Source organism: Rutidosis leptorrhynchoides, chromosome 6 (genome assembly GCF_046630445.1).
Source record: "Rutidosis leptorrhynchoides isolate AG116_Rl617_1_P2 chromosome 6, CSIRO_AGI_Rlap_v1, whole genome shotgun sequence".
In the NCBI taxonomy this organism is placed as follows: Eukaryota; Viridiplantae; Streptophyta; class Magnoliopsida; order Asterales; family Asteraceae; genus Rutidosis; species Rutidosis leptorrhynchoides.
Window position 1 is genome coordinate 120,674,554 of NC_092338.1, and position 72,089 is coordinate 120,746,642.

Sequence of the window (72,089 nt, forward strand, 5' to 3'; positions counted from 1 at the left end):
TCCCAATGGAATTGATCAACTTCCTAGATCCCTTTAAGGAAGTTGAATCATTAAGCAAGATGGTGTTTTCTATCATAAGAACTATCTAACTTCCTTGACCCCCTAAGGAAGTGTCTTACAAAGTAAACTTAAAGATACAAATGATAAGTACAAAGTTTACATTTCAATTCTACTTAGTATAAGTAGAATCTCTCTTTCTCTCTTATAATCTCTCCATTGATATGTGCTTGAGGCTTGGGAGATCAATAGATATGTATTTGAAAGTGTTTTTGGAAAGAGGTGGTCTTCAAGTCTGGCAAATGTTGGTATATATAGGAAGAGAAAAATGCTGACAGAACCTACGCGGCTCTCTGCACGGTCGACCGTGGATCGACCGCGCTCCCTGCTGTACTGAAAATAAATCCGTTATAGAGCCGTTGTAATCTGCATTTTTTGGCCATTTTCCTTTGTTTGATGTCTGCAAAAAGATGCCAAAACTTCTTGATACCCTTGACCATCATCTCTTACTTTGGATGCATTCAATGAAGTTGACATAAGCTTGCAAATGAGGAAAGCTCCATTTTCCTTCTCTTGTGTCATTGATTTCCTATTATGGCAAATGCTGAAACCTTATCCCTTGACAACCCACAAAGCTCCAATCACAATAACCCATGAATCTTAAGCTTTGTCAATACTTGAATGGAAGTATCATCTCCCATTGGTTGCTCGCTACAAGTCAATCTTGACTTGTTTAATTATAATGAAGAATCCATAGGCTAGTTGCTTTAATCATCTCTTGACAAACCATAAACTTCCAAACAAGCTTAACTAGCACCTTAATCCCTTGTCTTCTTCTTGATGGAAGTATCTTGCTAGTTGAAACATTGTTACATTTCAAATGAACTAGTTTGAATCTAGTTGGAACTTAATGATCCTTGTTACAACCTTGATTAGCTTGAACTAATTACATTTACATACATACAATGGTACTTAAAACTAATGGGAGAGCACCTCTTTAATTGGGACTTTAATGACCATTATTAGTATGTTTAAATGACACTATGTAATAAGATAAAAAGATATAACACTTTTGTGTTTAATCTTGTTTCAAGTTAAATCATCATTAAGGTGTCATAAGTATGTTTAAAAAGGTTTTGTAAATTATAGATGCCTTAAAGTGGTCTAACTTAAAGTGGATGATTTTGGTAGCATAGAAAACTGCGGTCGAGCTGCGGTTGACCGTGAGGTTAGCCGTAGATTGACAGTTTTAAAAAAATGAAATTCGTTGGTACAGGACATACACGGTCGACCGTGGTGCAGCCGCGTAACACTTTTACCAAGATGTTTATTTATGCATTGGTCTTTTGCTAGAGATAGTGTAGGCTTATGAACTCATGTCGTCTTACATATGATTAAGCACTTATCTCTTTTGTGTCATCATCAAAACAAAGTGATTAACTTTTGAATATTATCATTGGATCATTAACCAACACTTTGGTATTTCTTCGTTTTAATCAACTTTAAGATACACATGTTGTAGACCTGAGATAAATGAATGAATATAAACCAGAAAAGATCAAAAACAACAGGATTATGACACTTAATTTTGAAATATTGTTGATTATACCGAATCTGAGTCTGAAATCTTTAATCGTTGATTAGACTTGTTTGATTTGGTTGATTGACATGAAATTTTATCTAATCTGTGTTAAATTGATTGATCTATCAATTGACCGAGCCTGATTGCATGATTAATTGATTGTTTGATGGATTCTGTATATACCGACTCTGTTCATTATACAGTACCGAGTCTGTTCAAATAACTAACATGCTTTTCGATTTAACTTGAGGTGTTACTTGATTCCGGTTATGAATTTGAATGTTATAAAACTGGATATACATGTTTAAGTGATTATATGTAAATTTTGATGTTACCTAATTTGGTTCTTGGCTTGTTACCGAATCTGGTTTTTGGTACATTGAAATAATTTGGTTTTGACTTGAAAAACTTAACATGCTTATTCTAAATCATTGAAATGAAAACTCAAGAAAATTTGGTGACCGAATCTGAAATTTTTTCATGAATACCATATCTGCTTAGTATATGTTGAAAAATTGACTAAGTGTTGTTTTGATTCTTTATGTTACATATTTGATTATACATGATGATTTTGTAATGTGTTGAATTTCATTTGAATATCATGTTTGTCAAATGTTGGTACATAATTGGAATAAATGATTTTAAAACTTCGAAAATCCATAAAAATTATAAAATCTAAAATATACAAAGGATTTCAAAGGAAATAAGAATAGAGATATGTGCTTTGTGATAACATCTTGTGGTCTTCTATTTCTTATTTATACAGCTAAATGGCGAACAATCACTTTATCAATTCTGAAACCAACATCCCTTGCAACTACTGGACTGCTATTCTAGAGAGGCATACTTTATGGCATGTTCTAAGCTCAACTGTCAGTGTACCAGTTGCAGACTTGAGTCTTTTTAACTGAACAATCAAGTTTGTTGAGGCTACACAACCTACTGTTGCCAATACACAGGGAGACCCTGCTAGATTTGAATTTGAGCTGAGAGGGGTACAAGGATTGAGGAGAATTACAAAAGCTTACTTTAGGAGGATCTTTCAGCTTTCTCTAGTGCAAAATGCTCCTGCTTTTCCATCTACTCAACAGATGATGAACTCAGTATTCCAACTTGGATATGCTGGAGACACTGGTGTTCCACCGGCTAAATTTCAAAAGAAATACTTACACTCTCGGTGGTATTTGATCTTCTCGATCATCAACAGATGTCTACTAATGACAAGGAGTGGATCAAACAGCTTGACAGTGCCAATGCTTAAGCTTTTCTACTCATTCACACGAGTGGAAAACCCAGATTATGCAGAACTCTTGTGGGATCTGGTTCAAGCTCAAGTGGATAAATCAAGGAGTTCTTACATTCCTTGTGAAAGGTTTTTCAGTATCTTTATCCATGATGCTATAAATGCTTGCAGAAATGCAAATATTTTTATACCGGGTTGTAAGACCCAAGTTTGAATGGAACATAATTGTGTATATAATAATAAACTGGCAGTTTCTGTTTCAGCATGGGGCCGCGGCGCGGGCAATAGGCCCGCGACGCGGCTAACGTCAGGAGGAGATTCTTTTGTTTATTTAAATTGAAGAGGGGTAATTTGGTATTTTCACTTGTTGAACGACTTTAAAGCCCCAAGATCAGTTTGGTGGGTGTCATTACTCCATTTTCATCTACTTTTTCCTTTCCACTTCAAGTTTAGAGAGAGAGAGAGAGATTTCTAGTGTGAAAAAGCTCAAATCAAGAAGGAAGAAGCTCGATTCGGGTTTAAGCACGAGTATTAAAGTTGTTCATCTAGTCACTAGCTATGTTTTGATTATGGTGGTAAGTCCTAATCTTGATTTCCTTACTTTAAATTAGTTTAACGGTTAGGGTTTGGGTTAGTGATGAACTTAAAACCCATTTGTTAGTAATTTGGGGGTTTTGGGTAAGATTAAGTCATGAGGACTCAAGAATGACTAACCTAGGGTTTCAAGTGATTAAATGGTGTTTATGGGTCTTAAATGGTTGTAAATCACTAGCACACTTTGTTTTTTTTTTTTTTTTTTTGTAAATGAGTGTATTTGGGTTGTGGATGACCCAAATGGGTGTGTTGACCTCGAAATGGGTCAAATGAGTCTTGAATGACCTAGTGGTGTGTTGTTGGTTGATTTAATGCCATGGTCACTAGTTTTAGTGATTATTGGTAAGTTAGGCCTATGATTGGCGTTATGAGGGCAATGGGTGAACATTTGCACTAAGTGGTCTATTTGGGCGGGTTAAAAGTCCCATTTAGATAAGTGTTGATTTTATGTTGTTATTATAGGTGATTTCGTTGATGGTTGAAGAGTTTGTTGGATTACCTTTGTGACGACCCGGGAATTTTCGACCAAATTTAAACTTAAATCTTATTATGATTCTTACACGATAAGCAAAGTTTATTAAATCAAGTCACAAAATGTTTGAACAATTTTTCATGAATGCATTTGACCTTTGACTATTCCCGACGATTCACGAACAATTGTGAGTACATATATACATATATATATATATATATATATATATATATATATATATATATATATATATATATATATATATATATATATATATATATATATAAGAATATATAATAATTTGAAATAATAGAAAATAATTTAATCATTTGAAATGAATATGTAAAGTAATATATAAAATAATAAAGTTGTGATTAAAATAAATCTATATGTAAACATATATGATTTCTATACATAGTTAATGTTATATGTATATGGTAATATATATAAATATTAAATGTTATATATATGTTACTATATATATGTCATAATTAATAAAATGTAATATTAAGTTCGATTACTGGTTAAAAATATAATTAAATTCAATTGTTATAGTTACTTTCTATATTTTTATTAACATTAGTAATCTTATTATTATTATTATTATTATTATTATTATTATTATTATTATTATTATTATTATTATTATTATTATTATTATTATTATAATTATTATTATTATTATTATTATTATTATTATTATTATTATAAATAAAAATTCTAATAATTGTAAGGTATGATTATCAAAACAAGAGTTAAAAATATAAGTATTATTATAAGAATGATTAAAATTATGATCTAATTATAATTTAAATTTAAATTATTATTTATTATTATTATTATTACCATTTTATTATTATTAAATATCATTAATATCGTTATCATTCTTATTATTAGTATTATCTTGATTATTAATATAGCTGTTATAATAATATTGTTATTATTTTCAATATTAACATCAATACTAGTGTTATTAATATTATTTAAATATATAATCTAAAGATACAAATTGGATATATATAATTTGATACAGTATTATTATTATTATTAATATTATTATTATTATTATTAATATTAGTATTATTATAATCAGTATTATTGTTATTGATAATATTATTGTTATACCTTTTATAGTAATTATTATCATTATCATTAGTAATAATATTAGTATTAATATTATATTATTAATAATAAGACTAATTATAATCTATAAATACAAATAATGTAAATAAAAGGATATACAAATAAAGGTATAATTAAAGATGGATATATACGAATATATATATATATATATATATATATATATATATATATATATATATATATATATATATATATATATATATATATATATATATATATACATAGACCATTACATGCTGATATATAGTAAAAATCAGTATTTATATTATAAAGATAATTATAATTAATATTTATATGTATTATTATTATTAATAAATATCAAGTAATTAAAATATATAGTATTTATATATCTGAATGAGCCCAAAATCCGTTTCACATCGTTATCCTATATATCACAACGATTTGTTTCTATCTCTTCAATTGTTAAACATCACTCTCAGATCGTACAAATTATTTATCAATCAGTTCCCCTTTTTATTTTATTTTTTATTTATTTCTGTACCTGATGTAATTTCCTGTCGATTTAAGATGCTAAAATACAATCACATTCAGTGTAAATGAGAGGAAAACGAGTCACATTATCAATTAACAACTTCAATTACCATTTATAGCATTCAAAGTATTTGAATTAAAACAAAGAAGTCAAAGAAACACAGGTTCTGCCCTGTTCTTGGTTTCATTTTTCAAAAAGCTCGATTATTTAACGAATTTCAAAAAGTAGGAATGCAGGATTGTTGTAAATCATTTGCTTAAACTATCTGGAAAGTTGCAAGGTTCAATTTGATTTATCAAGTTCAAATTTTAGAGTTAAAGCTTCGATTTAAAAAAGTCAAACATTGTTCTTCAAATAAATTCGAGCTAATTGTTATGTTTCAAGTTAATTAAAGATCTAGATAGTTTCTATGAGTCGTTTACAACTCCTTTCATGTTAAAATTATTGGCTAAAATAGCCTAGATTAGCGAAACGTGATTTGAGTTCATAAACTTCAAAAACGAGTCTGTTAAAGATTTTAATTTTCTTTCTATATTAACAATTCAAATGTTTTCATAATCAAACATTTCTATTTCAATTACCAATGTTAAAACAAATGTTTTAACATGATGATAGTGTGATTTAAAACTTGTTCGATTTCAAGTTCTTGAGGAAGAAGAAGGTAAATTAGGGGATAGATTTAAAATAGGTTATAAATAATTAAAAAGGCTTAATTTCAGAAAGACAGAACAGCTCAGGCGGTCGAGGGGTGTGTAAGGGGAACGTGAGGTCTCGGGTTCGATCCCAGTCTGGAGCAACTCTTTTTAGAAAATCGTTTTTGAGGTAGTTTCTTCATTAAATTATTATTATTAATATTAATATTAATTTTTATTATTGTTATTATTATAACTATAATTATATTGTCATTATTATGATTATTATTATTATTATTATTATTATTATTATTATTATTATTAACATTAAGTATTAGAATTATAATAATTATTAGTATTATTAATTAACACTTATTATTATTATTATTATTATTATTATTATTATTATTATTATTATTATTATTATTATTATGGTAAGTAAATTGTTATTAATATTATTATTACTAACAAAGTATAAATATTTAGGATTATTATTATTATTATTGATATTGTTAGTATTATTAACATTATTATGATTATGATTATTATTAGTATTGTCATTATGAAAATAATACAAATTATTAACAGTTTATAAAGATTAGTAATGGTATCATGCTATAACTATTAGTATTATCATTATGTATTATTATTATTATTAATATTAATATCATTGTTATTAATATTAACTAGATTAATGTAAGTATTATTATTCAAAATAATTATAACTATGAAAATAAAAGTTTTAACGACGTTGTTAAGATTATAAGTATATATTAACTATATTAACAAATTATTTTAGAAATATTCATATATAACAATTTAGGTATTTATAATATAACACTAAGCAGATATGCATATATATTAATATAACTATAAAATAATAACTATTTTGAATGTATATACAAATTAAAAATATATATTATTAACATAAAAATGGTGTAACCAATAAATTTATATATATATATATATATATATATATATATATATATATATATATATATATATATATATATATATATATATATATATATATATATATATATATTCATTCAATTACAATTACATGTATTAATAAATATACAAATGATATAGGTTCGTGAATTCGAAGCCAACCCTGCCGTGTTCAATATAGTCATATGTATTTTTACTACAAAATACATTAGGTGAGTTTCATTTTCCTTTTTACCTTTTATATTTTTGAGCAGAGAATACATGCGCAATTTTTATAACTGTTTTACGAAATCGACACAAGTAATCGAAACTACATTATATGGTTGAATGATCGAAGCCGAATATGCCCCTTTTAGCTTGGTAGCCTAAGAATTAGGGAACAGACCCCCTAATTGACGCGAATCCTAAAGATAGATCTATCGGGCCCAACAAGCCCCATTCTGGAATTTGGAATGCTTTAGTACTTCGAGTTTATCATGTTCGATGGGTGTCCCGGAATGATGGGGATATTCTATATGCATCTTGTTAAGGTCGATTACCAGGTGTTCACCATATGAATGATTATTTTTGTCTCTATGCATGGGACGTATATTTATGAGAAATGGAAATGAAAATCTTGTGGTCTATTAAAATGATGGAAATGATTATTTATGTTAAACTAATGAACTCACCAACCTTTTGGTTGACACTTTAAAGCATGTTTATTCTCAGGTATTAAAGAAATCTTCCGCTGTACATTTGCTCATTTTAGAGATATTACTTGGAGTCATTCATGACATATTTCAAAAGACGTTGCATTCGAGTCGTTGAGTTCATCAAGAATATTATTAAGTCGTTTATAGTTTGGATATATTATGAGATAGCATGCATGCCTGTCAACTTTCAATGTAAAGGAAGTTTGTCTTTTAAAAACGAATGCAATGTTTGTAAAATGTATCATATAGAGGTCAAATACCTCGCGATGTAATCAACTGTTGTGAATCATTTATAATTGGTATGGACTTCGTCCAGATGGATTAGGACGGGTCTCTACAACCTTCGTTTTAGATATAAGGTGAGTGGAATAATTATATGTGTAGATATATAATGTATTTATTTGTATGCTATGATATGAACCAAAGAGCCGGTAGTGCCATAGTATGTTCGAGTGTGCTACGATGTGAACCAAAGAGCCGGTAGTATGTATGTTGTAGTGTGAACCAAAGAGCCGGTAGCACTTTAGCGCGAGTATGTCGGGTTGTGATGTGAACCAAAGAGCCGGTAGCATCATGACCGATGCGTATGGTGTGAACCAAAGAGCCGGTAGCACCATGACGCGAGTATGGTTAACCATATGGTTTGTGTATGCGTTGTAGTGTAGCATATTGTATTGTTTCGATTATAAGCTATTGATTATGCTAGTTGCGGTATTGGAGGTTATTAGCTTCATACTTGAGATGGTATGCTAATTATATTGCTAACATGTATGTGGTATGTGAGTAAGTGTTTGTAAGTAGGTATATTATATATGTATGTGTATAATTATTGCATTCACTAAGCATTTTGCTTACCCTCTCGTTGTTTACATTTTTAGGCTCCGGCGTGGACAAGGGCAAGGGTATATGTGTGGACTAGCGATCTCCCTACATGATTGTGCTAGAGTTTAGATTTTGGAGTTCGACCTAGTTTTGGGTAGTTTAACCCCAAACACCATGCTCGGGTTTTGTTTGGTAATTAAACTTGTCGGTCGAAACTCATATATTGAATTGTAAATGAGCAAATGATGCTCGGTGGTCAAATACTTGAATTTGGGGTCTTAAAACATATAAACTTTATTCGGTTATGAGACGGAGGGCTCTTTTGTATTGATGTTGTCGAAATCATGAAATTGGGGGACTTTTGTACTTAGCCGAAGTCAGAATCAGCAACTGGGACGAGCCGCGCCGCGGCCCTGAAGGGCGCGCCGCGCGGAATAGTGTAACTTGTTAACAGTTTATTTGGCTCAGGCTGACCTTCATTATTACTGGTGAGCCGCGTCGCGGCCAAGTAGGGGCACGCCGCGCCTAGGTGAAGTCACCAATGAGTTGTAAAAAAAAAAATGTTTTGCGATGTTTAACGGGTTGGGTCGTTACACAGGTACACATGGACTACAGATGAAGAGATTTGGGGAGTTAAAGATGAATACCCTAGTGATTTCAGACAATCAATTCACTGCGCCAATTCCAAATTGGATAGTGAGGCTAGCTGAACCCCAAGACGCTCGAATGCGTTCTTATTTTGAGGCGGTAGGTATACCTCTTCCGAACCCGGTACAACAAGTACAAGTTGAACCAGCTATGGTTCCAGCCCCAGAGTTTGTAGAGGAACCTAGAGTACAACCACCCGGGCCAGCTAATCCTCCACTTAGGATAAACCTCAAACTCCCTAAGGTAGCACGTCAAGCTCAACCCGTGAGGATCAGGGAACCTAGTCCTCTTAGGATTGAACCTACCCTATCAACCACACCTGAGGATAGCAGTGAAACAGATTCATCAGCAACTGAATCATCTCCAGAACATTCTCCAAAGAGAAAACGATATATGCCCGATGAGATGATTCAGACTCCACCAACCCAACGAGTAACTAGATCTAGGACTTCGACTCCTATCGTCCACCAAACAGTTAATCCAACCATTGGTGATACAGACCAAGACTTAGAGCCAACTAGGTCACCCTTACCCATATCCGTATCACATCCAACAATAACAGTAAGCCCTACACTAAATGAGGTGCAAGCTTCGGTAGGCAAGAGAGCTGAAAGCATGGATGGTAAAATACCAATCAGCCTATCCAACCTAATCAGGAGTTAATAATAAATCCTACTCAGCAAGGTGCTTTGGCATCTAAGGAAGTAAAGTCTTCCTCTACAGTAAAGTCTGCGTTGACTCAATCGATTGAGGAAACTCAATCATTGAAGTCCAGAACGGCCAAAGGAGAGCCAAAAAACCTTGAAAAGGCACCCTGAGTATCGCTAGAAATCCTCTTGATATACATCATCTAAGTGATGTCGTATTGCCTCAACATACAACAGGGCCTGGAGGTCCGGCTTACCTTGATGGGGGAGATCTGTCGCGTCCCATGGAAACGAATCAACATGATTATCCTTCGGGATATTTATCAGACTTCCAGCAGACTGTTCCTTTGGTTCAAGAAATTGATCCATTGGTTCAAATCAATTATCTTCTAGATTCTGAATCTCAGGGTCTGGAGGGCAAGTCTTTAACTGAAAGATATGTGCCACCTCATGGTATGTCAATGATTTCAAGAGTCGGAGATAGCAATATCTCTGCGAGAGCTAAACCGACGGGTAGTTCTTCTACTCTGTCAGAGTCCCATGAGACTAAAGTCATGGAGGCGGGTGATTCGAAAGAATCTTCGCCAGTGACAACTCCTGTTGTTTCCCAACCTCCATCAGAAGGGGATATCACGAATCTGACTAGTAGTACGTACAACCCTACATATAAGAATAATACTGCACACTTATCCTTACCTGCCCTCACGGCAAATCAAACACTTTCAATGACATCGCCTTCAACAGTTGCTGCTGATGCTGATGCTGTTCCTATTATTACTTTTCCACCATCACCCCAACGTTCAACAAATTATTATGATGCTTTGGAGCAAGAATATTTTAGTCGTATGTTTCCTCATGTTAATCTTGATATTCTTCGACTTACTTCGCTCCAAGCAATGTTTCGTGCCAGAGTACGACATCCACTTACTTCCTGCTCTTCTCCACTAAGTCCTCACCGAGATGATGAACATGACGATTATGATCCTCAGAATAGTCATGAGGGGGAGATAGGAGTAGATGGAGAATTTCTAACATTGGATATCTCAACAAGGGGTGGTGGTGCGAGGTCTGCTTCAACTCCACAAGCTCAACAGGTTCATACTGAATCAGAAATGGATTATTCTCATAATGATGATGTTGAAAATATGGAACCTGAGCAAGTAATCATTCCAATATTACAATCAACACAAGCTGAGGTTGAAGGTGGACAAGTAGATGAGGATTTGGATTTAAATGATTTTTATCTTGAGGAGACAGATGATGATGGATTTATTATATTGAGTACACTATCTTCTCTTTCTGCTTTACCTGATGATGTAGAGATAGTTGATGAAGGAAATCCTGAACCAGAAGTACAAAGTGATGATGAAGAGGATTCTACTGATGAAGATGGTAGTGGTCAATATGAAAATCCAAACATAGAAGAAATCTTTGATCATATTGAAGATGACAATGCTCCAACAGATGAAACAACAAATTCAACAAATGAAAGTGAGAGTTCGACTTCAGGTGCAACAACATCAAGTGCTACTGTGAATTCCTGGTTTAAATACAACAACGGTTTATTTTTCAAAAATCGGGAACATCAACTACAACTGGGAGTTGAACATGATTTCATGACATTAAGAAACACATTCATCCAAGAAAATGCTTATAAGATCTTCCGCATGAACGAGATACCAAGAAGTAAAAGGTTTACCTATATTGGTTCACGACTGCTTCCAGCTAATGAATAAAACTGGTATGAGTTTATGTAGAGGAAACATATCAATCAAAATGAAGATGATTTGTGGCTTCAAAGAAAGTATCGGTGACAGAAGTACTGGATATTACTCGAGTCGGAGTTGAAATTAGTGTAAAGAAAGACGTCATCAGAGAGTTCCATGTTATAAGAGAAGATGAGAAGGAGTACAAGTTCATGGAGGCTAATTTTCAGAATCTAGACATGCTTGACATCATTCACATCTACGACTACCTCAGTATTCTCGCAATTCGACCGTATGCTAAATCTCAAGGTTTGGAAGCTGTGAAGAGATACATGATGGAGACAATAGAACTGATGAGACGTGAGGACTTTCAAATTGGTCTCGAAGCTAATAGGAAAAAGATTCGAATAACTTATCCGAAGCTAATAGGAAAAAGATCCGAATCAATTTACAGAGGGACTGAAGGATATGGGAATGTTTCAAATGCAATTTGAACCCGAAGGGTTTGTGTTTGTAAATTCTCAGAAAGAAAAAGTGTTCATCCGCAGTGAAGAGTTAAACAAATATTCAGATGGTATACTCAAGGCTGCACTGAAGTATCTTAAAATTCATCAAAGCAAGTTTGATGACATTGACATAAAAATGGGTCTTGGAGAGTTCATAAAGCATTTCAGAGATCGTCTGAAGCTCCGAATCCGTACTAGACAATTTGAGATTCTTTGTGGCCAAAAAAGGAAGATATTTTAAAGAAATGGATGAATATCCATTACATGAGGGAGATCCAAGAAAAGTGTGGGGCGTCAGAAAACCTTCTAAGCAAATTTTAGAAAATCAAGTTGAAGTTTCAAAACCAGATGGCACACGATGGGAACTCACGTTTGGACCTCTCAAGATTACAACATAGGATTACATTGTAATTTTCACATTTAACACTAAGGGGGAGATTGTTAGGACCCCGAAGTATGTATAGTGTTAATGTGAAACATGCCTAAATGAAGGTTCCTTAGAAGAGGCTATATAAGGAACCTAAGTAGTCCTAATTAGATAGCCATTGCATTGTAAACTAGTTTAAGAAGCTGTGGAATGTAATTTTACCGATACTCTCTAATACTGAATCTGTTCTTCACTTACCGAGTCTCACTCTAACTCATCACATCTTCTAATCTCACTATGATCTGACCTATCAAAGTAGATCAAGAACATATTTCTTTTGTCATTTTCTGTAATTATCATGTCATCGACATAGATAATCAAGCAAGTTATCAGTTGATTTCTATGTTTGAAAAATAGTGTGTGATCCGAATTACTTTGTTAATAGTCATATTTTTCATGGCAAAGGTAAATTTCCCAAACCAAGCCCAAGGGAATTGCTTTAGCCCATATAATGATTTTTTTAAGGCGGAAAACTTCCATGTTTTTGAAGTTTTCTGCGAATCCTGGTGGAGCTTCCATATAGACCTCTTCCTTGAGCTCGCCATGTATAAAAGCATTCTTCACGTCAAATTTGGTGAAGAGGCCATCCTTTATTTGCAGCAACAGAAAAGAGGACTCTAATGGTGTCGATTTTGGCCATTGGTGAGAAAGTCTCGGAATAGTCTATTCTGTAGGTCTAAGTATATCCCTTGGCAACTAGCCGGGCTTTATATATTTCAATTATGCCATCTGGTTTGTGTTTTATTGTAAACAACCATCGATATCCAACTGGCTTCTTTTCTTGAGGAAGGATACATTTTTCCCATGTATCACTTGTCTTCAAAGCTTCCATTTCAACTTCCACTGCCTTTCTCTAGTTCTTTAACTTTAAGGCTTGTTCTATGGAAGTTGGTATTTCTTCAGAGTATATTGCAGAATTGAATGTCTTTACTTCTTCTGATAGATTTCCTTTGGCAACATTCGCCATCGGATATCTCGATCTAAAAGCTTCTTTTTCAGAATCATATCTTTTAGGTGGAACTCCTCTATTGGCTCTCGGAGGAAGTACGTAACTTTCATTTGGTTCATTCTGACTTATAGCTGGTTCAACTGGAATTTGTTGAGTTGATTCCTGACTTGAACTTTGTGATTCGGTAGGAATTTGTTGAGTTGATCCAGTTAGAATTGAACGTTATGGTTCGTCGGGAATTTGTTGAGTTGATCCAGTTTGACTTGAACATTCGGGTTCGTCAGGAATTTGTTAAGTTGATCCAGTTTGACTTGAACGTTCTGGTTCGTCTTGTGTTGAGTCTTCCTGCTCTTTTTTGGTTTCTGTATCTTCAGATATTCTGACAATATGATTCACTTCTTCTTGTTGATGCATTTTCTGTAAGTCCCTAGACATCTATCCTACGTTTGTGATTAGTACTTCAGTTTATGGGTTACCATGATCGCTCGTTGTTATCCTATCTGTATTTATTTGTAGTTACATGTAATGCTGGAATGCGATAAGGAAGTTTGACTATATTAGACTCAATCAGACGTACGAGTGAAGCCTCACTCATACGGCTGACAAGCTCATACGCACGAGTGTGCTGAGCTGAGTCACAAACCTAATCTGTGTACACATACATGAGTGAGTGATCAACTGTACGTCTGAGACAGCCCACTCGTACGAATGAGACCTGACACGCGCGGTTGACTCAACATCAGGGGTATATAAGTGTTTATGTTCTTCATTTTAGGTTAAGCCTCTCATTACACACACATCACTCAGATCTGGTAACCTGTCTGATTCTCTCTCAACCCAAATCACTCAAGAGGTGAATAATAGCTCTAGGTGTTAATCTAATCACACATCCATTGTTGTGGTTTGACTTAATTAATCCCAAAAAACATTTCATATTCACTAGAGGGTTTGATTCACTAATTCCGCCTTTGTGTGAGTTGAATCTGTTGATTTCGAAGTTCTTAGTCATATTTCATCACTTCTAATGAGGAAATCCTTTCCAACCAGCTCACAATGTCATTAGTTTTAATCTTCCCCTCACTTGTGTGTTGGGGGCTATAAAAATATTCAGTTTCAAGAAAGTCACAATTCCTTGTAGTGAATATGTGATGTTTTTCGGACTGTAGCATCTGTACCCTTTTTGGTTGACCCCATACCCGAAAAAGACACATTTTTCAACACATGGATCAAGTTTGGTTCGTTCTTGTTTAGGAATGTGAACAAAGACAAATCACTCAAATATTCTAGGTTTGATAATAAGATTAGACGGGAGTTGATGAAATTTGGCTAGTACTTGAAGTGGAGTTTGGAAATCAAGAATTTTTGTTGGAAGTCGGGTTATATGATAAGTTGTCGTGGCAAGTGCTTCCGGCCAAAAACTTCTCGGAACATTTGATTCTATAAGTAGAGCTCGAGTTATTTCTAAAATAATACGATTTTTTCTAAAGCCTACCCCATTTTGTTCAAGGGTATGACGTATGAGCACACGAAGTTTGGTGAATAATTCCTTTTTCTTGACAAAATTGTTTCATGAAAGTGTTTACAAATTCTCCTCCGTTATCTGATCTTAAAAGTTGTATGTTTCTTTTAATTGATTTTGAACCATAGTATAAAACATAGATAATCTGTCAAACACTTCTGATTTATTTGTTTAAAAATATGCATAAGTCATTCGTGTGCAATCATCAATAAAAAGTATGAATTATCAAAGATTTTTCCCTCCGTTAATTGAAGCCGGACCCCACATATCTGAGTGAATTAATGAAAACGGAATATTTTTCCTTGTCTTACTAGGTTTGAAAGTACTTTTATGACTTTTTATCCAAAATACAAGTCTCACACATTAAAACGGAATTTTGTGGAAGTAATTCTAGAAAAAGGAGATTTAGATAACTTGCGGAAGGATGACCTAACCTTCTATATCATAACCAAGCCTCCCTATCTGGTGTCCCATGTGCAAGCATCACGGTACCTTGTTGTGTTACTTCATCCACATAGTACAACCCACCCCGTTCGGTGCCACGTCCAACCCCGTTCTAATATCTTGTAATATACAAAATGTTGGGTATAGTAATATGGTGCAATTTAGCACCTTCGTAACATGGCTAACAGATATTAGTTTTGTGACGACCCGGAAATTTCCAACCAAATTTAAACTTAAATCTTATATGGTTTCGACAAGATAAGCAAAGTCTGTAATGTTGAGTCACAAAATTCTTGAACTGTTTACATGGATTCAGTTAACCTTTTGACTATTTCCGACGATTCACGAACAATTGTGTGTAATATATATATATATATATATATATATATATATATATATATATATATATATATATATATATATATATATATATATATATATGTATATATACGAATTCTATAGATAAATAATATTATAATTAATATTAAGGATTCAATATATTATAATTAGTAAAAATGATAAAATTTATAAATTGTATTATATTAAATTAATTACAAGTTTCAGTATAATTATCATATTATTAACATTATCTTCATTATAACTGTTAATATTAATATTGTATTATTAAAATTAATATTTTTAATATAAAATATACATATAAATTATAACATTAATATATTAGAAGTAATTACAAGATAAGATATAATTATTAATAGTATTGTTATTAACTTTATTATGATAAAAATAAAATAAAATAATAATAAATAAATAAATATTAATATTAATATCAGTATTATTAATATTACTAAATAACATATAGATATAAAGTTTGATACATTTAATTTATTATATTAATATTACTACTATTGTTGTTATTACTATTAATATCATTACTATTATAATTAGTATTATGATTATCATTATTATACAAATAGTATTATTATCACGAATAAAATTATTATTATAAGTTATTATATATTAATATTATAAATACTATAAAAATAATTATTATTAGTATTGATATTATAATTATCATTAATAATATTATTATTATCAATTACACTAAAAAAATTATGACTTATTATTAATATTGCTCTTATTATTATTATTATTATTAATATTAATATTATTATTATTATTACTAGTATTTTAATATAAATATAATTATTAATTATTAATTATTAATATTATTTAAAAATCACATATATATGAATATTAAATAAGAATCTGTTGTGTGTAACTATCATGCTGTAGTGATTTTTGGATTCTGTCTTAAGATTGATTCCAATCAAATATTACAATTACATACAACCAAAAATCTGTTTGCAGTCGTTTTCTCCTTTTCATTTTTTTTTATTTATTTATATTTTTTATTTATTCTGCTCGAAATTCAATCCTATATACATCAACGTTTACTCTGTGTTTTTTTTTTTACAGAACTCATTCAATTCCTTATTACCTCCATCAAGTACAATTCCTCATTAAATTGTTTTATCTGAAGAATTACAGCGAATTTATAAAAAAAGAAATTCCGTACTGCTCTGTTCTTGAGCTAAATTTTAAAAGCTCGAATTTGATATTAATTTCAAAAATCCAAAAATGCAGTTGTGTTTGAAATTCCTTAATCAAACTACCTGTAAATTTTCAAGTTTCAATTTCTCATATTGATTATTAATTTTTGAGTCAAACTTTAGTTTCCAAAAAGTCAAACATTGTTCTTTACTCAAATTCATGTTAACTGTTTTGTTTCAAGATCAATTGATGAATTAGAAAGTTTCCAGGAACGTTTTAGAATATATTTCATGTTGAAAACATCATCTAAAACGATCTATAATTTAAATTCAGAAATCGAGTGTTCTTCGTGATATTTCACTGCCGCTGCTATTTTTTTTTGTCATTTTTTTTCTTTCTTCATTCTCTTTCTGTTAATTACAACAAGTCTTTTCTGTTTCAATTTAGAATCACAGCCCAAATCAAAAGTAGTCGTATGGTGGTTTTGATTTCTGGTCAATAGTTGTTATGAAGAAGATGAAAGGGGAAACAATAATAAACGGGCTAAATATATTTATGTGGAGATATTATTCAGAAAAACATAAACAGGCGAGTGGTTAAGGGGTGTGTCGGGTGAACGGGAGGTCGCGGGTTCGAGCCCGGACTAAAGCATTTTTTTTTAGGAAAAGCATTTAAGGTAGTTTATTTATCATTTTTATTATTATTATTATTATTATTTTTATTATTATTATTATTATTATTATTATTGTTATTATTATTATTATTATTATAAATATAATTATTATCATTACTATTATTGCTAGTATAAGTATTATCATTATTAGTATGATTATGATTATGATTATTATTATCATTATTATGAAAACAATACAACCTATTATTATTATCATTAACATTAATATTATTACCATACTTAGAATTATTATTATCATAAGAATTATTATTAATGTTATCATTATTATTATTACTAGCATGATTATCATTATTAATATTGTTATTGTTAAAAACTATTATCATTATAATCATTATCATTTTGTTAACATGAAAACTATTACTTGTATTATTATTAATATTATCAATATCACTATTATTAAAATTAGTAAGATTATGAAAATAAAGATTTTTTTAAAAATAAATATACTGTATTCAAAAAAAAAATTATAAATGAAATATCATTTTTATCACTGATCATAATCAATATTATTACAAATAGATATTCGTATATAAAAATACATTACCATAATATTAGTAATACATATCATTATATTTTTTTATGATACTAATTAAGTTATATATAAAAGATATCAATTGATATATAAATATATTTTATCATATAAAAACCCTAATATAAATTTTAATTAATAACCTGTTATAAAGGAAGATAAATATTAGCTATATAAAATATATAAATTAAATATATTAAATTTAACTAAATAAACAAGTATATTATTAATAATAATATATATAAACTTGATCGATTACGATTATATGTGTTAATAGATATACAATTGATATAGGTTCGTGAATCCGAGGCCAACCTTGCATTGTTCAGTATCGTCGTATGAATATTTTTACTACAAAATATTGTATAGTGAGTTTCATTTGCTCCCTTTTTAAATGCTTTTGCAATATATATTTTTGGGACTGAGAATACATGCACTTTTATAAATGTTTTACGAAATAGACACAAGTAATCGAAACTACATTCTATGGTTGAATTATCGAAATCGAATATGCCCCTTTTTAGCTTGGTAGCCTAAGAATTAGGGAATTGGCCCCTAATTGACGCGAATCCTAAAGACAGATCTATGGGCACTAACAAGCCCCAGTCAGAGAATTTGAACTCCTTTATTACTTCGATTTTATCATGTCCGAAGGGAGTCCCGAAATGATGGGGATGTTCTATATGCATCTTGTTAATGTCGGTTACCAGGTGTTCACCATATGAATGATTTTTATCTCTATGTATGGGATATATATTTATGAGAAATGGAAATGAAAATCTTGTGGTCTATTAAAAATGATAAAAATGAATATTGATGATAAACTAATGAACTCACCAAACTTTTGCTTGACACTTGAAAGCATGTTTATTCTCAGGTATTAAAGAAATCTTCCGCTGTGCATTTGCTCATTTTAGAGATATTACTTGGAGTCATTCATGACATATTTCAAAAGACGTTGCATTCAAGTCGTTGAGTTCAATAAAGATTATTACTAAGTAAATGACAGATTAGGTCATTTATAGTTTGGATATTATGAAATGGTATGCATGTCTGTCAACTTTCGGTGTAATGAAAATTTGTCTTTTAAAACGAATGAAATGTTTATAAAATGTATCATATAGAGGTCAAATAACTCGCAATGTAATCATATGTTATTGTATTCGTCCTTATGGATTAGAACGGGTCGTCTCAAGTTTATGGGACAAGTCTGGAATGTATAGACAGTTTGATAGCTAATGGTTGGGAAATTTCAAAAGTACCTTCCCCTTTAACTTGAACCACCCCACCGTTGGTTGTTTGAATTTGAGTTTTTCGAGGTTTTGAGTTAGAACGAAAATCAGATTTTTCAAATGTCATGGTATCTGTAGCATCACAATCAAAAATTCATTCATTACTCTTTATGTTTGAAATTGCATTTGCTTTTCCATTATCAAAAGATTTATTTAAATGGTTTGAGAATTTTTGACAAACTGAGTCTTCAAGAGAATCTTTACAAAGTGAATAGTTAAAGGTAAAAGAATTAACACTAAAATGTTTGTTTTGTAATTAAGAAAAACTCGTGGATTCTAATGAAGAACTTGGCCTTTTTTTATTTAAGAAAATTTGTAAATTTGACTTCTCTTTATATGAAACTAGTAAAATCGGCCCGCGCGATGCGGCGGGATTTTTCTGTTTGCATATTCATATTTAACGTAGCGTTATGTATTTACAGAATTAAAAACACGTTGATGCGGATGAGTTTGGATAATGTACCTAATGGCTTACGCGTTTTTAACGCCAGAAAAACCGCGTAAAAAAGGGGACGAAAACATCGATATGATGTAGTTAGTTTGAGTTGTTTATTATATGTGTATATATATGTTTGAAAAATAGCCCGATATGTTTAGAGTTTTTTTAAAAATCGTCCGTTTTGCATATAGTTAGTTGAGTTGTGCTCGTAAAATTATTTCAAGCAGAACGGGGTGTCAGAAAAATTTAACTCGCGCCGAGCGGGTAGATACGGCTCGTCCGTTTTGCATATAGTTAGTTGAGTTGTGCTCGTAAAATTATTTCAAGCAGAACGGGGTGTCAGAAAATTTTAACTCGCGCCGAGCGGGTAGATACGGCCCGTTAAAAATTTGGGTGGAATTTGTTTAAAGTAATTTAATAAAATAATAATTTTACAGATTATACCCCTGAAAAAGTTGTAGTATGAATCATATTTTAGGGGGTGGTTTCGTAAATTTTTTATTGAGTGTCGTTTGAGAAGTTGAAAATGTCAAAAACAACCAAATTCTGCACTCCATTTAGTTTACAGGATTAAGTAATAAGTAATTAATAATAATAATAACGCCATAGGTTCGTAACTCTTTACATTTTGAAAGGCCACGTGAGGGTTTTGCTTTATCACCACTTTTCATCTCAACCACTTTTTAACCATTCCCATTTTCATTATTTCCACTTTGCGATGACCCACAAGAAGGGTTCAAATTCCCATCTTGAATTATTTCTTGAAGACAATAAAATCTATTAGGGGTTTCCCATGTCACTTCGTCATCTATTGACTTCTGATTTGTATTTGCTTTCATCGCCAATTTGAAGCTATTGGGGTTTACCCTTTTTGCTCAGGTCCGATTAATAACAGTTATATGCGACCTTCAAGCGTGAGGGTTTTACCCTCATCCAATTGATCAATTTTTGAGATGAAATGAGTTTAGGGTTACCTCTTATTTTTCGTGATGAACTGCAGTATTTGTAGTTGCATATTCTGGCGCCATTGTCAGTTATGTTGCCGCCGTTAGCCGCTATCGTCGTCATTTCTCTAGCGGCGCCGTTGCTGGTAGCCATACGGTTGCCGCCGGTCACCGCTGCCACTATCGTCACCACTCTGTCGTGTTTCCCTTTGCTCCACCATTCGGGATAACCTATAAGTTTAAACACTAAATTATTGTGTGTCTTGACATACCACAGTATATGCAAATTGGTTGTTCTGGTGGTCGATGGTGGTTTACAGTGATGGTTTATGTTTTAGTGATGGATGACAGAGAACATCTAGGTAGCTTGTTGTTTTGATGTTTACTAATTGATCAGTTTTGAGTTGTAGTTGGTGTGGGTTGCTGTTGACCGAGCTACCGTCAGATTTTGACATGGCAGCTTGGTTTAAGAAGCTAATTTTCTGCTTCGTTTATTTTGAGCTACCGTCAATTTTGACATGGCAGCTTAATTTGGTAGATGATTGAAGCTAAAACGTGTGTATTGATTTCAAGATCCACATCGTAAGCTCTGATACCATGATGTAAAGTAGAAGCTGAATTTATATTAAGTATTTGATCAGTGACTGTATTTACACTTAGAATTGGATACTTTAGCTTGTTACAATGATTCTACACTTATACAAGTAAAAGAGGCAAGGAGCCGTATATGAAAAAACTACAAAAGATGAATCATTCTATTTTGGTGACTTCTTTGTTAACGTTGAAGTTGTATCCGTTGTAATCTAAAGCCTTCCTGTGACATTCTATAAGACTGCTCACAACCATGACACCTGTCAAAGATAGACACATGTGCCACATCAGCGCCACCTCAACAACTTCTTAAGATTTAACCCATTATGACATACTTTTTTACCATCAAATGGACTCACCTAAATTAATTAAATAATACAATGTACGACTTTTAATGGGTAGTGCACAACAAAATAATACAAACTACTTCGTCCTTGAATATGCTATACTAAACCATGATAAATGACGGGCCTTGGAAAGAAGCTCCAAGGAAGATCGCTAGCAATGGAGTCTTCCAACGGCGCCCCCAAGAAGCTCCAACGGCGTAGCCATTGTGAGCAGTCTAAATGGATGTGATGAAGATACCTTTCTTCTTATCTGTCTAAATACCTTTTAAGGTAATTTACTTTTGTCTTCTTCACTCTATTATTTTTCTAACACCTTGATCTTGAGCATGAGTGACTCCCTTATGGAGGACCAAGCTACATACAAAGGTGGCCAGCCGATTCGATCAAGATTGCGTGTAGTGGTGGTTTGGGTTTGATCATTATATGTTTATTGTTTGAGATGGATCATGAGTGTTCAGAAAGTTATGGTACGTACAAACATTAGGTTAGAGATGTCGTGTTGGTAGAAAGCACGATATGTATTGAGAATAAAAATCAGTGACTAAATTTTAAGAAAATCACAGGGTCCTTTTTGCAATACGTATAGATGGATTAACAACTTTATATATATATATCTCACTACTTATTAAAACAAAAGCCAAATTAAGTAATAATTTTTTGAAAACACACTTCATGACCGTTGGATCTAAGACAATTTATCATTACAGTCGTTGATCTACTTCTTGAAATTAATATTACGTAACTTTTTTTCAAGAACAATAAAAAGGACAAAATTGCCCAACACGCTAAATCTTACGGGAATTAGGGGTTTCAAAATGTAACAAAATTATATGGATGGCTATCAAATTGTTCCGGATCTTCTCAAATCGGTAATTTTTTTGGAGAACATACCAAAATCAAAGAATCAATTGGAGTCATTCTAGGGATTTTAGGGTTTATGAAGATCGAATACGCTATCTTGCTGTTTGACGAGTGATTTAACTGTTGATTCTAAACAGTAAGATTTCGCGTTATCGTGGAAGGAGAGAAGATTATTCAAACGATTCTAAGAATCAAATTATCATATGATAATTTGGAGATCGACGAGGGTTATGCAATATAAACGAACTGTCAATTCTAATAAATCAGGTAATCAGTTCATCTACTCTTTAATCGATTATTAGTTTAGTCTATCGAATCATGTAATCAAAGATGCGAGTATGTGAACTGGAATAAATCGTGGTTACAATAATCAGGTTAATCGATTATATATATATAACCGTCACTGGAAATTATTATGATAATTGGGTTGATAATGGTAACAAAAGTCCATATGTGCTTCATCTCTATTTGGTATAGAGACATGTATTTCTTCCCTATTATGTAATTAATTAAATTGAATATCATATAAATGGGCAATTTAAGATTATTCATTAGGTTACTCATATATTGTGTTTGACTTTGGACGTATTAAATTATTAATGTATTATACACTTTTTACATGGATGATATTGAAGCAATGACATGAGTTTGCATTGTTGTTATGGATACATGGATTGTACATGTTTTTAGTTGTTTGATATTAAATTTGTACATATCAGATCAAAATTATATGTATATTATATATATTATATAATAGGGAACATTGTGATTATCTTCATTAACTTTGGCCTAATATGGAATTGCAGGGCATAGTGTAGTGTCATGGCATCAACCATTGGAAAGTGCATGAAGACTCGATGTTAATATAGTTGAGGTACAATTGTTGTTCTACGTTTTAGCAAGTGCATGCTACCCTCTAACATTATCATTTGTGTGCTACATTTTTGATTATTGATTTTTATTTATAATGTCCCGCATGTCTCTTAACTCAAGGAGAAGCTTCTATCATAAGTCTCTACTATGGTATATATTTTATTTTTTTCTACTGATTCTTCACTATTGATAAACAAATTGAAAATGGTTAAATTGTACAGACTTTGAGATGTTTTGTATACTAGATGTCAAACCATGACTAATTTTTGTCATACATTGATGGTCATCCGGTAAAATGACCGTTTTTTAAATATTTGAATGCAACAGTCAAGTGGTCACGGTGGGCACGTTTGTAGGTTTGATTTTATTCAGTCAATGTAGGCATGAGCGAGATGAGTCTTTAAGTGGTTTGGGCGGTAAGTTTGGTTAGGTTAATCGTTGGAGAGTTCATATTGAGTTGGATGGTATATGGGCTAAGAATTACGTTTGTCAGCAGGGTTGCAATTTGATTTTGATACTCAGAAATGAAGAATTTATTTTAGAGCTGAAAGTGCAATACACAAGTCCACTGTCAAATGGCACATAACTTTTAATGATACCCTTATACTTTCTCAAGTGAAAGGAATGAGTAACTTTGTAGATATAGCAACAGTTGGAAGGTTTATTTGTGTTTGTCAAAGCTTTCAAAAGGTTAGTTGTAGTGGCTTTATTGAAGACCTTAAGCACCAAAAGGTTAGTTTACTTTTTATATATAACTGTTGTATATTGGTTTAGATTATGAAAAACTCCTTTTTAAAAAGACTTTTACTCCATTACTATTGTACAAGTTAAGTTACTATGAAGAAAGACTGTTGTGAAAATTGATCTTAAATAGATAAATACATGGCAAAAACCATATGTGAGGTGAAAAAGAAGTAGTGTTTTCATTACTGTGTGCTCAGTTTGCTGTTTGGAGTTGCTGATTTTTTCATATCCGCATACAGTAACCTAGATAAATACATTCATAGCCACTAATCAAATAATGATCTATCAATTCAAGTGATAGGTTGCTGGTGTGGCTGTTTCCAAATTGGCCTCAACGGTTTGACTTTCTTAGCAAGTATTATCAGATAAGTACGTTCTAATACTAATTGTTTCACATCATCGTATTGTAATCATCATACTTGCATCTATTTATGTAAATTATCTGCTACAGGTGGGTCAAACTTATGTAGTGGCTACCAAGGTCAGTCACTTTGGCGATTGAATTTTTTTAGTGTATTTATATGTTAGATTTTGGCATTTTGTCCCAATTTTTTCCCCCTAAATTTGTAAGTTTTAACGCCTTGCGTTTTGATTTGGGCGTTGGTTCGACTGATCATACACTTTTTGTCCAACATTATTTGTGTTATATATATATATATATATATATATATATATATATATATATATATATATATATATATATATATAGTGGTAGGATCAAGAGGGAAGTAACCAATCGGGGGGAAGCGGGGGGAAGCAAAAACTTTTTTTTTTTCGATTTTTGAAAAAACTTTGTTCACGAACATTATAGATGAGATGAAAATATGAACATTTAGTAGAGACACTTTGTGATAAATGTTTTTATTTTGGCGGGAAAACGCTCGAAGAAGTAATATATAACAATTATCGTGTTTTTCGAGCGTATGGTGAGGTTTTAGCTATTGGGGTTTAGATATTAGGGTTTATAGGGTTTAGATATTATGGTTTAGAAATTTAGGGTTTAGGGTTTAGATTTAGGGTTTAGATTGAGTTTTAAACACGAACGGTTTAGAGTTTAGGGTTTAGGGTTTAGGGTTTAGGGTTTGGTGTTTAGGGTTTATGGAGTAAACCCAAAACACCAAACCCTAAACCCTAAACCCTAAACTCTAAATCGGGCTAAATTTTACTTCACAAAACATGAAGAAAAAAAACGTTGCATATTCTTCACGAACAATATTACCTTGAATGTTATTTTTGTCGATCGTTTTCCCGCCTAAATAATAACATTCATCACGAAGTGTCTTTTCTAAATGTTCATATTTTCGTGTGATCTTGATGCCTGAAAAAAAAAAATTCCAAAAAAAACGAATTTTTTTTTTTGCTTCCCCCCGCTTCCCCTCGATTGTTTATTTCCCCATTGATCCTGCCCCTATATATATATATATATATATATATATATATATATATATATATATATATATATATATATATATATATATATATATATATATATATATATTGGTAGGATCAAGAGGGAAGTAACCATTCGGGGGGAAGCGGGGGGAAGCAAAAACTTTTTTTTTTTTTTTTCGTTTTTTGAAAAAACTTTGTTCACGAACATTATAGATGAGATGAAAATATGAACATTTAGTAGAGACACTTTGTGATAAATGTTTTTATTTTGGCGGGAAAACGCTCGAAGAAGTAATATATAACAATTATCGTGTTTTTCGAGCGTATTTTGAGGTTTTAGCTATTGGGGTTTAGATATTAGGGTTTAGAAATTTAGGGTTTAGGGTTTAGATTTAGGGTTTAGATTTAGGATTTAGATTGAGTTTTTAACACGAACGGTTTAGGGTTTAGGGTTTGGCGTTTTGGGTTTATGGAATAAACCCAAAACACCAAACCCTAAACCCTAAACTCTAAATCGGGCTAAATTTTACTTCACAAAACATGAAGAAAAAAAACGTTCATATTCTCCACGAACAATATTATCTTGAATGTTATTTTTGTCGATCGTTTTCCCGCCTAAATAATAACATTCATCACGAAGTGTCTCTTCTAAATGTTCATATTTTCGTGTGATCTTGATGCCGGAAAATTTTTTTTTCAAAAAAAACGAAAATAAAAAATAAATTTTGCTTCCCCCCGCTTCCCCCCGTTTGGTTACTTTCCCATTGATCCTGCCCCTATACCTATATATATATATATATATATATATATATATATATATATATATATATATATATATATATATATATATATATATATATATGTGCGGTTATTGGCATTCTATGTCTTTTAAGCCTAGATAACAATACAACGGTTACGCCATGATAGAGATATAGTTCTCAAGAGTCAATTTGCAGGAGTAGATGATAACTAATCTCTAACGTCTTTCTTTTGCATAACAAAATACAATGCACCGTGTGTTTAGTCTTTTTATCTCTTTGTTTCGTGTGATCGGAAGTGATACACTACTATCAGTTTGGGCAGTTCATTTTTATTTTAAAAATCTTTAGCTGGAAAACATGAAAAGAAGTAAAGAACAGCACGTGAAAGTAATAAAGAAGGAAGGTTCTCGAATGTCTCATCGCGTAGACACCAGTTATCTTATACAGAAGGAATTCGTTTCGACAAAACACATCAGGTATTTCTTTTTTGTTTTATTTCGAGGAAATCAAGCCACAAACTTTAGCTTCATAGACAGTTTCAACCAGTTATATTATCACCCGTTATCTTTCATATTTTACTTATTTTAGTAATCTATCTAAACTTTATTCAGTACAGGTACCACACATTATTTGCTTAGGGTCAGTGAAGTTTGGCAAATTTTACCATTCTAATTAGCTTCCAAGGCTCTTAAAGGTACATGAAAATCAGGTGTATTGTTTATCTTAATAAATAAATCGAATATTGTTGTTGATAAGAATAGTGTATTGATTATGGAAATTGTTTCACAAGTAGGGGGATGGAGCAAACATAGCTGCAATATCAGTTAATCCATGGGCAATTCCCTCCAATATCTACCCTAAAAGGTGATATTTTGTGATGAAACAAAATTGGCCGCATTCAGAAGACCAAAAAAAAAAAAAAAAATGTTGATAACTTCCTCTTTAGGTAACCTGTATATAGCTCTACTTATATTTTGCTTCTTATATGCCATGATGAGTGCATCAATAAAAATTTATTGATTGCGTAGTCGATCAGTTATAAATTTATGAGCAACCTCTCTGTATCTATAGTGCTAAAACGAGAAGCGGAAATGGGGGCATCTGAAAGATTTGCATAGAGCCATAAAACTCTGCGAGCCTGCTTTTGTAAATAGTGATCCCACTATTATCAATCCTGGAAACCATCAAAAGGTTGTATTTTTACAACCTTTTTGTTCATTTACGATTTGCTTAATTCGGCAACTTAACAGTTGGAGCTCAGTTTTTAAATATGATGTCTTTATAGGCGTATGTTTATAACTTTAAGGCTGAAGATTGTGCTACTTTATTATCAAATAATATTTGAGCCGATTACGTAACAATAAATCTCCTAAACCAGAAGTACAATATTTCTCCATGGTCTATCAGCATCCACTCTGATCCACTCTGACTGCAAGAATACCGTGTATAATCCAAAAAGCGTGAAATCGTACAATAATACAAAACTCTCATATTACACATGAATTTATTAAATTAGTTGATTGATGATATTTATTTGTGATTGTGATTATAGGTATGGTCACAATGTTTGCTGATGCAAATGAAATCTATGGGCGAGGATTTGCTTGGCAGTCATTTATTGATCAAACTGAAACGTATGGTGATAATGAGTATACCACACGTGGGTTATTGGAGCAACTCAATGTCACTAGAGGTTTGTCCGATTATTTGTGGTACATGACAGAGTAAGTGCAACGGGTATGTTGTCCTCATGTGGTGTTTTACATTAGATATTAAATATAGAAGTGACACTTTTTACTTATTTGGTTATACATTGGTTGTTCGGGTCCTATTCATCTCAAGCGAGTCAAATAAAAGGGTTTTTTTTTTTTTTTTACTAATTAGGACATATAAAAGTTTAATTCTTAAGTCAACTTACTCCAATATACACATTCATTTAATTAGTGATTCGTGTGTGCACTGGGTCGTGGGTCTTCTATACGTATATTATCTTGAATATCAACTCAATCAATGTTTCTTTTTTATGTTATGGTCTAATTCTATAGCTAGCTGTCATATTATTATTTGACACTTGAAACCTTATATTATTCAATAGCACAGATAGTGGTATTCTTTATTGTTTTCCAAAACAGTTGCAAATGTGACGCACAACAATAATAAGAAGGTTTGTTGGGTCCACAGTCAAGTCAGGTTTAATAGGATACCATTTGCAATTGTGATCTTAATGCATAGTGAATTGACAAAACGGTCATTCTAATCTCGAAATCAAGTCACTTAACTAATAATAATACTAATACAATATATAATACTGTTTGGACAGACCTACATAGGTTGGATTTATTTGAGAGGCTAGATCAAGGAGGACCTCGTGTAACTTGATTGAAAGTTGTTCTTTCATAAGGGTGCTTGTGAACTTGGTGTAACAACTTATATACTTATTAAAGTTTTGGTCTTCCTTTGGATTTGATTATATTTTCACATTCTTTCATCTTTACTATAGCAAATTTCCTTAGCAAAATTCTGCGAATTCGCGGGTCTTTGACTAGTATATATATAAATTGTGGTAAATGGTGTCACTCACCCATTCGTCCTTCACCTCCAAAAACACTATTAACGCGCTTCAATACTGTAGCTATTTTTTTTTTTTTTTAACCCTATAATATCCCATTGATATTCTATCCACGTATCTCTAGCAGCTTCCGCCACCATCTTCATCTTCATCAACGATCTACAGCAGACTATTGAGGAGATATCAAAAAACTAAATCATCATCGTCATCTTCATCACTTCATCTTCAATGGCCGAATCTTTCCAGCCGAGTGTCACTGACCAGATATTGAAGGGTTTTACAGCTTTCCAGCCGAGTGTCGCTGACCAGAGATTGAAGGGTTTTACAGCTTTCCAGCTGAGTGTCGCTGACCAGAGATTGAAGGGTTTTACCTTGATAATCTGGTCGATTAAAAGGTCGATTTAGGACCAGAGATTGAAGGGTTTTACCTTGATAATCTGGTCGATTAAAAGGTCGATATAGGGTTATAATCATTCATTCCAGCCTTTCTTATTCTCTAGGCTTATTGTTGGTATCCTTTACCGATTTCTTTTACCAAATTTAATTAAAAGTAAGGTTTTTAATTTATAGTTTTTTTGTTCTTTGCTGCTGTGTAGATGATGAAGGTGGACTCCATTATCTTTTCCTGTGTTCTTTACAGCTAACGTTGGATTTCATGAAGTTCTGATATTGTCCGGCCTCAATATAATGATGCTGCCTCTTTCCAATCATCCAATGCAGAGGGTACATAATGTCATATTATCTTCTAATTAATTAATACTCCGTAGCTGCTAAGTTAGTTCTATATTATCCATAACTGATACTAATGTTTTCGTTGTTTGAGATTTGTTTCATTATGCATTATTTAGTCATCTATTTATTTGTTTATCTTTTATTTATGTATGTATATTTCATTCTACATCTATCTATTTATTTATGTCTGTTTATTTACTCAGAAAATGCAATTACTATCTGTTACAAATAATCACCACTCCACATGTTATTATTTATTCCACCTAATACGATGCTAGGATGCCCATTGATGATGGTATGTTGGTGTGTTTGATTTACCGAACATATTTGAGAAATTAGACTTATTTGACTTAACTAATAAGTTTTCTGTTACAATCAAACTTGTACTCTTATTTGACCTATTTGAACTATTTGACTAATTTCACATATCTGACTTATTTGAATTATTTAACTTAACCACTTTCTTGAAGTGTTTGCCCAGGATTTGCTTCAAGTTTTGTTATTAATATTTTAGTTTTAAAGTTTTAGGTGTATGCCATATTTCATTGCTTAAGCTTTCATTGTAAGATGGATCCAGTAATAGGCTATATGGAATATGCTTAATGATAAAGTTGATATTGGCAAAATGGCCTTCTCTAAGTAATGGGTCAAAGTAACATTTGGGTCATTGTTGATTTTGTGGGAAAATGGGTTGGGTTGGTTGTTCACAAAAGGTATATTTATTGTATAAAAAATTTAAACATATAGATATAGTTTAACTAAATAGCATTTATTCAACGGTATAAGACCATTCGCAATGACCAACAACGATGACATCGTTATATGATGTGGAACGGGCTTTGTGAGGCTGTTGTGATGTAGTAGGGGCGGACCACGGGGAAGACAACAACCGTGGTTTTTTTATTGGCTAATTTTTTTTTTAATTCTCTATTTATTCAACTACCAATTATGACTTACCACAACACTCACAACACCCACTTCATCCCGCAACAATGCGACGCCAGAAAAAAAAATTGCCCCCACAACATCACAACATTATTAATTTGCATAATGAATGGTCTAAGCAATAACATGTTTGTTATAAATATGAACAATAGTATTATATGTATATCTTTACTGCAAATAAACTATATAAAAACTGTAAATATATAGATATAGTTTAACTATATAGAATTTATTTAACAGTATGAAAATAACATGTTTGCTCTTTCCAACAAATTTGTATTCTTATCTGCTTTATACAGATTCCCTAATATAATGCAAATCATTTCTCAGTTTAAGCATTTTTTTAATGTTTTTACGCTTCTTATGATAAGACTAAATGACTGTATATTTTGTACAGAATGGAACAACCGTTGACGATAACCGAGCTAAAAGTTAACCAAGCCAACATAGCGTTTGAACCAAATGTATACTGTACATGGATGGCACGCAAAGAAGTACCAACCACATTTTGTTGTATACTACTCCACCATCATGTAAGTACTCATTATTAATATCAGTGTCTAAGACTCAAAGTTCTTGAATTAATTTACTTATTACATAATCAACTTGCAGGGAAATGCGATACACGTTATAATGTGACAATGCATTAAATTTGTTACAACTTATATAAATGTACATCTATAAAGACAAATTAACAACCAATTTTTTTTATTGTAAGACAAATTTCTTTGTGCTTCTCTGATTTTTGGGAACAATCTCGATCTCCACTGCATTTAGGCGATTTTTGAAATTTGAAACCCTAAATCGATTGTAGATTTGGGGTAAACATTAGGGTTTGAGGCGATTAAACTCCAACCTTTGTCGTGACCGTTTGTAATCACCGTTGTCGCCACCATCGCAATTGATAACTGGTATGAACTTAATCTTTTCTAAACACTCCGTATAATTGCAATTTATGAAGTGTATATTGGCATTTTTGGGTATCATTTGTTGTTTCCTATTTTGGGTGTCATTCGTTCGCTGTTACTCTCTGCTTTTGTTGTGAGTTTTTGATAATAACTTTGATGATAAATTGTGGTTTATATTTGCAGGTGTATGCTGTTGGAAGCTTCGACGAGCCCAACACACCCACTATAGAGGACATAGGTTATACTCACTCACTAGACCAACACTTTGACGTTGGTTAGCCTTTAATTTTATGAATCCTTAGTGCACAATAGTATTTAGGCGACAGTGTCGACCATATATCATTCAGGCGGTATAACCGACCATGTATCACTTAGGCGGCAGAGTCGACCATATAATAAAAATAACACAAGTGCACTAAGAACTCAAACACGAACTAAGGCTTAACCGGGAAACTTAACAAAGAACACTTTTATTAATACAAAGAAACAATTACAATATTATGGACTCAACTCACACTCTTATTTCTTCACAACTTCTACTTCTAACTCTTCTTCACTTCTTATTTCTTCTCTACTTCACACTTCACTTACTCACACCTTACTCACAAATGAAATCAACACCCATATTTATACTACTCCATAGAAACTTCTACACACTAGATTTTTCTATGGATAAATATCTAGATATTTTTACCACATAAAAATATCTAGATTTTTTTCATTTTAACATCTAGATTTTTCTTCATATATATATTAATATCTAGATATTTCTTTTACATTTTAATATCTAGATATTTATATACATTACTAATTCCATATTATCTAAATTTGCATTGTATTTTAACACTCTCCCTCAATGCAAATTTTCTTCCAATGATGTCTTGCAGACCATTCCAAGTGCTTCTCTGAATTTTGTAAACTTTGGTTTACTTAGGCTCTTGGTGAATATATCTGCAACTTGTTCATCTGTCTTTGTTGGCACCATCTTGATCTCCCCTTCAAGGACCTTCTCGCGAACATAGTGATAATGTACTTCTATATGTTTTGTTCTTGCGTGAAAGACTGGATTCTCTGCTAGACGTATAGCTGATAGGTTATCACAGAAAAGCTCTACTTGATAGTCTGTTGATTGATGAAGATCTTCCATTAGTTGTTTCAACCATGTAATTTCTTGTGTTGCTGATGATGCCGATCGATATTCTGCTTCGGTGCTTGATAAGGATACAGTTGGTTGTCTCTTGCTGCACCATGATAATACTCCCGATCCAAGACTAAACATGTATCCAGTTGTTGATCGTCGTGTATCATAGTCTCCAGCGTAATCAGCGTCACAATATCCAGTCACGTGACATTCTTTTGTTTTCTTGTACAAAATGCCAAAGTTAATAGTGCCTTTAACATACCTTAAAATGCGTCGTACAACATCAAGGTGAGGCTTCTTCGGATTGCTCATGTATCGACTAACCCAAGGTTGTAAAACTCGCGACTCGGGGAGTACTCGGCCGGAGGTTTTTGAGGAGTAATCGGCGACTCGGGGAGAACTCGGAGGAGTACTCGGATGTTGACTTTTGTTGACTTTTCTAATATAACTAATTATTTTCAATATATATGTATAATATATCAAGTATGTTCATGTTATTTTGATTTTGTTAAACTTTAGGGACTTTTATTGTCATTTTCCAAAAGTAAAAGAAATTAATCTAAAGTGAATCTCTTATAGCTGTCAGTAAGTACAGGGCTGGTATTATATATAAAAATATATAAATACAAATAAATATATAATATAATTTAATAATTATAATATATATTTAAATATAAATAATGGTATATAATATGCCTAGAAAATAGATGGAGTACAGATTTAAGCAACGTACAGAGTAACTTCTCTCTCTCTCTCTCTCTCTCTCTCTCTCTCTCTCTCTCTTCTTCTTCTTCTTCTTCTCCACAAAAAACTTTAATAAAATTCAAAAAGTCACAGCAGATTTAAGTAACTTACGGCCTACTGTAGTGACCCGAACTTTTTCATGTTTATATATATTAATTGAGATTGATATTTACATAATTAAATGTTTCCAACATGTTAAGCAATCAAACTTGTTAAGACTTGATTAATTGAAATATGTTTCATATAGACAATTGACCACCCAAGTTGACCGGCGATTCACGAACGTTAAAACTTGTAAAAACGACATGACGATATATATATGGATATACATATGGTTAACATGAGATTATGATAAGTAAGTATCTCCATAAGTATATTAACAATGAGTTATATACATATAAACAAGATTACTAACTTAAGGATTTCGAAACGAGACATATATGTAACGATTATCGTTGTAACGACATTTAAATGTATATATATATCATATTAAGATATATTAATATATCATAATATCATGATAATATAATAATTTAACATCTCATTAGATATAATAAACAATGGGTTAACAACATTAATTGAGATCGTTAACTTAAAGGTTTCAAAACAACACTTACATGTAACGACTAACGATGACTTAACGACTCAGTTAAAATGTATATACAAGTAGTGTATTTAGATGTATTAAAATACTTTTGGAAGACTTCAAGACATATATCAAAACACTCATACTTAACGAAAATGGTTACAGTTACTTTTCCATTCTTTTCTTTCATCAGGAATTCTAGTCGTATTCTTACTCGTATTATACACAGCTTCAAAACGTACTTACTATGAGTATATACCAATAGGAACTAGCATGGGATTCCACTCTTGATTATGTCATGTATGACTAATCAATTTTAACTTCTACCATGAGCTAGTCAACTAACTAGAACTCCTTTTAACCCCACTCACCACTCACCAATTACCACTCATTATTCACTCCATTTCACTTCCAATTCTCTTTCTAATTCTCTCTCAACACACACACACTATTATGAACGTATTTTTCCAGTAGTTAATCATTATCTTCATCAAAAATCACTTCAAGAATCAAGCTATAATCATCATAGGAAGAACACTTCAAAAATCCCTTCAAGTTTACTAATTTACTTTCAAGCTTTCTAATCCATTTCAAGTAATCATCTAAGATCAAGAAACCTTTGTTATATACAGTAGGTTATCTTTCTTATTCAAGGTAATATTCATATTCAAACTTTGATTCAATTTCTATAACTATAAACTATCTTAATTCGAGTAAAAATCTTACTTGAACTTGTTTTCGTGTCATGATCCTACTTCAAGAACTTTCAAGCCATCCAAGATCCTTTGAAGCTAGATCATTTCTTGTCACTTCCAGTAGGTTTACCTACTAAACTTGAGGTAGTAATGATGTTCATAACATCATTCGATTCATATATATAAAACTATCTTATTCGAAGGTTTAAACTCGTAATCACTAGAACATAGTTTAGTTAATTCTAAACTTGTTCGCAAACAAAAGTTAATCCTTCTAACTTGAATTTTAAAATTAACTACACACATGTTCTATATCTATATTATATGCTAACTTAATGATTTAAAACCTGGAAACACGAAAAACATCGTAAAACCGAATTTACGCCGTCGTAGTAACACTGCGGGCTGTTTTGGGTTAGTTAATTAAAAACTATGATAAACTTTGATTTAAAAGTTGTTATTCTGAGAAAATGATTTTTATTATGAACATGAAACTATATCCAAAAATTATGGTTAAACTCAAAGTGGAAGTATGTTTTCTAAAATGGTCATCTAGACGTCGTTCTTTCGACTGCAATGACTACCTTTACAAAAACGACTTGTAACTTATTTTTCCGACTATAAACCTATACTTTTCTGTTTAGATTCATAAAATAGAGTTCAATATGAAACCATAGCAATTTGATTCACTCAAAACGGATTTAAAATGAAGAAGTTATGGGTAAAACAAGATTGGATAATTTTTCTCATTTTAGCTACGTGAAAATTGGTAACAAATCTATTCCAACCATAACTTAATCAACTTGTATTGTATATTATGTAATCTTGAGATACCATAGACACGTATACAATGTTTCGACCTATCATGTCGACACATTTATATATATTTCGGAACAACCATAGACACTCTATATGTGAATGTTGGAGTTAGCTATACAGGGCTGAGGTTGATTCCAAAATATATATAGTTTGAGTTGTGATCAATACTGAGATACGTATACACTGGGTCGTGGATTGATTTAGGATAATATTTATCGATTTATTTCTGTACATCTAACTGTGGACAACTAGTTGTAGGTTACTAACGAGGACAGCTGACTTAATAAACTTAAAACATCAAAATATATTAAAAGTGTTGTAAATATATTATAAACATACTTTGATATATATGTATATATTGTTATAGGTTCGTGAATCAACCAGTGGCCAAGTCTTACTTCCCGACGAAGTAAAAATCTGTGAAAGTGAGTTATAGTCCCACTTTTAAAATCTAATATTTTTGGGATGAGAATACATGCAGGTTTTATAAATGATTTACAAAATAGACACAAGTACATGAAACTACATTCTATGGTTGAATTATCGAAATCGAATATGCCCCTTTTTATTAAGTCTGGTAATCTAAGAATTAGGGAACAGACACCCTAATTGACGCGAATCCTAAAGATAGATCTATTGGGCCTAACAAACCCCATTCAAAGTACCGGATGCTTTAGTACTTCGAAATTTATATCATATCCGAAGGGTGTCCCGGAATGATGGGGATATTCTTATATATATGCATCTTGTTAATGTCGGTTACCAGGTGTTCACCATATGAATGATTTTTATCTCTATGTATGGGATGTGTATTGAAATATGAAATCTTGTGGTCTATTGTTACGATTTGATATATATATATAGGTTAAACCTATAACTCACCAACATTTTTGTTGACATTTAAAGCATGTTTATTCTCAGGTGAATACTAAGAGCTTCCGCTGTTGCATACTAAAATAAGGACAAGATTTGGAGTCCATGTTTGTATGATATTGTGTAAAAACTGCATTCAAGAAACTGATTTCGATGTAACATATTTGTATTGTAAACCATTATGTAATGGTCGTGTGTAAACAGGATATTTTAGATTATCATTATTTGATAATCTACGTAAAGCTTTTTAAACCTTTATTTATGAAATAAAGGTTATGGTTTGTTTTAAAAATGAATGCAGTCTTTGAAAAACGTCTCATATAGAGGTCAAAACCTCGCAACGAAATCAATTAATATGGAACGTTTTTAATCAATAAGAACGGGACATTTCACCTACTTTGTGACCGGTTTCAACTTGTTTCCTTCCTCTCTCATCTTCTTTTCTTTCTCCTGTCATTTCCGGCGAGATCTGAATAATTGACCGCCGTTGACCGGCTGTTCACCGCCGTTGACCAGCGGTTGACCGATTTATAGGCCGAGTTAGCCATCGAGTTCTCGGTGAGCTACTGAAAACGATAACTCGGCGAGTTCTCGCCGATTTAATCCGAGTTTTGCAACCATGGACTAACCACTCCAACTGCATAAGATATGTCTGGCCGGCTTAGTGTGAGATAAATAAGACTTCCGACCAACTTTCGATACATGGTAACATCTTGAAGACTTTTTCCTTCATCTGCTCGTAGTTTTGTATTCGGATCCATCGGAGTTGAGATAGGTTTGCAATTAAGCATTCCGTACTTTTGTAAAAGATCACGCGCATATTTCTGTTGTCCCAGAAATAATCCTTCTCTTTTCCGCTCTATATCGAGTCCAAGAAAATGTTTGAGTTCTCCAAGCTCCTTCATATGAAATCCGATAGACAGATTCTCTCTTGTCCTTTGGATCTCCTCATAGTGATCTCCCGTGATGATTAAGTCATCCACATATACTAGCACTATGGCTAGTTTTCCTTGATCTTGTTTCACAAATAAACTAGAATCTGAAGGAGCAACTGTGAAACCACTTTGTACCAAGAACTCGCCAATCTTCCCGTACCAAGCTCTTGGAGCCTGCTTCAAGCCGTATAGTGCTTTCTTTAATTTGCAGACATGCTCGGGATGGATTTTGTTCTCAAAGCCTCTTGGTTGATCCATATAAATGTCTCTGTCAAGTTCTCCATGTAAGAAAGCGTTCTTGACATCCATCTGCCACAGCTTCCAAGATTTGCTAGCGGCTAAAGCTAGTAGAGCTCGAATTGTTGTGATCTTCGCCACTGGACTAAACGTTTCTTCATAATCCAGCCCATATTGTTGAGAAAAACCTCTAGAAACAAGTCGAGCTTTATACCTTCAATGGAGCCATCTGATCGAGTCTTCACCTTGTAAACCCATTTACAAAATATTGGTTTTACATCTTTTGGCTTTGGAACTAAACTCCATGTCTGATTTTCTTTTAGTGCATTAATTTCTTCTTCCATCACTTTCTGCCATTCTTGACTTTGTGCTGCTTCTTCATAAGTAGAAGGCTCAATAGGTATTGATTCATCCACATGAGCAGCATTGGCATACCTCGGATTAGGTTGCCTCGGCCTTGTTGATCTCCGTAATTCTTGCACATGCTCCTCGGCATCTATTTGGCTTGGACGAACCTCTTCGGATGTAGATTGATGTACCCCAGTTTTCCATGGACTCGTTTCCTTAGAGTACGATCCATCTCCTTCTTTAATTGGATCCGATATGTGCTCTTTATGTTCTTCTTTCTCTTTTGGAACTTCTTCTAATCCATGAGATTCTGGAAGCTCTATCTTTTGAGGTGACCACCATGAAGAGGCTTCATCAAATACCACATTTCTTGAAGTATGACACTTTCCAGTATTTGGATCACAACATCTCCATCCTTTTCTTGATTCATCATAACCGACAAAAATGCACCGAATTGCCTTCTTATCAAATTTGCTTCGTAGATGATCTGGTACGAAGACGTAACATACACATCCAAAAACCTTGAAATGGTTGACGGTTTGCTTGATCTTCCATAATTTTTCATAAGGTGAAATATACCCCAACTTTGTTTGTGGGAGTCTGTTAATCACGTACGACGCCGTCCTCATACATTCGGCCCAAAATCTACCTGGTACATTCTTACCATGAAGCATACTTCGACAAGTTTCGGCAAGGTGGCAATTCTTGCGTTCCGCCACTCCATTCTGCTGTGGAGTATTGGGGCAAGTTAATTGCCTTCTGATCTTGTGCTTCTCAAGATAGATATTGAACTCGGTTGATAAATATTCTCCTCCATTATCTGTGCGTAAGCATAGAATCTTAGTATTGAGCTCACTTTCTACCTTGTTCTTGAACTCTTTAAACTTCTGAAAAGTCTCCGACTTTTCCTTCATGAAGTAAACCCATACATACCTTGAGAAGTCATCAATGAATGTCACCATATACTTCATACCTCCAAGTGATGTTTGTTTCACTGGGCCGAAGACATCTGAGTGTATGAGCTCTAGTGGTGTCTTGGACTGATGCGCTGACTCCTTAAATGGCAATTGGTGAGCTTTGCCAAATTGACATCCAGCACATATTGTATCTGTTTGGATATTAATTTGAGGAAGCCCATTTACTATGTGTTTTACCATCATCTCCTTTAACTTGTTGTAGCCCACATGCCCAAGACGTTCATGCCAAAGATCAGCCGTCTCATTTTTTTGAGTCTTATCCACATATGCAGTTTCAGCAGATAGTACATAGACCAACTCTATTCTTCTTCCTTGTATAATTGGATTGCCAACCACCTTCACTCTCTTGAATACGGACACATCTTCTGGTCTAAAGAGCACATAATTCCCTTCTGCTGTCTATTGTGGTACTGACAGTAAATTCTTCTTTAGGCCAGGGACAAGATACACCTTCTCGAGTTGGAGCTTATGAGAGCCGCCTTCATTTGGAATTATTGTCTTTCCAATGTGAGAAATAGATAACCTTGAATTGTCGGCTGTCAACACGACTCTCTTTCCTTTGTAATCCTCCATTTCTTGCAGCTTTGTCCCATCGTTGGTCATATGATTTGAGCACCCAGAATAGATGATCCAATCATATTTGTAGTTTATTTTTAACTTTAAAGTTGTTGTAAGAGCTTGATCATGTATGTCAGCTTCAACAGAGAGTCCAGCTTCTGCATCCCATGTTTCCTCATTAATGGTTGCTTCGAATGTGACCTCTTTCTTCTCATCTCTTGCGGCGGACACATTTCCTTCGAAAGTTCGCCTTCTGGGGAATCTACAATCTCGTGCAAAATGACCCTTCTTGCCACAATTGAAGCATTCACCATTCTTTCTCTTATCATTTTCCCTGTATTGTTGGCGATGATCTCTTCTTCCTTGTTGAGCTCCCCCTGAAGCGTTGCCTTTTGATTTTGGGTGACCCTTCCACCCATATGTCTTACTTTCTTTCATCGCCTCTTGTCTTCGAGATGTTGCTTTCTTCTTATTGGTGAAAAGTGCATCTTCTCCGTCTTTTATGGTTACTTCATTCATCTGCTTGGCTAATGCCTCTTGATTAACCAATAGATTCTCCAGCTCTATTAATGATGGTTGAGTAGGCCATCCTCTCACAGCGGCTATAAATCCATTATACTCGGATCTTAAGCCGTGGATGATAATTCTCTTCATCCTTGCATCACCCACTTTCTCTTCAGGAGCAAGTTGAGATATCTCACGACAAATAGATTTCACCTAGGTGAAATATTGAGAAATAGATAGACTTCCTTGTGAGATACCCGCAAGCTCATTTTCCAAGAGCTGGAGAAGTGCTTCATTCTTCTTTGAAAACAACTTTTCAAAAGTTTCCCAAGCTGCCTTTGGTGTTTTCTCGTCACGGATGTGCTCCAATAGATCCTCCTCGATTGTAGTCTTCAATATAAATAAAGCCTTCCCGGCCTTGATGTTCCATTTTCTCAAGGCTTCGGCATTTTCTTTCGGTGAAGGCGTTGTGTCACTACCAGCAACTATTTCCCATAAATCATGTCCTTGTAGGTAGGATTCTATGCAAGTCCGCCAATAACCGTAGTTGTGGTTATTGAGACTCATGATTCCGCTGCTCGTACTTGCAAGATCTGCCATCATGACGCCCAACGTCTAATAAACTTGGTCCTTGACCGATGAGCTTTCACAGTTCCTAACTGTGCTCTGAAAGAATCTCCCTTAGGGCCTTGGTGTTAACAAGACGATGTAAACGTCCAACGTTTACCGATGAGTACCTCCACTAGAACTGGTCCCGAACGACCCGCTCTGATACCAATTGTTGGAAGCTTCGACGAGCCCAACACACCCACTATAGAGGACCTAGGTTATACTCACTCACTAGACCAACACTTTGACGTTGGTTAGCCTTTAATTTTATGAATCCTTAGTGCACAATAGTATTTAGGCGACAGTGTCGACCATATATCATTCAGGCGGTATAACCGACCATGTATCACTTAGGCGGCAGAGCCGGCCATATAATAAAAATAACACAAGTGCACTAAGAACTCAAACACGAACTAAGGCTTAACCGGGAAACTTAACAAAGAACACTTTTATTAATACAAAGAAACAATTACAATATTATGGACTCAACTCACACTCTTATTTCTTCACAACTTCTACTTCTAACTCTTCTTCACTTCTTACTTCTTTTCTACTTCACACTTCACTTACTCACACCTTACTCACAAATGAAATCAACACCCATATTTATACTACTCTATGGAAACTTCTACACACTAGATTTTTCCATGGATAAATATCTAGATATTTTTAACACATAAAAATATCTAGATTTTTTTCATTTTAACATCTAGATTTTTCTTCATATATATATTAATATCTAGATATTTCTTTTACATTTTAATATCTAGATATTTATATACATTACTAATTCCATATTATCTAAATTTGCATTGTATTTTAACATATGCTCAACTTTTTTACCGTCGTTTCCTTATGCAGTTAGTGTTTACAACGTTGTCAGGTGAATACATGTTTCTTATTTCGTTTTTATGTATTTTAGTATATATTATGCAAATGTTTAAGGACTACCCTTAACATAGATTGTTGCATATTTGTTGTTGGTATTTACAGTTGCTTTTTAACGTGGTTCTTATGGATATATATGTTTTTGGCATTTAGCTGTTAATTTTGCTGCCGCTTCTTCTGCTACCTGCAGCATCAAGAAACAGATTAACCAGCACAGCAATGTTTTGTTAATGGAATCCATTCTTTTTGGATAATAAATGGACTCTACGTTCGCTATGGAGTTCAAAGTGTACATCTTTAGAATTTGATTTGGAAATGCCGCCTAGCCGCAATAGTTGGTCCCATATGGAAACGTGTGGAAATACAACATATGAATACATCATAGTTTCCTATGATGTTCATTCTTAATATATGAGTATTTAAAATGTTAACTTTATGGCCGTTCAAAAACCCGCCGCGAAGCGCGGGCTACTAACCTAGTTACACAAAAAATCTTGTTATCTCATTATTTCGGACTTTTTCCATGACCCAAGATAAATTGCTAGTTTGAACATTGACCTCTTGTTAAGACATCAACATAGTCAACCTTTTAACTTAAACGTACATTGTTATCTTTTCTTCAAACGGATTATAAGTTAAAAAAATATGAAATTTAAGGATTAGTGAGTGGGAATGTACTATACTGACCTATATGCCTTACTTCCTTTTGATCTTTTATAAATATCGAACTTTCACTGTTGTATGTATTTGTTGACGGCATTTCTATAACATGATATCTATGTAAGTCATTGTGTCATTTGACAACTGATTAACACGTCATTAGAAGCCGGTGTTAAACTGTTTATAACTCCTAGTTGCAAGAATTTTATAACATGATAACCATGTAAATAAGCAGCGGCGGATCTAGGTTTCATACTTACTGGTATCACTAGTTAAAAATTAAAAAAAAAAAATTACACTATCCGGTGGTGTCACACACAAAAAATTACACTATCCAGTGGTATCATTAGTTAAAAACCCCGAAAATTTTTCACTACATCGCGTATTTCAGTGGTAGCCCGTGCTACCACTGAATATAGAGTACATCCGCCCTTGTAAATAAGACAACTAAGCGAAAGATGTGCATATATGATGAAAAGGTGGTTAGCTGTTTATAACTCCTAGTTGCAAGAACTTTACTAAAGTTCTGAAGCATATTTATCAAGCCATTGTAAACTTTTGCAGTGGAAAAGCCTGCGGTAAGAATTTGGAAGAGAAATACTTGTAGGAGTAAACCCGGTTATATATATATATATATATATATATGGTCATCCGTCGACTTGATGCGAGTCTAGTTGAAGTCTTTGGACGACATATTTAAACTCTTCAAGAAACATATTATCATTTTTACTATTGTGTTCTTCACAACCAAACAAGAAAGATAAGAACCAACACAAAGAAAAAGGAACACCTTGAACCAAACATGAAATTATTACTACTCCGTATACAACAAGTACAAATGATTCTGCAATTTGTGTCTTAATTATCTAATTCTTTCAGTAACATGTAGTAACTTGTTATATTTTACATCACCAAAACTGGCAATTTAGGATCATTCATAAATTAGTCAACTCATTATATTTTACATCTAGCTATTAGAATGTGAAACGACCACAACCCGACTCTCGGAAAATGACGTTTTTTTTTTTTACTAACATGTGCGCAAAGCGCACCACCAAGTACTAATTTTCTGTTTTCGACCAAGTTAACATTTGACCCGTTTCAAATTCCAACAAACAACATAACTTGCTTCTAAAATATCAATTACATTCATACTCTATAGAGCCACCACGATTATACTCTAGTTAGACACTAGAGTCACCACAATTTACAGTACCACAAATTATACTCTAGTTAGACACTAGAGTCACCACAAATTATACTCTAGTGTGTCTCGACACACTAGAGCCACCCCAATTAATCGAATACATACATACACATATATACTATGAACTCACCTTAGCCGCAAGCAATTTATTCACAACCAAGTTCAATGCACAACAATCCACAAGCCAATATTCCGAGTATTCAACCTATTCAACAATTCAATACATACATACTCTATTTTTTTTTCTTTCAGCTTTTAGGAATAAATGGGGCTGTCTAGATTTGTAAGAGGTGTTATTTAACCATATTTACACTTTTAGCCCTGCCCAACACAAAGTCTTGCACCTAAGGTCCTTTTCTTTTAACCAAGTCCTTTTTCTAACATACTAATATTAACTAACAACATCAATAATTAAGTAACATCTTCTAAAAATTTAGGATGTTACAGAATGACAAGAAAAAAAGCTTAAAATGAAATGGATATAAGGTCAATTAGTCCAACCAACGGTCCCAATAAGTGGTTATATATATGCATAACACATTCAGAGTCATTTTCGTAAGTATGGCAAAGTAACATAATGGCTGTCTACCCAACCTGACTCAATTTAAAGATCTTGTTCTGACCCGTAAGTGTTTGACCCGTTAGAACCAGCCGGGTTGCCTATTATTACCTCAATGAAAATTGATGAGATATCTATCAAGAATCAACTGCATAAAAAATTAGCAACCCAAACACATCTCTTGCACCAAATTTAAAACATGCTTCCCACTGATAGCCAAGGCTAATGCAACCATTAACGATTTTAATTTCTAAATACCATTGACTTATTAGACACTAGTAGTTGAATGATACAAGCGAACTGATTTATTGATTGCATCATCTATATGATTTGTTTGGGCAACACTCGTGCAGTCATAGAACAGTTTATAATACTAATCGACAGTAAAGTGTGCTTAAATTCACTTGTAAACCCCCACACACACAAACTTTTTGTCAGGTTCAAATTCAAATTGGTGTATATGGTCTCATGACTTATACTCCGTAATATAATTTGGTACGAACTATTTGAACCCTAAAAAAAATAAACCTACGAAAAATAATAATCTTTGACACCAGGACATATCTCATAGGTTCATAAATGTTAGAAAGAACAGAACTTTTGAACTGATTGATAACTTCGGGCAATGATTTCATTTGACTGCTGATAATTTTAGCCAGAGAGTTGTAAGCACAACTTTTGCATCTCAGTGATGTCATTATTAGTGTCTTCAAGTGTATAATTGCAACAACTGAAAGGAATAATAACATTTATATGACATAGTATATATACTAAATGCCCACTCTTATATATTTTGGTTACCATAAAAGAGAAGGTATCCAAATAAACCCAGAATGAATCTTAGAACTCATACCTTACAATGTCAACTAAACCAGAAGAGAATGTTATTTATGCGTGGAAAAATCCCAAAGAGAATGTTAACTAAACCAGAAGGTCCAGAATATAAATTAAACCAGAATATAAACTTAGTAGTTCATTATATATAGTATATAATAACATGATTTAAACCAGAATATCAACATCAACAAAATACATATATAATTGAACAAAAGATAATCAGCAACCATGAAAACTTGTTTGAACCAAGTAGATATTAAGTACAAAACATATAATATATAAAATTAATAAAGATAAAACTTCCTCTGATACTTTTGATAATAATTCACCTTCCAAGTATTACTGGTTTTCAATTTTCAATCTGCTTGCTGACACTCTTACCAGGTGCTACCCAAACAAGGCTGTCAACGTAGTCAACAAAAGCGCTGTAACCTGTTTCTTTATCAATCATATGTGTATTAACTTAACTTGGTCAGTGTTTGGATCGTACAAAGATAGACAATGATCACCAGATCTAATTAGGAGGTCGCCACGTAATGAGAATCCAACTGCATCGATATCAAGATTAGAAAAGCGTGAAAATATACGTTTGACCCATGAAGTAGCCACCCCATACTCTTCCATTATCCACACCTCACAATCACCCCCATGAATGCATGATATCACACAAAGCTTTTCAAACAAAACCCCCAAAACATTAGTCCGCTGACGTGTACACTTGACAAAATCTGGTGGAAGTGAAATCTCACTGAAAGTTTCAGCACTCAAGTCAAATGCCACTATTGTTTCTTTTTTTATATTCTTGATGTTGGGATGATCAACGTCGCAAAGCCAATGGACACGGCCAATATATCCATCTCCGAGAACAAGTTTTCCATTGATATGTGTAATGTTGAGTGGAAACTTTGCCGTAATTGATCCCCAACAAGCCTTTCTAACACTATATACTTTTACTGAAAGCCATTCATAAATCATTTGTTGTGGTGTCATCTTATAATAGCATTTAACGTGGACAACCTTGTAATCGTCAGTTTTGGGATCATACCCGAATCTGAAATCAGAATGATGCAAGCACCTTTTGTAAATACTTGGAGTATTATTACTATCGGAGATAGTTATTAAGGTAGAAGAGAGGCAAGGGTTCCACAGGTGAACAACATCATTGTAGTTCGAAAAGCATATTAAGCCGTTAACGGAACCAATAACATGATTGAATCCATATAGTGAGAGTTTTATATAATTGCAGTGATCCTGATAGATGGGGGATCGAGAGGCATTTAGTGTGAAATATGTACCTGACATGTCATCAAGGTATGCAAAGTAGAAGGCGATAATATCAGTCTGATTGTCGTCGTATTTGTTGTGGATTAATGAATGATGAAGATGAGATTTAATAAAAGAAGAGCCAGATAAAGCACAATTCCAGGTTTTAGAAAGGGATCTCAATAGAGCTAATTGTTTTGCAGGTAACCTAATGAATATGTCGTTACGCAAAACATCGTCAGGAAGGTAATTCATCACCATAGCCTCCTTGTTGTTAGTTGCAGCTGCTAAACTCGAATTCTTGCAGGATGAAGTCATCATAGTTTCAAACAACTAAACTCAATCCGATAGCACAAACAGTTTATAACCCTAACCCTATCAATAATAATAATATAATTAATTAGGTTATCAAGTGGTAACATAATAGGCTTCGCACATCATTCAAAATCATCAAATTAACCCTAACAATGAGAAAAGTATTTAGAAAATTACGTAATAAACGTAGCTCCTCTTATTTTACCCACCAATTCTTCAAACGACACCGGAGAATTAGCGGCTGATTTTTTAGTAGCTATCAGTAGGGTATCGATCAAGAATTACTATATAACTAGTAACTATGGGTAGGCCAACTGGCCCAAAATTCTAGTAAACGTAAATGGACTACCTCTTTCTAGGTGGGCCATGGTCTAAGCAAGTGTGTACTGTATGTATTATTTACGAAGCACAAAACGACATTCCAAAGCAAAAAACAGCATCAGAAGGCATCCGTTTAATATACGGGTTTATTATCAAAATGGCCAAACCATCCAATCCCTTGCACTAGAGCAAAAAAAAAAAAAAAAAAAAAAAAAAAAAATTATGACAATTTGCACTTGAGCACATGCAGGCACAAGTGACTTTGCGTACTTGCTTCCTTACGTCCTTGCGTCCTTATCTCATCAGGATAGGTTTTTCAAGATAGGATTTCATTAGATTTTATAGATTTTTATGGATAAAATTGATCTATATATAGAATGACCCTGGAACATTTAAATCATAGTCTCATAACAACTCATTCCAAATTAATTTCAGAGATTATAGGCAGCTTAAAGTACACTTTTAAGCATTTTTTCACTAATTTAAGCATTTATAATTTGTGTTAATGAAGATAAATTTGTTGTTCATATATGTTGTTGGGGTTCTTTTGAGTATATTAACAACATAACCACGTATTTGCCCCTACAATGTTTTATAATTCGGTTAAAACTCACAATTGCGCTCATAAAATCAATGAATCGGAGAATATTATTAAAAAATATTCTTAAAAAAATTAAAATGCCACCTAATGTACCTGTTTTAATGAGATACATTTTTAATAACCATGTTTTTGATATTACGGATGATTATGAAGACTTTCAAGAGTTTTTACAATACGCAATCGCAAATGCTCCTATTGATATTTATATTGTTGAGAGAGTACGAATGCATCAGCCACAACGAAACTCAGAAACAAAACAGCCACAACGAAACTACGAAACAAACCATCCACAACGAAACTCAGAAACACACCAACCAAAACGAAACCAAGAAACACAGCTACTAAAACCACCAAACTTACGAAAACAAGACACCAAACCAAACCTCCATAATAACAATTTAGAAGTGGAACAGCCTGAAATGTCACCTCCAAACACAGAAGAGTTTGATATATTTAACTATGGTGTTGAAAACGTATGTAGAATTAAAGAAGGAGACCACCCGTTTGAGATATCTGTTGTCGCATCTAGTGATTCAGATGGAGAAAATGACAGAGACGGAGAAGATCAATATGAAGAAGAAAAGCAAGATTTATTCTGAATTATGCCACCTCTTTTGAGTCAGCAAGGGCAAGAGCCCGAATTTACGACACAAACACCTAGCACGTATAGGGTATCAGATTAAATTAAAGTTCGTCAAACGTTTTTGAACAAGGCCGAGTTTATAAACAATCTATTTACAACATGCCTTGAAGAAAACTTCCAAATTAAGCATGTAAAGTTAGAAAAATCTCGATACACCACTAAATGTGTGTTGCCAAACTGTGAGTGGAAATGTAGTGCTTACAAAATACGACACACTGAAAACTTTATGGTAAAGAAATTGCATGAAGTACACACATGCTCACGCACACTAATTATGGGAAACAATAAATATGCAACCAAAAAGGTGTTGGGTAGTATGCTTGTGGATTCGTTCAAGTCTGCAACCGAGAATATTAAGCAAACGATATACGTGCGGATATACGCAATCAGTTCGGTGTCAGCATATCTTACAATCAAGCATGGAGGGCTAAATGTCATACATTACAAATGCTTCGTGGCAGTGGTGATGACTCGTTCCGAATGTTCCCCATTTACCTATATAACATTAGGATCCATAACCCAGGGAAGCGTAAGTAATTTGGTCACCGACAAAGAAGATATATTTTTGATGTATTACTATTCCCTTGGAGTATTTGTAAGTATCGATAACCAATTTAACTTATTAACTTATAATTTAACTTATTATAAGTTATAAATTATTACCTTTTTTAACATGGAGGTTCGATCATTTTTTCAACATTGACGCCCGATAATCATCGTCGATGGTGCGCATTTGAAGGCAGGGTACTCGGGGACAAATTTAGTTGCCGTTGCGATGGATGGTGATCATATACTGTGACAACCCAGAAATTTCCGACCAAATTTAAACTTAATCTTTATATGTTTCCGACATGATAAGCAAAGTCTGTAATATTGATTCTCAAACTTTTTGAACTAATGTTATATATTCAGTTAACCTTTGACTATTGACCGACGATTCACGAACATCTATTTGTAAATATATATATATATATATATATATATATATATATATATATATATATATATATATATATATATATATATATATATACATACAATACGTTGGAATATTAATTATTCATAAATAACTTGCAATGTGTATTTAAAAACTGATTTATGTATATTAAATAAAGATATATATGATGTTAAAGCGAAGGGGTACGAAATAGTTATATTTTTACTACGAAATACTATTAAATACGTTACAATTTTACACAAGTTATTTATTTATTTATAGAGTGGATATACCTAAACCTTGCTACAACACTTATAGGCAGTGTACCTAATCGTACAGTAGTGTAGTTTTTAGTAAGTCCGGTTCGTTCCACAGGGAGCTAGCCAAGTTTAACGCTATATTTTTAAAACTAAATTTGTAAATATATAAATATATATATATATAAGTAGTATTATTATTATAAAGGGGGTTTTTATCGTTTAATGACCGGTTTATCGATTTTAAAATTTAAGTCGCAGTTAAAACCTAATGTAAAATATTAAAAATAATTATAACTTAATTTAAAGCGTAAAGTAAATAACGATAATTAAAGTGCGATAATTTAAAGTGCTATAAATAAAATGACGATAAATAAAAGTGCGATGAGATATAAAATAAAGGAATTATGCTTATTTAAACTTCCGTAATCATGATGTTTGACGTGTTGATTTTAATTTATTACCATGGGTTAATTGTCCTTTGTCCTGGATTATTCGATATGTCTATCTGGTTTTTGTCCATAACAGTCCATCAGTCATAAATATAAAGTGCGAGTGTGTAACATCCCGCGTTTTTTCGTTAAATTTATTTTAACACCGTCTTTTTTTTTTAGATAATACCTTTTGTTATCTAAATCCGTGTCTTTCGTTAACTAACGTTCATAATATTCTCGTTATTTAATTATAACATCACTCATTTACTCTAGCGTTTTAAAAATATTCGCTCGGTTAATTCTCGCACCCGCTTTGAAACTTGAGGGACTAAACTTGCCAAGTGGGCAAAAATTTGACTAGGTCAAATAGTCAAAGTGGCCTTCTCCTCCATCCATTCCACCTCCCTCATTATTGCTACTTCCATATTTTCTTTCAAACCCCAACATCAAAGATTTATCATCTAAATTCAATCAAGGAAGTTCATCACAAAACAAATTACATATTCGTGATCCTCTCTTCATCCTCTACATTTTGGTACCAACTTCATCTCATTTAGGTAACGTTTCTAAAACACTAGATTTCTCTAAATTCGTTTTATATACTTGAAATGGTGTTAGTTAGTATATATGGCTCGTGTCTAGCATGAATACATGTTTTGTTTGCTCGATTTGTTGTTTTGAGTAACTAGTTTGAACATTTGAAATGGGTGTGCTTAATCTTGAGTTTTGGGTGATTAAATGTTGTTAAATTGTTAAAGTTCATGTTTTAATCGTGTTACTAGTATCACTAGCTTCGTTTTGATGTATAGGTTGGTTAAGAAAACTTCAAACACATGAATATTGATTTTGTGAGTTTTGATTAGGGTTTGATAGCTCTTAAAATGGACTTTTGATGACTTGAATGCCATGAAACGTTGTTGATAAGTGTTTAGTTGTATTGTATGTTTCATTACCTTCAAAACGGCGTATCGTATGTGTAAATTGGATTCCCGAGTCAAGAAATGCGCTTTATGAACTCGAAACTTCGATTTTGAACATTTAACGATCATTTATTGAGGTTTTCATTGTTGTTAATGATGGAACTGATTCATGAAATGTGTTTAGTTGTATTCCTCTTTAAATTACCTTTCCAATGATATAAGATACGTGTTTTGAATGTTAACGAGTCAAAAGTTATGATCGTTTGAAGTTGAAATCGTATAAGTGAAAACTGCCCCAGAATTGCTGAAACAGATGCAGATGCGGCGCATCTGAGGCAGACTGCCCAAAAATGTCAATTTTCGCTTAATTCTAAGTATGCTAAGCACCCCCGATCAACATGAAACTTGGACAATATGCTCATATATGATTTCTAAGCTTAGAAAAATAGTTCGGGACCCGACCCGACCCCGTTGACTTTTTCGTTGACTTTGACCAAGTTTGACTTTTAGTCAAACTTAACAAAACACTTATGCAATCGTTCTAATCTTATTTTATACTTGATTCTTGCATGAAACTTGATAACGTGATTCACATGCTATTTATTCGAGTCGTAACGAGCCATAGGACTAATTGAACACATTTCACCCGACCTTGTGTCGTAACCGGTTAATTGATACAACTTACTTGTTTAGGTCAAGGCTAAGCAACTTTCATGCACACGTTTACTTTGTGAAGTACTTTTATACTCGTGCACTCGAGGTGAGATCATAGTCCCACCTTTACAAATACTTTTATACTTTAAATCGTGGGCTGAGAAACATATACTTTATATACATTTTATACGGTTTATACTTTCATACTTTGAACACAAATACGAATACAAGAGCAAAGATACCTACGAGTTAGAACAAAAATCCTCAAGTCCATTTACCATTAGTTACACTTGTAGGGTGTGAGCGAGAACTTATGTTGTGTGGCCATACGGGTTTGACGAACCCTCGTCTGACGGATGAAACGTATTTTCGGTGTATAGTGTAGGTTCTAACACTATTATGCAGAGGTAAGATTCAGTTAAGTTTTGGTAATTAGGTGCTCGTGATACAGACAACATCTTTTGGGATGTATACGCTTGATATTCACTTTATACAAAATCTTATGGTTTACAAATAACATCTTTTGAGATGTATACTTTTTGATACAAACACATCTTTAGAGATGTATATGCTTGATACTAAACCTTGTGATTCAAAAACATACTTTTACAAATACATTTATGATCTCACCAACGTTTTTCGTTGACAGTTTTCTACATGTTTTCTCAGGTTCATACATGGCTATTTGATACATGCTTTCGCATACACTTATACTTGCTTGGAGTCAAGCATACATGCATACACTCTGATTTCTTGCTTGGAGTCAAGCATACATACATGCATACGCTAGTGATAGCACCTTTGGATTCAAACAAATGTTTACATACTTACACTATTTATAGCAACCGTGATTTTCAACTAATTATGTCGCAAGTTATTTCATTTATACTTTATACTTTTGTAAACTTAAACTTGTTGTCGAACCGTTTGGTAAACTAAACTTTGTAAGTCTTGTACTTTTCAAATGAATGCGACGTAATTTTGGTCAAACGAGTCTCATATAGGGACTACGACCACGTAACGGGACCTAAGTAGTCGGCGCCGTCAATGACGATTTGGTCGGGTCGCTACAGAGTGTCCTCGTCAAATTATCCTTATACCCGAAGTCAAATATTCCAACTAATTGGGGACTTAAACTGTAACAAGGTCTTAATACTCTGTTTAATAATTACACCAGGATATCGACTGCGTGTAACCCAAGGTTTTAATACTTTGTTAACAATTACGCCAAGTGTCCTTGTATATAATTCACCCCTGTTTTAATGAGTCCATTGATTATTAATCTATTCCCGTATCCGGTCAAATGAACGATTATTAGTACTTTTAAATATCCCACCCATCGTGTCCGATCGAGTGTATATGGTTATTTATAGGTACGTCCAATTGTAAATCTTTATATTAAATTAACGAACTATCATTCAATTAAACAAATATAAAGCCCATTAATAGCCCATAGTCTAATTTCCACAAGTGTCGGTCTTTTGTCCAAACCCCAATTATGGCACAAAGTCCAATAACCCCGTCTTTAATATTTAGCCCAACATCATGATTACTTCAATTTAAATAAGCATAATAATAACTTAGCTACGAGACATTAATTTAAAAAGATTGAACATAACTTACAATGAGTAATAATAGCGTAGCGTTACACGGACAGAATTTCGACTTACAAACTTAAAACATTCGCCACTATAAACTTATTATTATTAAACTTAAATTAAAATTAAAATTATAATATATATATATATATATATATATATATATATATATATATATATATATATATATATATATATATATATATATATATATATATATATATATATATCTCTTGAGAGAGAGATTGAAAAAGGATGGATAAAATCGATCAGAATGCGCGGCCTTTTATAGGCCCACGTTTCACTGTTGAGCTTCGCGAGTGCGGAGGTCTTCTTCTTTAAAGCTCCGCGAGTGCGGAGGTCTGGAATCCAGCTCACATATTAGTTCCAAAACGTGGGCTGCAGAAAAATATAATATATAATAATATATATAATTAATTATATATTATATTATATTCTTGTGCATAGTTGACTTTTTTTGTCCGTTGCATCGTGCGCTGGAAGTTGGTTCATGTCTCGGTTCCGGATTTTCGAACGCCTTTTCGCACAATTTAATATCTTGTACTTTGTGTTTCACGGCTTGTACTCTTGTAATTTTTAGACGTTTCTCATCAATAATTTGAACCACTTTGATTGTACTTTGTACTTTTTAGCTTTTTGGTCATTTGCATCTTCAATTCGTCGAATCTGTCTTTTGTCTTCACCTTTTATTATTTAAACGAATATCACTTGTAAATAGAACAATTGTAACTAAAAGCTTGTCTTTCTTGAGGGATAATGCTATGAAATATATGTTCGTTTTTAGCATTATCAAATATTCTCACACTTGAGTGTTGCTTGTCCTCAAGCAATATAGTATTGAAATAAAAATACTAGAATCACTTCTTTATTCTTCACATTTTGTACATCAGTGATTTCTATACGGCGGTATGAACAATAGTAGTAACATTGTGGTTTACAGTCCCACGTGACTATGAAAATTTAGATCCTTTAAGGAAATTGGATCTATATGAAAACATTTGATCTTTTGAAAATTCAATCTAGCTTTTACCCTAGATAAGTTTTCCGGAATAACCCTTCACCGGTGTTTGCAAAATGTTTTTGTGGGTTTTGTGGGTTTCAGATTTGAAAATTTTAGCTCAAAACTTGCAGTTTTGTGTCACCCACTTGCTAACCTTGTATTGGGAAAGCAACACGTCCAGTTTACTTGCTCCGTATATTACCTTTCGGTAAACTACCGTCCGGTTGTAAAGGAAAGCATTGAACAAGCAACTGTTAAGGCAATGTCCCGTGACATGCTTTTGATTATAGTCTATATCGTGTCGGATGCAATTACTATCCTTTGTAGGAGCAATAGTAAAGATCACCCTATAGTTTTTCGGTCTGGCACAAGGTCCTGTCTTCGACCATGCTATGCAACCACCATTCTTACGGTTGACACCCGATTTGGTTCAGGTGACCTAATGAATTCCAGGTGAATTTATAGGATTTTACGTTCAATGGTAATGAACGCATTGAAAATGGGTTTTCAGAAAACAAATTGGTTTGTAATTTTGATCAAAATATTTTATCGTTCAAGCTCGAGTTTAGATATCATCGAATTCCATGAGTTTGAATTCTCAATCTTTAAGGTCAATCTCAAGGATTGAGTAATATCAGTCTTAAAAGCTGATTTTTGATCTTTAAGGAGATTATCCTTTCTGGGGATCTGATTCATTAGTCTTATAAGCTAATTTGCATGGTGCCCCCCATTGTACGAGACAGATCCTCTCATGGTTAGGATAAGTCTGACCACTTGGCGACCCTGTTTGATGCTGAGGTCCGTAGATTTTCAGCTGATTTTTGAGAAAACTTTTCAAGGTTTTTCGTAGACTCTACAACTGGTCTGGACGACAACTTCCTGACCTAAATCAAGAAGCGCGTGTCTTTTTCTCGGAAAACTTTACTTCCTTTTAAATCAAGTGGCACATTTCTTTCAAATATATTATAAGAAATCGGGTAAAACTGACAAAATTGTCCAAAACAAAAGTATATTCAATTATTTGTACAAAAATATGTGATATATGTTCTAAATAACTTGGTAAATTTTTCCCACACTTGGCTTTTATTTTCCTTTCTTTGCCTTTTTATTTTCCTCTATTCCATTTTAAATGAATTCAAGCATTTTGGGTTGTTTCTCAATTTATGTCCTTTCCGAGGAAATAATAATTTCGGCGTTAACACCTATTTTTATTGTTCATAAATATGTATAAACATGATTTTGAGTTCATTTATTTGAAATTTTTGAAATTTTTTACTAGAATTAGGTAGTCAGTATATAAGACTAGGGCTGTTCTTTATTATCAGAGAGCACTAGATTCTAATACAACTACTGCGTTACTAGTATTTTTAATGGTAACCAAGTGTTTAAATTTAAAATTTTAAAAATCTGAAAGAATTTAGCCCCTTCCCACACTTAAGATCTTGCAATGCCCTCATTTGCAAGAAATCAGTAACAATTTAAATTATTGAGGGTGATTAGCGTAGAAAAATGATTAAATTTTACCAAAGTTTCCAAACGTATTGTTGTTTATGTTGAATGATAAAGGGTGCACATCATTTGTTCATTCCTGCAGTTGTTATTTCACATATATTTTGCATCTTGTCGTCAAAATTAGTTGCTTTTGCTGAACTTAATGCCAGTCTTTGAAAATGCGCTGTTTTACCCTGTTTTGTACATAAGATAAACTACAAACATACATAATATTTTTATTATAATTTTTTTTAATAAAATCTTTATTTATTAAAACAATTTAAATGAATAATTTTTTTAAAATTTTGTTTCCTTTTACTTTAGGTAGTTTCGGTATGTTTACCTAGTCCGTCCCTCGATACAATTTAAAATTTGTCGTTTTTAAAGCGGTTGTTTTAAAAGCAAAGATTTTTGGGTTTTTTAATTTTTTTGGCATACTTTAAATCAATAAGATTAAAAATAATGATAACAAAATTTCTCGTCCCGCCCTCGGGTAAAGCAATTTCGGTTCAACGACCTAGTCTTCAACTCACGACGAATTTTATATATCAAATTTTTAACTTAATCAAATAAAGTAAATTTTTGTTTTTAAATTCACACCAAACTTAATTTTAAAATACATAAAATTAAAAATTCATATAAATATCATTAATATTTTTATACATTAATTTTACAAACTTATATTAAAAATATTAATTTTTAAAATATTTAAAAACTTAAATATATTGATTTTAAAAATTTTATTATATATTAATTTTAAAAACAAGGTAAAAATTAAAATTAAAAATCTTTTTGGTCTTTTATCCCACTTTAATCAATCAAATATTATCAAAAATATACGCCCCTCTTTTGGGTAAAGTAATTTCGGCTATATTACCTAGTTTTACTCCTGACGAATTTCTGAAATATTTTGGATTGATTGATTAAAGATATTTATACCTTAAGAATAAACGGTAAATTTCGCAGTGATGTAATAAATTTTTTGTATGATATCAATAATTTCGGTTTCGCATACCTAATTTTATTGAATACCAATTTAATACTTTATAGCGAACGATTCAGCGTTTATTATCAAAAGGTTAAAAGCAATAAATAAAAACAAAAATAAAAACTGTACATACTTACCTGTGAGAAAGAATTCTCAGAGACCTGCTTTATCCGACTCATAGGAGAGTCGTGTGATTTGGTTTTTCATAGCTACATAAGTGTAACCTCGATTCTTCAATATCTTTTCTTCTAAACATATGAACGGTCCTTCTCTGCATAGAGTAACAAATTCGGTATTTGAATATGTTTGATTGTTTGAACATTTACCTTCGTGTGACCATTTTCCGCATTTATGACATCTTTCAAGGTGTCGTGCTCTTCTTTTTGCTGCGGATTTTGATTTTCCTTTACCAAAATGTATTTTATTATGATTGTTCCTGAGTTCTCTCCTTACTTCGTCCATTTTGGCTCTTATGAAGGATACCACTTCACTCGGAAGTGTGTCATCATTACGTTTAGTAATCATAGCGTGTAGTTATAGACCATGGTTCAAATCAAAGGAATTCTTCATCTCGTAAAACCTAAAAAAATAAAAATTCAGAATGCAGGGAGAAGACTAGTTCTTTAGGGTATGCTAGGGAAAGACCATTCGGATTCCATTCCCGGAAACTACACGAAAACAGAATATCTAACTCTAACAGAAATATATATTACCCTAAAAAGATTCGAAACTTCCCACACTTAGTTAGCTGTGGTATCGAAATTGTGATTAACTTCATCTTCAACTTCCATTGGATTATTTATGTAATGTTTAACTCTGTGACTATTAACTTTAAATTCAATCTCATTTGAATTTATTAATTCTACTGTTCTGTACGGGAAAACTCTTTTGACTATGAATGGTCCAAACCATCTTGATTTCAATTTTCCAGGAAATAGCTTGAATCACGAATTGAAAAGAATGACTCCGTCTCCTTCCTTAAATTCTTTTGAACTTCTGATTCTTTTATCATGCCATTTCTTCGTTCTTTCTTTATAGATTAACGAATTTTCGTATGCTTCATGTCTTAATTCTTCTAATTCGTTTAGTTGACTTAACCGTAGACGTCCGGCTTCATGTAAATCAAGATTACATGTCTTCAAAGCCCAAAATGCTTTGTGCTCATTTTCTACTGGAAGGTGACATGCTTTTCCGTAAACGAGTTTAAAAGGTGTGGTTCCAATTGGAGTTTTGTAGGCTGTTCTAAAAGCCCAGAGTGCATCCTCCAATTTCATGGACCATTCCTTCGGATTTGATCCTACAGTTTTTTCTAAAATACGTTTTAATGCTCGATTGGTATTTTCAACTTGTCCACTTGTTTGTGGATGATAAGCGATTGAGATCTTATGAGTTACTCCATATCTTTTAAGAACTTTATCAAGTTGATTATTACAAAAATGAGTACCCCCGATCACTTATTAAAGCTTTCGTTGTTCCGAACCTTGCAAAAAGACGTTTTAAAAAATTGACTACAACTCGTGCATCGTTAGTTGGGAGAGCTTGTGCTTCCGCCCATTTAGATACATAATCAATGGCAACGAGAATCTAGAGATTATTATGAGATTTTGGAAATGGACCCATAAAGTCAATACCCCAAATGTCAAATACTTCACATACTTGAATGACATTTTGTGGCATTTTATCACGTTGATTTATTTTTCCGGCCCTTTGATATGCATCACGGGATCTGCAAAGAAGGTGTGCATCTTTGAAAATTGTAGGCCAATAGAATCCAGCGTCATAGACTTTTCTTGCTGTGAGTTGAGGCCCATAATGCCCTCATGTTGGTCGTGTGTGACAATGGTTTAAGATTTGACTAGCTTCATCTCCGAATACGCATCGGCGTATTACTCCATCGGGACAACTTTTAAACAAATGTGGATCTTCCCAGAAATAGTGTTTTATATCACTAAAGAATTTCTTTCGTTTTTGGTACGACAACCCTTTTTCAAGGAATCCACATACTAAGTAGTTTGCATAGTCTGCAAACCATGGAATTTCATTATAATCGATCTTCAAAATATATTCATTAGGAAAGTTATCTTGTATAGCCGATTCATTTAGAACTTCTAATTCAGAATTTTCAAGACGAGAAAGATGATCAGCTGCGAGATTTTCTGCTCCGTTTTTGTCTCGGATTTCAATATCGAACTCTTGTAAGAGTAAGATCCAACGGATTAATCGTGGTTTGGCATCTTGTTTCGAAAATAGGTATCTAAGAGCAGAATGGTCAGTATAGACCACCGTTTTAGTTAGAACGAGATATGAACGAAATTTGTCAAAAGCAAAGACAATAGCAAGAAGTTCTTTTTCAGTAGTTGTGTAATTCGTTTGTGCTCCTTGTAACGTCTTACTAGCGTAATAGATAGGTTAAAATCGTTTTTCAATCCTTTGTCCTAAAACGGCTCCCATTGCAAAATCACTTGCATCGCACATAAGTTCAAATGGTAGATTCCAATTTGGAGTTATCATGATCGGCGCATTAGTAAGTTTTTCTTTAAGAATATTAAAAGATTTGATGCATTCATCTGAAAAGATGAATGGAGCATCCTTTTTAAGGAGTTTATTCATAGGAGTGGCAATTTTAGAAAAATCTTTTATAAAATGTCGGTAAAAACCGGCATGCCCTAGAACACTCCTAACTCCTCTAACATTGGTGGGATGTGGAAGTTTAGCAATTACATCTACTTTAGCTCTATCTACTTCAATTCCTTCCTTTGAAATTTTGTCTCCAAGAACGATGCTTTCTTTAACCATGAAATGGCATTTCTCCCAATTAAGTACTAAATTTGATTGTTCGCATCTAATAAGCATTCGTTCAAGATTAACTAGACATGTTTCAAATGTATCACCTATGAAGACCTGTCCTAATCCATCCGGACGAAGTCCATATCGATTATAAACGATCCACAACAGTTGATTACATCACGAGGTACTTGACCTCTATATGATACATTTTACAAACATTGCATTCGTTTTTGAAAAGACAATCTTTCATTACATCGAAAGTTGACGGCGTGCATACCATTTTATAATATATCTAACTATAATTGACTTAATAATAATCTTGATGAACTCAACGACTCGAATGCAACGTCTTTTGAAATATGTCATGAATGACTCCAAGTAATATCTCTAAGATGAACAAATGCACAGCGGAAGACTTATTTCATACCTGAGAATAAACATGCTTTCAAGTGTCAACCAAAAGGTTGGTGAGCTCATTAGTTTATCATAAATAATCATTTCATAATTTTAATAGACTACAAGATTTCATATTTCCATTTCTCATAAACATACGTCCCATGCATAGAGACAAAAATCATTCATATGGATTGAACACCTGGTAACCGACATTCACAATATACATATAAGAATATCCCCATCATTCCGGGATCCTCCATCGGACATGATATTAATTTCGAAGTACTAAAGCATCCGATACTTTGGATGGGGCTTGTTGGGCCCGATAGATCTATCTTTAGGATTCGCGTCAATTAGGGTGTATGTTCCCTAATTCTTAGATTACCAGACTATATAGGGGCATATTCGATTCGATAATCCAACCATAGAATGTAATTTTCAAGTACTTGTGTCTATTTCGTAAAACAGTTATAAAAACAGCGCATGTATTCTCAGTCCCAAAAATATATATTGCAAAAGCATTTAAAAAGGGAGCAAATGAAACTCACCATTATGTGTTTTGTAGTAAAAATACATATGACGACATTGAACAACAGAACAAAGTAGGGTTGGCCTCGGATTCACGAACCTATTTCATTTATATATATATATTAATACATATACTTGTAATCGAACAAAATATATAATTATGTAAATTATTAGAGATTTTAGTTGTTATTTTATATCATGTGTTTTATTAATAATTTAATTAGATATATTTATATTTATATAAATAATTAACATCTATTACAAAAGTATTAATATGATTAGGTTTTATAATATATATATATATATATATATATATATATATATATATATATATATATATATATATATATATATATATATATATATATATATATATATATATATATATATATATATTTTTATGTATAAAATCTTCATTTGATATATCAATAATAATAATAATGCTAAATATAATAATTTTTAATGTTAATAATAGAAATTTGATAAAAATAATAGTAATACACATAAATAATAATAATAATAATAATAATAAAAATAATAAAAATAGTGATAACTCTAATAATAATAATAATAATAATAATAATAATAATAATAATAATAATAATTTTATTTATTTAAACCTAATTAAAGGGAATCACGCGAGTTATTAGGGTTAAAAAAAACAGATCGAGGTGCAGAGCAACAGGCAGAATAAATTAGGGTTCTTGGTCTTCGGTTCTTCGATCGGTTAATTGATCAATCGATCAATCAACCATCATCAGGGTATAACGGGCCATCCATTCATCATCATCATTGTTAACTCATCACCATCTACCCTAATCGTCATCATCCTCATTCAATCGTCTTTATTAATCCGTTGATGATGTCTGTCGACAGGATGGGAGCAGGAGTGGATTGATTAAAGCATCAACCCAATAAATCGAGCTAGAAGATGTTGTTAATTGAAACAGAAGAATCGGCATAGCAGGTAATCGATTCTTTATCTTCATAACAAAAGTAGTAGTTTCAGGTTTTGTATTATATCATTGTGTTGATTGTTGAATAGAAGTATATATGTAGCAATCGATGATGACAAGTGATATTTTAAATTGTTAGTTGTTAGTGGTGGTCTGTGGTTGTTCGTATTTAAAATAGAATACAGCAGAAATTTGTAGAGGAAACGATTGTTAATATGTTGGTGTGTGTTGATTGCAGGTAGTTCTATCATGAAACAGAAACAAGGTAGTAGCAGGTAAAGTTTAAAGAATTAGTGTTTGTGATGGTTTTGAGGTTCACGAAGAAGAAACAATCAAAAAGATATGGTGACTGTTTTGATTCCAGTTGAAACAGAACCAGGTAACATTAGCAGTCTAAGTGATGATGGAATGGTGATCGTGGTGGTATAAGGTGGTTGTGGAAGAGGTAATTTTTAATTTCTTTAGGTGTTTCTTATGTATATAATGTATATATGTAAATGAAAGATATAGATAGATGTGTATGATGGTGATTAAGGATAGTCTGCTGTTTTGTTCACCAGAAATAGGAAACGTACCATATTAGTTGCAGTGTGCTCGATTATGTTGCAGGTATAATGATGGTGAAGGTCTTCGAATGATAGTAGCTTGGTGATGATGGTGGCAGTACAGTGGGCTGTGGATGGTGTTGTGGTATTCGATGGTGGTTGAGTGAAGAGGATGAGGGTGGCGAGTGATGGGTTCCTTTTATATTTGCTTTATTTCTTCATGTAATAGAACTGATTGCTGTCAATTGATAATGATGATGGAGTAATCGAAGGGTTACTCACCATGTTGACTGATTTTATTATTTTATATTAAAGAGGGTCACAGAAATACCTCAGTCAGGTACAGAAAGAGAATAAAAAGCAGATAAGAATAGTTAACCGATTTTGTTATCTAGTGATAAACATGGAATCCAATTGTACTACTTTTAGACAGAAAAATATATTGCTTTTAGTTTGAAAACGATTGCAACTGGATCCATTCTATTCTGTATTCATATACATATATAATGTGTTTATATATTTATATACTTGTATATGTATCTATATAAGTAATCTGTATGTATCTAAATTCTTGGATTGTAATGTCAAGATATTCGATTGGTTGTCACAATTTTCTACAGCATGAATGAGATAGGAAACCGAATTTTACCATTTAATTTCATATAAAATAGTATTAGCAATTAATAAATCTAGTAACAATAAATTTGGTAGTATTAATAATAATAAATGATAATAACAATAAGGATAATAGTAAATGTAACAAAAATAATGATATTAATAAATTAGGTGTAACAATTTTCAGTATTATAACTTTAATAATATTGATACTAATATCAATAATGAATGTAATAATAATAATCATATAATAATTACAATTAAACTTATAATTACATTTACTATATTTATATTATAATTTAGATCATATATTACATGAATACATCTATTGAATTTTTAAATCTTCATACGTTTTACAAATATTCCAACATAACAGTTATTAATAGAAATCCTTTATAGCTATAATTATATAGATTTATAATAATTTCCTATATCTATTTATATATATATTTATAACTACTTAATTATTTTGTTTATAACTCTACGCTTTTAATTCCAATTGATAAATGGGTATTTTATTTATTCAAAAATATTACATATAATTATATTTATATTTATATATACTTACATTTTTATTTACACACAATTGTTCGTGAATCGTAGGAAAAATTAAAGGTTAAATGACTCAATGTAACAGTTTCAAAATTTTAAGACTCAACATTACAGACTTTGCTTATCGTGTCGAAATATATAAAGATTCAAGTTTAAATTTGGTTGGAAATTCCCGGGTCACTACAGTACCTACCCGTTAAAGAAATTTTGTCCCGAAATTTGAGTGAGGTTGTCATGGCTAACAATAAAAATGTTTTCATGGCAAATATGAGTTGATAAATAGAATTTTATCACAGGGTGTAACCCGGATAGAATAATTCGATTATTCGAAGCGTACGAGTGAAGCTATCACTTAATAGTGAAATGAGAAAGATAAGTTTCATCAAAACTTTTTACTAGTCATGGTTGAATTTAGAAAATAAGGTGTGTCTTAACTTTTGAATTTGTCTTGGTTGAATTCCGGAATTCAAGGGATTTAAAGAAAATCTTCGAAATCTAAAAGATTTGATTCTTCAGCGAATAAGGAAATTAAGATCTCTATAATTAAATACGGTGATCTGCCTCGATTACTCTGTCTGATATTTCCATTATAAATTTATCTTTTCCGTTCCATTAGTTTCCACCACTTCTATACCTTCTTTCTCAGTTCATATATCCAAAAGATTATGAAAATGCTTAGTCCAGTTCTGATCCTTGTCCTCATTCTTACTATCGCGACAATCATTCTCCTTTTCCAACTTCCACCAGAGGAATCTGCCTTCTTCTACTTCGCCCTTGGGATTATAATGTTTTTAATTCTCCCGTGTCTTTATGTTGCGATAAACATTGATATGCACGGTTCGTAATTTATGTGTTGTTATTAGACTTTATATTCTCCCTTATATTTCAAAGTTCTATGCTTTTGTTTCCTCTTCCCGACTTCAAGTCAAGCGAATAATAGTCCAGAATTTGTAGATATAGAGTTTCGAATGATTATAATGTTCTAAGCAGGAAGGAATGTGATAGCACGGTTTGATTTGTCAAATTACCAGAATCACTGAGAATAGAACTATCAAGAATATATTTTCTTGATTTGTTCGGAGGTGAAGTAGAATGAACGAGCCGTGTAACATGGCACATGATGACGTTATGATCTGTGAATCATCACATTTCATTAGAAACTCAGCATGACTTACTATAATATAATCACGGTGATCAAGTGTCATTACATTATACTAACTCATGCATCAGTTCCCAACACTACTTCAAAAACATTCATATTTTAAGCTCGAAAGTTTACAGAATATAGAAACTAACAGTTTCTATATGATGTAACAATGATATCAGGAAGAGATTAATGATTTCAGATAAGAATAGTTATGAAAATATCTTCAGAAATATGGAGGATATTTATAGTGAAAGATACGATAATATCTCGGAATATCTAAGATCAGATAATGATAGAAACTATTGTCTGCAAGGGTTTAGAGTAAGGAGCAAGATATTCACTAAAGACTTTAGCAGACATTGAATCATTTGGATTCTTTGAAGTCAAACTTATTCTTTGTGATTTGTCCACGGCTTTCTTCATAGTTTCGCATAATCTGCTTTTCGGTACTAAATTTTCTATTGAATGTTTCCAATATAATGATACACAGGAAACACGAGGAGGTATGTAATTTTGGACGAGAATATTTATGAAAATATCCTCAGAAATATCGAAGATATTGATGATGATAATTTGGAATTTCTAAGTTCGATGGTTGATGGAGAAAGATTTTCCGCAAGATTTTAACATGACTTCGGAGCAAGATATTTTCTAAAGATTTAAACGAATCCAGAAATACCTGGATTCTTTGAATATAGGGTATGGTCCTTGTATTTATCCCTGGTCTCCTTCGTGGTTAGCTCAATCCATTTTTCTCAGTTCCAACTTTTCTGAGCTTTACCAACATACTATTCTTTATCATCAAACTTCCGATGATTAAGGTCATTTATGGTTGTCTACGGTTTCTGCTGCTTCATTCAGCTTTTTCAACATTCAGAGTATTGATTCGTAGACTGAGTGCTTTTCAGAATTTCAGAATGAAAGATCATAATTCTAAGAGATAAATGTTATACATATAACTGTTGATGTAGATATGCTGTGAGTTTTCAAAGTACTGATTGCTGATTCCCGGTAATTGGTATGGCAGTTCTCGATACAAGATGCGGATGAGAATATGATGAGACTTCAATAGATAAATGTAGTGATTTTTCGGAGGGAATTAAGCCCAAAGAGCAACGAGGTTGCTGGTACGTCTGCTGGTAATAAGATGAAATATAAAAGGTTTCCCGGTAACAATAAAAGAGTTCGCATATATATCAAAGTTATAATAAAGTTGTTTCGAATGAAAAGTCGAAGTTGTCTTGCTGGAGCTGTGACAAAATTGGCTATTTTGAAAAAGAACTGCAGAGTTATTTTGGGTAATAATAACACTAAAAGAATTGGCACAACTACGTGTTAAACGTTTACTCAGTTTCCGAGAGTTTTTCAGGTATATAACTATATGCATAAATCTTTCCTTCTGTAGATGAAGTGTCGTTGGTTCATCCTCTCGATTGAGGTGTTTTCAAGAATCATGAAGGGTTTGAACGCAGAATGTAATCGTGAAGATACAAATGATGTTTAAGACGAAATCAAATGGCAACTTGAAGAATTGTGTAGTTTCATATGTTATAATCAATATTTTAATTTATTTTAATCGTCCAATGTTATTAGTCCACAGTCGATAGTCCATAGTTGACAGTCCAATAATTCATATATAGTTTAATATATAATATTCGAATTAATAAATACGTAACGTGACCCGTGTACATGTCTCAGACTCGATCACAACTCAAACTATATATATTATTGTAGAATCAACCTCAACCCTGTATAGAGAACTCGATCATTACTGCATATAGAGTGTCTATGGTGATTCTAAATAATATATATAGATGCGTCGATATGATATGTCAAAACCTTGTATACGTGTCTCGATATTTAAAGTGCGTAAAATAAATAACAGAAATTAAATAACGATAAATAAAGTGTGTAAAGTAAATAACAGAAATTAAATGACGATAATTAAAATTGCGAGAATGTAAATTGCGATAATTAAATTGCGATAGATAAAATGTAATCAGTTAGCTAGGATCAATTAGCTAGGAACAGTTAGCGTGGATTCTTAACAAAATTTCTCATAGTTAATTTGTTTGTTTCTAACAAATTTTATTTTTGTCAAATGTTTTCTTCATTATGCCACTTGTTGAATTCTGATAAATCAAAATCCAAATATGAAATTGGATGAAAATGGTTATTCTGCGGTTAACGGATTCGTATATCTATAGATGTAAGTAGGATAGTGAATGACCGTTGAATCAGATTCGAAGATTGTACAGTGTAACTTATTAATGTGAAATCTAAATATTCCTCGGGTATTACCTACCCGTTAAAATATTTTCACCATTAACAATTTGTACGAAAGAATTTTTAATTACAATCTTTATGAAAATATATACATATACATTTTCTTCAGATGTAATCATGGATTTAATGAGTCAATATGATATTAAACTCATTTGATTTACCATTAGAATAAGAATATATAATCTCTAAAACATTAGAGATTACATAATCGTCATATAGAACGAAGATAAATGATATAGAACGTCATATAGAACGATGATTATGCTCGAGATATAGGATGAGATGTTGAGGCATGGATTGTTGATGGTACTGGTGCTGTTACTGGTTGTACTGTTGGTGCCGGTGATGTTGCTGAAGCTGGTACGTTTTGCACCATATTCTCCAGAGCCACTACTCGAGCGCAAAGCTCATTGACTTCTTCTATTACACCGGGATGATTGTCGGTTCGGACGAGCGGATGAATGAGGTTTAGAATTTTAGATAGAGTATAATCATGGCGAGATATTCGGGAAATGAGGGTGAAAATGGTGTTTCGGACTAGTTCACTGGTAAGTGCTTCGGGTTCTTCGTCAAGAGGCAAATTCGGTTGGTGAAAAGAATCGCCTTCTTCGCGTCTCCATTAATTAAGTCGACTACGAACCCATCAGATGAATTGGGGGTGGCTGTTTGATGGATTCATTCTGGTTACACTGCTTTCAGAGCTTAGGTGAATATCCATATCGGAATAGCTGTCGGAATAACTATCGGAATAGCTATCGAAATTTGAGGGACTCGAACTGGTTGAGGGATTCATCTCGTACGATCAGATGAAGGATCTTCAATAAAAAATAGATTATAGGATGTAGATTAGTACCCTGCAATACATAATTTACATATGCATATATAATACTAAAATCCCATAAGTTACGGAGGAATCTACGGAAGTTGTCAGGCAAAGTTACAATAACAGATACGCTAAGATATAAAGTAGCAGATACGCTAAGATATGAATTTTGTCTATACACTATTCATGCAGTCAATGTAGTAAAATGTGTCTAGACTAAGAATGATAAGCAAGTGATTCCCTAAGAATGATAAACAGGAAATTTTCGACACGAAATTATAAGCAAAACTTTTGACATGCAGACACGGTCGGAGTCCAGACTCACTAATGCATCCTAACGACTTATCAGTTAGACACACTAATGCAGACCTGGTTCGCTAAGACCACCGCTCTGATACCAACTGTGAAGACCCGTCCTAATCCATCCGGACGAAGTCCATATTGATTATAAACGATTCACAACAGTTGATTACATCGCGAGGTACTTGACCTCTATATGATACATTTTACAAACATTGCATTCGTTTTTGAAAAGACAATCTTTCATTACATCGAAAGTTGACGGCGTGCATACCATTTTATAATATATCTAACTATAATTGACTTAATAATACTCGATGATGAACTCAACGACTCGAATGCAACGTCTTTTGAAATATGTCATGAATGACTCCAAGTAATATCTCTAAGATGAACAAATGCACAGCGGAAGACTTATTTCATACCTGAGAATAAACATGCTTTCAAATGTCAACCAAAAGGTTGGTGAGCTCATTAGTTTATCATAAATAATCATTTCATAATTTTAATAGACCACAAGATTTCATATTTCCATTTCTCATAAACATACGTCCCATGCATAGAGACAAAAATCATTCATATGGATTGAACACCTGGTAACCGACATTCACAATATACATATAAGAATATCCCCATCATTCCGGGATCCTCCATCGGACATGATATTAATTTCGAAGTACTAAAGCATCCGATACTTTGGATGGGGCTTGTTGGGCCCGATAGATCTATCTTTAGGATTCGCGTCAATTAGGGTGTCTGTTCCCTAATTCTTAGATTACCAGACTATATAGGGGCATATTCGATTCGATAATCCAACCATAGAATGTAATTTTCAAGTACTTGTGTCTATTTCGTAAAACAGTTATAAAAACAGCGCATGTATTCTCAATCCCAAAAATATATATTGCAAAAGCATTTAAAAAGGGAGCAAATGAAACTCACCATTATGTGTTTTGTAGTAAAAATACATATGACGACATTGAACAACAGAACAAAGCAGGGTTGGCCTCGGATTCACGAACCTATTTCATTTATATATATATATTAATACATATACTTGTAATCGAACAAAATATATAATTATATAAATTATTAGAGATTTTAGTTGTTATTTTATATCATGTGTTTTATTAATAATTTAATTAGATATATTTATCTTTATATAAATAATTAACATATATTACAAAAGTATTAATATGATTAGGTTTTATAAATATATATATATATATATATATATATATATTTATGTATAAAATCTTCATTTGATATATCAATAATAATAATAATGTTAAATATAATAATTTTTAATGTTAATAATAGAAATTTGATAAAAATAATAGTAATACACATAAATAATAATGATAATGATAAAAATAATAAATATAGTGATAACTCTAATAATAATAATAATAATAATAATAATAATAATAATAATAATAATAATAATAATAATAATAATAATAATAATAATTTTATTTATTTAAACCTAATAAAAGGGAATCACTCGAGTTATTAGGGTTAAAAAAACAGATCGAGGTGCAGAGCAACAGGCAGAATAAATTAGGGTTCTTGGTCTTCGGTTCTTCGATCGGTTAATTGATCAATCGATCAATCAACCATCATCAGGGTATAACGGGCCATCCATTCATCATCATCATTGTTAACTCGTCACCATCTACCCTAATCGTCATCATCCTCATTCAATCGTCTTTATTAATCCGTTGATGATGTCTGTCGACATGATGGGAGCAGGAGTGGATTGATTAAAGCATCAACCCAATAAATCGAACTAGAAGATGTTGTTAACTGAAACAGAAGAATTGGCATAGCAGGTAATCGATTCTTTATCTTCATAACAAAAGTAGTAGTTTCAGGTTTTGTATTATATCGTTGTGTTGATTGTTGAATAGAAGTATATATGTAGCAATCGATGATGACAAGTGATATTTTAAATTGTTAGTTGTTAGTGGTGGTCTGTGGTTGTTCGTATTTAAAACAGAATACAGCAGAAATTTGTAGAGGAAACGATTGTTAATATGTTGGTTTGTGTTGATTGCAGGTAGTTCCATCATGAAACAGAAACAAGGTAGTAGCAGGTAAAGTTTAAAGAATTAGTGTTTGTGATGGTTTTGAGGTTCACGAAGAAGAAACAATCAAAAAGATGTGGTGACTGTTTTGATTCCAGTTGAAACAGAACCAGGTAACATTAGCAGTCTAAGTGATGATGGAATGGTGATCGTGGTGGTATAAGGTGGTTGTGGAAGAGGTAATTTTTAATTTCTTTAGGTGTTTCTTATGTATATAATGTATATATGTAAATGAAAGATATAGATAGATGTGTATGATGGTGATTAAGGATAGTCTGCTGTTTTGTTCACCAGAAATAGGAAACGTACCATATTAGTTGCAGTGTGCTCGATTATGTTGCAGGTATAATGATGGTGAAGGTCTTCGAATGATAGTAGCTTGGTGATGATGGTGGCAGTACAGTGGGCTGTGGATGGTGTTGTGGTATTCGATGGTGGTTGAGTGAAGAGGATGAGGGTGGCGAGTGATGGGTTCCTTTTATATTTGCTTTATTTCTTCATGTAATAGAACTGATTGCTGTCAATTGATAATGATGATGGAGTAATCGAAGGGTTACTCACCATGTTGACTGATTTTATTGTTTTATATTAAAGAGGGTCACAGAAATACCTCAGTCAGGTACAGAAAGAGAATAAAAAGCAGATAAGCATAGTTAACCGATTTTGTTATCTAGTGATAAACATGGAATCCAATTGTACTACTTTTAGACAGAAAAATATATTGCTTTTAGTTTGAAAACGATTGCAACTGGATCCATTCTATTCTGTATTCATATACATATATAATGTGTTTATATATTTATATACTTGTATATGTATCTATATAAGTAATCTGTATGTATCTAAATTCTTGGATTGTAATGTCAAGATATTCGATTGGTTGTCACAATTTTCTACAGCATGAATGAGATAGGAAACCGAATTTTACCATTTAATTTCATATAAAATAGTATTAGTAATTAATAAATCTAGTAACAATAAATTTGGTAGTATTAATAATAATAAATGATAATAACAATAAGGATAATAGTAAATGTAACAAAAATAATGATATTAATAAATTAGGTGTAACAATTTTCAGTATTATAACTTTAATAATATTGATATTAATATCAATAATGAATGTAATAATAATAATCATATAATAATTACAATTAAACTTATAATTACATTTACTATATTTATATTATAATTTAGATCATATATTACATGAATACATCTATTGAATTTTTAAATCTTCATACGTTTTACAAATATTCCAACATAACAGTTATTAATAGAAATCCTTTATAGCTATAATTATATAGATTTATAATAATTTCCTATATCTATTTATATATATATATTTATAACTACTTAATTATTTTGTTTATAACTCTACGCTTTTAATTCCAATTGATAAATGGGTATTTTATTTATTCAAAAATATTACATATAATTATATTTATATTTATATATACTTACATTTTTATTTACACACAATTGTTCGTGAATCGTCGGAAAAATTAAAGGTTAAATGAATCAATGTAACAGTTCCAAAATTTTAAGACTCAACATTACAGACTTTGCTTATCGTGTCGAAATATATAAAGATTCAAGTTTAAATTTGATTGGAAATTCCCGGGTCACTACATCACCGAAGACTGAAAAGTCATCCATGAAAACTTCCATGCATTCTTCTATCATGTCATGAAAAATCGCCATCATGCACCTTTGAAAGGTCGTAGGGGCGTTGCAAAGTCCAAATGGCATGCGTTTGTAAGCAAAAGTACCATAAGGGCACGTAAATGTGGTTTTCTCTTGGTCCTCGGGTGCGATTGGAATTTGAAAATATCCGGAAAAACTGTCAAGAAAACAATAGTAACTATTCCCGGCTAATCTTTCCAACATTTGTTCAATGAAAGGTAAGGGAAAGTGATCTTTTCTGGTGGCGTCATTTAATTTTCTATAATCAATACAAACACGCCATCCTGTTACAGTCCTTGTGGGAATAAGCTCATTTTTTTCATTTGTGATGACAGTCATGCCACCTTTCTTAGGTACGCATTGAACTGGGCTTACTCATGGACTATCAGAGATTGGATAAATTAAACCTGCATCTAGCAGTTTAATAATTTCTTTCTTAATAACATCTTGCATATTAGGATTTAGTCTTCGTTGGCGTTGCACATAGGTTTTATGACCTTCTTCCATAAGGATTTTATGTGTGCAATACGAAGGGCTTATACCTTTAATGTCATGAATATTCCATGCAATAGCTGGTTTATGAGCTTTTAGCATACAAATGAGTTGAGATTTTTCATTTTTAGTAAGAGAAGATGATATTATTACAGGTAATTCAGATTTACCAAGTAAATAACCGTATTCCAAATGGTTTGGAAGTGGCTTTAACTCTAATGTCGGTGGTTCTTCTATCGATGATTTGTATCGATATCTGTCTTCTTCTTTTAACATTTGAAGTTCTTCTATTGTTGGTTCATATTCATTAGCCATGAGTGCGGCTATCATTTCAGCTTCATCAATTGGTTCAGTTCCTTCTCCTAAAGAACATTCTCCCGTTCCTTGTAATTCTGGAAATTCTTCTAACAATTCTGGATGTGAATTTATAGTTTGAATATAATAACATGTATCATCTGCAGATTGCGGTTGTTGCATGGCTCTATCAACAGAAAAGGTAACACTCTCATTCTCTATACTTAGGGTCAGTTTCTTACCGAACACGTCTATTATTGCTTTAGCCGTGTTTAAGAATGGTCTTCCTAATATGAGAGGAACTCGAGAATCTTCTTCCATGTCCAAAATAACAAAATCTACTAGAAATACTAAAGTACCAACTTTAACTAG

The 72,089-nt window shown here is 32.6% G+C and overlaps 1 protein-coding gene and 2 long non-coding RNA genes across 18 annotated transcripts; 2 read left to right on the forward strand and 1 right to left on the reverse strand.

Annotated features, from left to right (window-relative positions):
• Positions 1 to 22,595: 22,595 nt before the first annotated feature.
• Positions 22,596 to 28,317, forward strand: LOC139851998 (uncharacterized). 13 transcript variants are annotated; one of them, XR_011760854.1, is made up of 8 exons: positions 22,596 to 22,946; positions 23,486 to 24,665; positions 24,748 to 24,777; positions 26,798 to 26,925; positions 27,066 to 27,143; positions 27,243 to 27,395; positions 27,521 to 27,640; positions 27,735 to 28,317. It is a non-coding gene; the product is annotated as an uncharacterized lncRNA (long non-coding RNA). The 13 variants fall into 13 exon arrangements; XR_011760850.1 differs by having other exon boundaries at positions 23,486 to 24,284; positions 24,592 to 24,665; positions 27,521 to 28,317; XR_011760851.1 differs by having other exon boundaries at positions 23,486 to 24,284; positions 24,598 to 24,665; positions 27,521 to 28,317.
• A 780-nt stretch (positions 28,318 to 29,097) lies between these two features.
• On the forward strand, positions 29,098 to 31,533 carry LOC139855836 (uncharacterized). 4 transcript variants are annotated; one of them, XR_011761578.1, is made up of 4 exons: positions 29,098 to 29,525; positions 29,615 to 29,741; positions 31,093 to 31,228; positions 31,308 to 31,533. It is a non-coding gene; the product is annotated as an uncharacterized lncRNA (long non-coding RNA). The 4 variants fall into 4 exon arrangements; XR_011761577.1 differs by having other exon boundaries at positions 29,098 to 29,529; positions 31,093 to 31,533; XR_011761575.1 differs by having other exon boundaries at positions 31,093 to 31,533.
• Positions 31,534 to 44,957: 13,424 nt separating this feature from the next.
• Positions 44,958 to 46,664, reverse strand: LOC139853361 (F-box/kelch-repeat protein At3g06240-like). Its single transcript, XM_071842748.1, has 2 exons — positions 46,536 to 46,664; positions 44,958 to 46,418 (listed from the first exon to the last, which is right to left on the reverse strand). Exon 2 carries the CDS (start codon positions 46,362 to 46,364, stop codon positions 45,228 to 45,230), a length of 1,137 nt encoding a protein of 378 aa, XP_071698849.1. The 5' UTR covers positions 46,365 to 46,418; positions 46,536 to 46,664; the 3' UTR covers positions 44,958 to 45,227.
• Between the last annotated feature and the right edge of the window lie 25,425 nt (positions 46,665 to 72,089).

Coding starts and splice junctions, on each gene's coding strand:
- LOC139853361 (XM_071842748.1), bottom strand. CDS start 46,364: ATGATGACTTCATCCTGCAAGAATTCGAGTTTAGCAGCTGCAACTAAC.